The 60,948-nt window shown below is 49.3% G+C and overlaps 2 protein-coding genes across 3 annotated transcripts; one reads left to right on the top strand and one right to left on the bottom strand.

Annotated features, from left to right (window-relative positions):
- Window positions 1-3,232: 3,232 nt before the first annotated feature.
- Window positions 3,233-24,022, bottom strand: RSAD2 (radical S-adenosyl methionine domain containing 2). Its single transcript, XM_048505951.1, has 7 exons — window positions 23,900-24,022; window positions 19,478-19,814; window positions 17,360-17,521; window positions 15,984-16,213; window positions 11,027-11,176; window positions 10,224-10,256; window positions 3,233-6,731 (listed from the first exon to the last, which is right to left on the bottom strand). Exons 1-7 carry the CDS (start codon window positions 24,020-24,022, stop codon window positions 6,567-6,569), a joined length of 1,200 nt encoding a protein of 399 aa, XP_048361908.1. The 3' UTR covers window positions 3,233-6,566.
- Window positions 23,936-34,303, top strand: CMPK2 (cytidine/uridine monophosphate kinase 2). 2 transcript variants are annotated; one of them, XM_048498271.1, is made up of 5 exons: window positions 23,936-24,680; window positions 26,235-26,349; window positions 28,582-28,783; window positions 30,917-31,150; window positions 33,832-34,303. In XM_048498271.1, exons 1-5 carry the CDS (start codon window positions 24,021-24,023, stop codon window positions 33,953-33,955), a joined length of 1,335 nt encoding a protein of 444 aa, XP_048354228.1. In that variant the 5' UTR covers window positions 23,936-24,020; the 3' UTR covers window positions 33,956-34,303. The 2 variants fall into 2 exon arrangements, with proteins under 2 accessions (XP_048354228.1, XP_048354236.1); XM_048498279.1 differs by having other exon boundaries at window positions 30,917-31,154; window positions 33,832-33,926.
- The last annotated feature ends 26,645 nt before the right edge of the window (window positions 34,304-60,948 follow it).

The raw sequence follows: 60,948 nt of genomic DNA, 5'->3' as shown, positions 1-60,948 counted from the left end.
TTGTAAACAACCCGTTGTTAAACTATTTGAATCTCACCACCGGAACCAGTTGTTAAATTATTTGAATCCCACCACTGCCCCCCACCCCATTTCCCCAAAGGAAGCAGCCAGCACTTCTACTCCTTCATTCCATTCTGCAACACTTGCCTTACCTTAGGGGGAGCCAGGGGCCAGGCTGGACTTTGCTCTAGAGTTAATACACCTGGTTCAAAACCCCTGCTTTGGCCTCTGGGGACCAGCTGCACTTCCAGTGGAAGGACCGAAGGCCTAAGGGAGGGAAGGAGGAGGCATGGGGAGAGGCAGGGCTGGCTGGCCTTCTCTCCACGCTGGCAGCACTCAGCTTCCTTTGCCTCCTGAGTTCCACACCCCTGTAGCCTGTCGTAGAGGGGGCCCATCAGCTGGAAAGGCATGATCCATCTTTAGTCTGGAATGCCCATAGTCATAGGAGTCTCCCACGGTCAGGCAGAGAGTCCCAGGCAGAGAGGGTGAGAGAGCTGCATAGGCAGCCTCGCTGGAGATCGCAACAAAGCTGGTGGAGCTGGTAGACAACCCCTTTACCTTCCCTTCTGGGCCACAGCACTACAGCTCCAGCAGCGGAGGATAAGAAGGGTGCATGCCACTGCTGAGCTTGGGGAGTGGCCAGGCCAGGGATGGGGGGTGATGGCAGGCAGTTGAGCTGGGTAGCTGGGGCAAGGTGGGGACCGGCGGAATGCCCCCCCTTGTGACACTTTAAAATGGGACCTGGGGCATCTGCCCCCTCTGTCCCCCGCCTAAATACACCATTGTCCACACATCCCCAAATCACCTTTTGAGGCTCTCAACCTCTATTTGTGAACCCATGTAGGTGCTGCTAATTTGAGATAGTAGGGTTTGTGTGTGTGTGAGTGGGTGTAAAACCCAATGAATTTTCTGGTCAGTGTGGGGCTAATATTGATCTTACAAATGCAGTGAAAGCAAAGGATGATTTTGGTGTGGATCAGCTTTATAGCAGTGGCCTTTTGCGATCTGTTAAGACTGAAATAGTTTAACAAAAACAACCTTTACTGGTACTCCAATTCAACTCAAGGACATGGAAGAGTGATCTGGGATCGAATCTAAAACAGATCCATGGATCCAAATCAGAGCAGAATTGACTGCAATCTGATTGCAATTAGTATCAAACAAAATGACCGTTGCTAACAGACTGTAAGCCTCCTTGGAGGTTGTGGGAGTGATCTATAAGTGATTTTTTTTAAAGGACTGTTTTTTTCCTCTCTCCTTGTCATTTAGACTGCTGGGCTTGAAAACATCCAAATTCTCTACTAAGTTCAATATGAGTACTGAAATCAGGACTAAATGTCATCTGTGCAATTGTGTTTTTCTAAAATCCCATTTAACATGAGTTATGTGTGGGGAGGATTGTTACAACTGGCAGCAGGCAGGCAGGAGGGGTGCAATGCCACCATTGCCCACGGGCATAGCAGGGGGGGAAAGCGCGCGTGCATCCTCCGCCCCTCCCCCGGAACGCCCTCGCCACACATCCACAGGGGCGCACGCCCAGTGCGTCGCACGCCTCCCCGGCCCCCTTGAAGCTATGCCTCTGCCACTGCTTGCCTGATTCTCTCACAAATGCCTCCTGCACTAGACTTCTCCAGCTGGGAAGGGGAGGGGGATCAGTTAATAAAAGAGGGCAGGACTGAATATTTAAACAGTCAGATGCCAGTTCTCTTCTTGAAGTCACATTAACATTAGGAACAAGGAGGTTGGGTGCCTGTTTTTCTTAGTACAGGCATTCCTGGAATTGTAATACCAGCTGATGTAGTAAGGAAACAAATCAACAAAGCCAGAACGATAGCAAGAGATAACTTGCCACAAGATAGGCCCAATCAAAACAACAACAGAACACCACTAGTGGCCACATACAGCTCTCAGCTCAAATAGGTTCAATGCATCATTGATGGCCTACAACCTGTGCTGGAGGACACTTCTCTCTCACAGGCATTGGGAGGCAAAGGATTTCTTTCCCACTGACAGCCTCCTAACTTCTTGCCCCCAGAAATATCTTACCAAACATGGACACAGGCTTTTGGACCAGGGCCTGCAACAAACCAAGATGCTGGCATTGTCTGCTTATTCACTCTGCCAATACAATAACTTTGTTCTAACAACACCAGCCATACCCTCTCAGGGTCATTCACTTATTCATCGTCGAACATGATATATGCCATCAAATGGCAATAGTGCCCTTCCACTCTCTACGCTGTACAAACAGGTCAATCCCTACACAAAAGAATAAATAGACATGAATCCAACATTTTAAAATGCAACACTCAAAAAAGCAGAACCCTGGCCCCTTCTGCACATGCAGAATAACACACTTTCAATCCACTTTCAATGCACTTTGCAGCTGGATTTTACTGTGCGAAATAGCAAAACCCACTTGCAAACAATTCTGAAAGTGGATTGAAAGTGCATTATTCTGCATTTGCGGAAGGGCCACTGTAATCTTCCAGGTTATTCCATTGCTGACCTAATAAAGGCAGGCTTCAAAGAAATTTAAATGGAAAATTACAATTAAAGATTGCTGAACTTAAATCACAAATTCAGAACAATTGAAAAACCCCCCCTCCCAACATGGGAGCCTTATCTCACTTTTTTGCTGTCAAGTCACAGCTGATTTATGAAGACCCTGTAAGCTTTTGCAAGGCAACAGATGTTTGCTAGGTTTCCAAGGCAACAGATGTTCAGAAGTGGTGACGGTAATTTTTTTTGCTCCAAGGAAAGGACTCCCAACCCAAACAAAAACACACAAAGTCAGATCTCTATTGTAGAAAAAGTTTTATTTGATCCACAACAGTCCATACCTTAAAACTCAATAGAAATATCTGGGAAATGGCCCAAAACAACAGGCAGCCCGTATAGCTGCAGTAGTCAAGACATCATTAATATTAGCTTACAGACAATAACATATTGATTACATACAACCAGAGAACATCTCGTCTTTCCATCACATTCGGCCTCCCCCACTGAGGAGCAGCAGTGGCGTAGGAGGTTAAGAGCTCGTGTATCTAATCTGGAGGAACCTGGTTTGATTCCCAGCTCTGCCGCCTGAGCTGTGGAGGCTTCTCTGGGGAATTCAGATTAGCCTGTACACTCCCACACAAGCCAGCTGGGTGACCTTGGGCTAGTCACAGCTTCTCCGAGCTCTCTCAGCCCCACCCACCTCACTGGGTGTTTGTTGTGAGGGGGGAAGGGCAAGGAGATTGTAAGCCCCTTTGAGTCTCCTGCAGGAGAGAAAGGCGGGATATAAATCCAAACTCTTCTTCTTAAACTCTTCTGTACAGGAGCTGGTAATGGAGGGACCTCATTCAAAGGGGAGGAGCTATTTGAGATGCTCTTTGCTAGCGCTTGATAATCCTTCCAGGGTGTATTGCCTTGCCCAGCTCACTTAAGAATAACAAAAGACAACCTGGCACTTAAAAGAGATAAGCCTTCCTCTAGTCAGTGCCAGGAAGCAACTAGTTCAAACAGGACCAAGATATAGTAAAATTCCAGGTCAGAGCTGGGACACAGTTTACTACTTATGGCCAGCAATTATTTTATTCACTAAAAACTAAATCAAAATTAAAAGGAACTATGAGAAAATTTCCCCTTTATTGGTTTACCATTTCCTACCTCCAGGCCGCTGTGGTAGTCCCTGGAGGTCTCCCATCCAAATGCTTGACAGGGCTGAGACTGATCATTTCCACAGACCAGTTAAAATGTTCGAGGAGCGTTTTAAAAAAGAACCATTTTGGCTTTTTTCTCCCATAAAGCGCAGGAAAACAAAGGGTTTCAGGCACATCTGGTTCCCTTTTCCCACCTGCAACTTACTGCAAGAGCTCTCACTTTGGTTTTGTTGGGTTCACCATTTTGTGCCACTTGTGATTCTCCGTGCTGCCCGCCATTTGCAGTTTTCCCCAGGGACATTTCCTCTGCGGGCATTGCTGCTGGGTGATCTTTCACTGATTTACGGCGCATAAATCAACTCAGCTTTGCCTGCCAATTTTGGCAATGTGTCACTTCCCCTTTTTTTTTTATTTGCAGGAAGGCAGCTTTGAAGCTATGGCTATGGAGACTCAAAACCAACATATCGAGCCTCCATAGCGTTGAAGCTGCCTCACTGGAAAAAAAAAAGGAAAGTGACAATCCAAAATTGGCAGGCAAAGCTGAGTTGATTGATGTACTTAAATCAGTGAAAGGTCACCCAGAAGCAATGCCGGCAGGAGAAACGTCCCTGGGGAAAACTCTGCAAATGACAAGTGGCACAGAGAAGCACAAAATGGTGGGTGAGGCAAAATGAATGTGAGAGCTCTTACAAATAAAATATTTCCTGTTCTCCACACACTTAGGAAGCATTTTGAAAATATTTAACAGAAAAGTCACTAGTTTATCATTTTTAAAATAAAATGTTTTGAGGAAAAATAAAACGTTTTCAAAATGTTTTGAGCAAAAAGCTGTGCAGGCATAGTGCAGGAAATGCTTTCTTTTCAGACCTCAAAACACTTTATTGGTGTTGTGTGGAATGGACCACTGATGACTGACCCAAGGTCACCCAGCAAGCTTCCATGGTAGATGGGAATTGAAAAGTGAGTTTCCCAGATCCTAGTCTGATATCACACTGGCTCTCCCATCTCACTTACAGATGCTAATTTTCTGCTTTTTCTCTGATCATTGCACCTTTGCACTCTGACTAGGATAACAGGACTCAGAGATCCTCATTTCTAAGCATGTCTGAATGGAGGGAGCTTTCAAAAAGAAACTCTTGTTGGTCTGTAGGATCTGGTCTCAAATCTGTTCTACCACAGGCTAATGCAGGTGGTAGCCCTTTGTAGCCTCTAGTTCTGTCCCTCATAAAATCACTTGCATGGATCAGTCTTTGGGGCTTGTGGAGGAAAGCAACCAACTAGAAATGAAAATTGTGAGGTCCTACAGCGGTACAACTCCAGAGCTCAGGAAAAGAATTTGACAGGTCAAGTGGCATAAGCGTGCCTTTACATTATCCAAGGAGAGACGATTCTAGTCCTCAAAGTTTATATCACAAGTTATATTCTGAGGCTCATCACTGTAAAGCCTTAGTTCAGTAAAATGAAAAGGAGCAACATTTTTAATACTTATAAATTTTTATTTTAAAAAAGGAGCATGTAATTTTCCACGTATGAGGTATATATCTAAGGTATGTATTTCTTTAGCCATTTGAACTTTTGTTCATGACCATTTGTGTGTGTGGTTTGGCTGTCAAGTCGCTTCCTCATTATAGCAATGCTATGAATGAATGAAATCCAAAGCATCCTATCATTAACAGCCTTGTTCCGTCTTGAAGGCAGAGGCTGTGGATTCCTTGATGGAGTCAATCCATCTCTTGCTGGGTCTTCCTCTTCCTGCTGCCACAACTTTGCCTAGTATATTGTCTCTTCCAGTGAATCCTGTTTTCTTATAATGTGACCAAAGTACGATAACATAAAGCAGTACAAGTTACTCTGATCTATCATGTGCACCCTTAACTTAGAAGTAAGGCCCAGAGAGCACAACGGAACTCTTTGTCCCCTTCTGCACACGCAAAATAATGCGTTTTCAAACCACTTTCACAACTGTTTGCAAGTGGATTTTGCCATTCAGCACAGCTTCAAAGAGCACTGAAAGCAGTTTGAAAGTGCATTATTCTGCATGTGCGGAATTAGCCTTTTACTTTTAAAAGCTTATATTAACACTTCAAGTACATTGCCATAAAAAGGAAAGGAATCTTAAGGTAAGGACTAAGTACACATAAAGCCCTTTAAAGGAAGCAAGAAATGCACCTAATAGAACAGAAGGAGTCCAATCCCTGGATTCCTTTCCCAAATAGCTGGCTGATGGGATTCCAGCATGTTGTAAAGGGCTACATATGCTCAGTTCTTTGTTTCACAACCTGGGAAAATACACCAGCAGCATCTATTTTGATGTTCAGTTCTCCACCTCTCTAGGGAGGCTACTGCAGGGAATCTCCACTTCGTGTTGTGTGCAGGTCCTTTGAACTTCAATCACTTTTAAATTTCTATGTTTAAATTAGACTGTGAGGGATACTATTAAAAACACTTTGACACTTCTTGATATCAAGGGAATGAATCTTAACTAAGCAGTAACACACTGAAATCACTTTACTGACATATTTTACACTATATGCTAAGTGATGACCATTTTGGCCCACATATGCAAACAACCATCTGAAAGACTATCTTTTTGCCAGTCAATTGCCTATCTTGTTCTTCTATATGCCATTCGGTGTCACCATTTAATATTTTAACGTTCTTCTCTGTGATAATTAGCGACAGGGAGTTTGATGGTGCTGCATCTCAGACCCTTTCCTAAGATTTGGAGTTTGGATCTTTGGGGGAGGGTCTTTCCATATTTATGAGCAAGTGTAAATTGACTGTTTTCTTTGCACAAGCAACACACATATGAACAGTGCTGAATACCAGAACGTAGGAAAAAATCTCTTTTAAACTATCTTTCTCTGCAGAGTAGAATAATTTAGATGTTTATGGCTTCTATACCCTTTCAGCGTCTCGTCACCATTCAAGTGCCATATCTGCTTTGCTCCACACATATTTTCCTCCGCGCTTGAAAAACATCTTTTCATCAAATCCGCTGAACTGTATAGCATTTTCAACACCTACATCCAGAATTGATCGAGAAGGTTCCTTCCGGCCATTTGTACAGTTCAGAAAACGCATCTGGAAAGCCAAAAGAGAAGAATATTGACAGTGGCCACTTGCAGCAGAACATTCCAAACGGGCAGGAAGGGGGTTATGTTGTCTGATTTCAACCAAGCAAACTTCTGAGTAGATTAAAAAGTATATCCTGTCTACACTCACCAATGCTGTAAATATATCCAGATTAGAATATGTGTTTTACTCTACCTGGGTTAGCCATATAAAAGCATTTTGAAAAATACCATTGCTTGGAACCCAGCAGAAAAACTGTAGCTCCTAAAAAAAGAAGGGAAATCATCTTTCCAGAATTTAAAGGGCAATCCTAAAGAGAGTTACTCCTTATGAAATGAAAGGGTTGAAACTGAAAAAAGTCTCCTTAAGATTGCACTGTCATCCTTTAAACTGATGACTGATAAACTGATAAATCAAGCAACTTTACTGAAGCCAACAAGTCTATCAAAATTACAAAAAAACACAAAACAACCCCTGGTTTTCCATAATCGAAGAAAAAATGGCTTCTATTGGACTGTCAGTGGATTCACTTTGCCCTTTGTCCTATTCAGAAGCTTATAGAAAATTAAAAGGTCAACTATTGGATAGAGAGTTCTGTACCCTAATCACTGCAGCCAAAAAAACGTGCTCCCCCCTGTATTTTTCTCTCCCATTTGAACTACCTGTATTGCTTAATAAACCCTGCTCAGAGGAGAGCCATAATGCTCGGCAGGTTTAATGTTATGCCTCCTGCCTTGTTACATGGCAGATTTAACAAGCAAGAAAAGGTTAAAAGATTGTGCCCGTGTAATGATGGCTCAGTTGAATCTCTGGCCCACCAATTACTACACTGTTTCAGATTCAAGGAAATCAGATCCAAGTGTGTGACTCTTACTCCTTTACATTTATCCAATCTCCCCAATTTATTTAGATTACACTACTTGCTGGACAATCCTGATCCTTCTCTCTGTATGACAGAGGCAGACTTTCTCCAGGAAATTACAAAATGCCAGTAGTTTTCCTTCCACTTAACATTTATTTCCTGTATTGTATTGCACCGTATATACTTGTGTATAAGCCGACCCGTGTATAGGCCGAGGCACCTAATTTTACTGCCCAAACCTGGGAAAACTTATTGACTCTGGTATAAGCTGAGGGTGGGAAGCCGGGAGGCAGAGGGAGCTCCTTATTTGGGCAGTGACTCCCCCTGATGTCACTGCCAAAATAAGGAGCTCCCTCTGCCTGCTGGCTAGCTGGGCTTTGTCAAACCCAGCCGGCAGGAAGAGGGAGCTCCTTATTTGGGCAGTGACTCCCCCTGATGTCATTGCCCAAATAAGGAGCTCCCTCTGCCTCCCAGGGTTTGACAAAGCCCAGCCAGCCAGGGTGCCTCGGGGTTCCCCCTTCACCCTTGATGAGGGCAGTAACAAGTGGCTTCCGGGGGGCAGGGAGGTTGTCCCGGCCCCGCCCCCAGCCTCCTTGTGATTAATAGAAAATGGTGACTTGTGTATAAGCCAAGGGGGCTTTTCTCAGCCTTTAAACAGGGCTGAAAAACTCGGCTTATATGCGAGTATATACGGTATATGTTTTTTTAATCAGTTATTTACTATTGTTGTACTGTTGTCTATGCCAATAAAGGCTTGCTGCTGCTGCAAAAACACAAACGTGATAGTTGTTTCACCAGAATATTTTTCCACATGAAATTAAATGAACATTCTAAGCAATGTCCATTTTGTGATCATCATACAAATATAGGAAGGAGCAGACATTTTAATGTCATGTATGAAAACATCCAAAAAACAATTTCAGCGTTTCAATTCCACTTCTATGAGCTGTATTTCCCTAAATAAGGTAAAAATACATATTTGGCCATTTCTGTGACAAGGAAACTAATCTCAGTCACAAACTGTGATCATCAGCAAATAGGAACATGATTCAGGGATGATGTCTCGGTGCATTCTTTCAAATATGGGTTTCATATTCACTGCTCTCTCTCCCAAAGGAATACCTGTGGTTTATCAGAATGAATTTCCATAAATGCATGGATTGATTATAATGGATATGATTGAACTCGTATGGACTACAATGGATAAGGATTGAAGTTCATGTACCATGCAATGGGGTGGGAGAAAATGTTGACAGAAAATGTTGACATGGGGTAGAAAATGTTGACAGAGAGAAATTTTTCTCTCTTTCTCACAATACTAGAACCAGGGGGCATTCATTGAAAATGCTGGGGGGAAGAATTAGGACTAATAAAAGGAAACACTTCTTCACGCAACGTGTGGTTGGTGTTTGGAATATGCTGCCACAGGAGGTGGTGATGGCCACTAACCTGGATAGCTTTAAAAGGGGCTTGGACAGATTTATGGAGGAGAAGTCGATTTATGGCTACCAATCTTGATCCTCTTTGATCTGAGATTGCAAATGCCTTAACAGTCCAGGTGCTCGGGAGCAACAGCCGCAGAAGGCCATTGCTTTCACATCCTACATGTGAACTCCCAATGGTACCTGGTGGGCCACTGCGAGTAGCAGAGAGCTGGACTAGATGGACTCTGGTCTGATCCAGCTGGCTTGTTCTTATGTTCTTATGTTCTTACGTATATTCCATATGAGCTTTCTATCAATTAAGATCTCCAATTAAAAGTTCTTCTCGGAGTGCTTTTATGTTCTAAAGTTAAATGGGTGGCTATAAGTAATGGCTTCTTCCCTGCAACAGCGTCCTGACAGTAAAAATCCTTCCCTCCCTCAGATTTTCAACAGCTAAGCTTGTATCACAAACAAGGGCTTGGATTGGATGATAAATCTCAGCTGATAGGACTTCTTCACTCACAGTCTTTCACTTCAGCCCTTAATGCCCACATAATGCTGCTCCTAGGAACATGGGACCCACGCCCCTTCCCCGGATCAGCATAGGGCAGTGATGGCGAACCTATGGCACGGGTGCCAAAGGTGGCACTCGGAGCCCTCTTTGTGGGCACGCACACAGAGTTCATCATGTGGGAGTGGAAAATCACCCCCCACACACACACACCCATCTAGGCTGGCCTGGGCCACTGAGCACGTGCACTGTGGTGAGCAGGGAGGACTCGGCTGGAGGGCCTGGTGCCTGTGCTCTGGGTGGCTGCTGCCCGGAGGGGGTGGGCGCAGAGGGGGCAGAGATGCTAGAGAGGCACAGAGCGGTGCACGTGGGACTTGCTGGATCCTACAGCAGGCTGGCCCCTGCTCGAGCGGGTGGGGCGGAGGAAGAGAGAGCCAACTGTTTTTTTCTAAACTAAAACCTCAGCATTCAGGTTAAATTGCTGGGTTGGCACTTTGCAATAAATAAGTGGGGGTTGGGTGGCAATTTGGGCACTCGGTCTCAAAAAGGTTCGCCATCACTGGCATAGGGAGAAGTCAGAAGTTTGTACAAGCAGGGGGGAGTGGGTAAAAATTGCCCTGTCTGTTAACAGAAATTATCCATGGGATCTAACTCAGGGACATTTTTTTAGCGGTGTAAACAAAATAAGAAATTAACAGACTTACATATTCATCCAGAATTAGGTATGAATCTCTCATCTGTTAAAAAAGAGAAGTGGAAATAGGATATTAATAGATCTACTTGCTTCAAGTCTTATGAACTGTAACAACAGCAGATTTTAAAGATTTCAGCCAAAACAACCTCACAAAGTTGTTGTGAGGATAAAACAGAGGAGCTAAGAACACCATAAGCCCCTTTGGAGAAAAAGGCAAGGTACTGAAGTAAACAAAATAACAATAAACAAAATAATTAAATTTTAAAAAAAAATACAGTTCCAGAAATCTAAGTCATGGCCCTAATGAAGCAACTTCCAAAATTAAATGTGAGAAGCAGCAATTTCATGTGTTTACACATGACAAAAAGGACGGATGGTGGAATCTGAGCACAACACGCACGTAAGCGGTGGCAGATCTGTTGTGCATTTCCTTCGAGGCCCTGTCGCCTGGAACTTTTATCCTAATGGCTGACACCATTACACTCAAGGAGAGAAGCTGTAGGAAAGCAAGTTCACAGGTCAAGAATGGGCTCAGATACCCCCTCCCCCCTAAATGTTCCTTTTAGACAGAATCCCCACCCAGCCTTTTGGCTTAATCAGACAGTGTTATGCTTAAACACATTAAGCTATCATTACTAGACTGAACCATGGTGGATCGGGGGCCTCTGGTTTCAAAGTGTGTGTTCCTACCCTCTTTGATACATATATATTCAATATAAAATGGAGTGAAAGTTTTTTGAGTGCAATCCAAAAACCCCATTGTGGATGGAGGTGGTGCGGCTCTATTAATAGTCAAAAGAGTTATAACTTTACTTTTTTATTAGATTCAGGCACCAAGCATGAAACATCTTTATGACGTTGTAGGAACAGTTCAAATTCTTCATCACTGATGACAAACTTCTCTGCTTCTCTCAGAGCATCTTCCCCTGTATTTTCTCCGTCAATGAGCAAGCACTGAAATACCTAAGGGACATAAAATGGTTGCTTAGATTTGCTGGTCATAACTTCCAGGACACACGGCAATATGATGGAGTGGGCTTAACAGTCTCTTTCTACAGTAATAAAAAGGGCAACCATGTTAAGTTATTGGAGACTTGCTAGCATAAAGCTATTACATACCAGAAAATATGCCCACTGGGCTTTTTCATAGAGATGAACAACACCATAATGTTTAATTTTTATGAAGGACACTAATCGCACTTACAGGGCAATCTAAGAAGGTCTGCTCAAAATAATACTCAAGTTTATTCAACGGGCCTTACTTACAGGAGAGCATTCTTAGGATAGTACTGTTAATATGCTCACTAAATATAACCTTGGGGCAAGCATGCCAGTGTGTGACCTATTAAACCAAGGGCAGCCCCATTTCAATCAGTATCTGCTAATAACTTGGATAAAAGTTCCTGTTTGCAGCAGAGCTCCAGTTTTGGATATATTTAATAATCCAGTTTTCTCAGACCTCATTGTATGACTTACAATCAATAAAGAAATGTCAGATGGTATCTCGGTCCTCTAATTTGCAAAACTTAGAGAAGGTGATCCCTTAAAGTCTACCTGATAGTTCCCTAGAGGCAATTGGCAGCACAGGCGCCAGGGGAGAAAGAGAAACTTCTCTCTCTCTCAGGAAATCCCATAAAGGGATAGGACTTACGCCACTCAATGCCGTTGAAAGCCCATGGCAGCAGAGGCATAGCTCCAAGGGGGAGGAGGGCGCGATGCACTGGACGCACCACTGTGAAGGTGTGGTGAGGACATTCTAGGGGTGGAGGACGCACCGGTGCACTGGGTGCTTCCCCCCCTTGCTACGCCTCTGCATGGTGGTGCAGCCTTCTGTGGCACAGAAACAACAGCATGGGGGGAAACTTCCAGGTTCCAGCACCACAGCGCACCACCACCAAGTAAAGTCCCTCTGCACGAGTATCCATGACATTTTGTGCAGTACTGGTGGCACCAGCAACCTTCCACTGCTTCCAATGAGGCCTCATTGACCCCACCCTTTGGATTGTACAGTTAGTCTTGCCTTAGCAAATAGTATGCGATCTTTGGGAAGTGTTAGGAGCTTACAATATGCAGGTACGGTCTTCAATATCGGGAGGCCCAAATAATATAGCAGTCATACTCGTCATGCTCTGCAGCACATGCTCCATTTATTGAACTGTATGCCAGTAGATTTAATTTGCATGCAGAATAAAGACTCATTTAGTTATGGGTTTCAAGGGAAAGGGCCAATTTGTCTAGCCTGTCATCCACAGATTTCAGCCATGAATCTATAAATCTGTCTTTGGCCAAATAGTGCAGATAGCAGCCTTCTGATGGATTATAATTTTTTAGTCTAAAACAGTGATGGCGAACCTATGGCATGGGTGCCAGAGGTGGCACTCGGAGCCCTCTCTGTGGGCACACACACAGAGAGTTCATCATGTGGGGGGTGGAAAATCACCCCCCCACACACACACACATCTAGGCTGGCCTGGGCCACTGAGCACGATGTGCGTGCACCGTGATGAGCAGGGAGGAATCGGCTGGTGGTGCCTGAGAGGGGGGAGTGCATAGGAGGCAGAAATGCTAGAGAGTCATAGAGCGGGACTTGCTGGAGGCTACAGCAGGCTGGTCCCTGCTCAAGCGGGTGGGGCGGAGGAAGAGGGAGCCAGCCGGTTTTTTCTAAACTAAAACCTCAGCATTCAGGTTAAATTGCCGGGTTGGCACTTTGCGATAAATAAGTGGGGTTTGGGTTGCAATTTGGGCACTTGGTCTCAAAAAGGTTCGCCATCACTGGTCTAAAAGAAAAGGGTGCTATCCAGGCCTTAGCACGAGGGGCTGGTTCAGCAACTTCCAGATTGCTGGGCTAGAAACGCACTTGGGAAAGTTTGACAGTGAGCGTAGGCAGTTTAAGCATGAGTCACACCTCTCATTGATCCTGGCTTTGGTCAGTGGTACTCCATATAACAGAACAGGATCTGCCTTCAGCTGGAAGACACATGTAGCGGCACAAAAGGCCCTGTGACTATTTGCCTAATTCTCTGCTTTCTGGGCGAAGGCTTATTTCTAACACAGGCAAAAAAATTAAAGAAGTCAGGGCCATGGAGTTGCCTCTTAGCCATTTTGCTCCCTGGACCCTTCTGTTAAAATTTTTATTACGAGCAAACTGCAAACAGTTTTTAAAAACACAATTTAAAAACTTGAGTAAAAAGATTTTTTTTCTTTTTCCTAACATCTAAAAGTTGTTGTCAGGAAAGTTTCAAAGGTTGAGCATTCCAAAGGTGAGACGGTAACTCTGGAAAAGCCTCGTCTATCGTTGCTACCCTAACTTGCTTCGTGTCTAAAAGGGAGTCCACAGAGAGCAGGCTTCCATTACATTAATCATTCACTATTGGATTTTCTGAGTGGGCAAGACAATTGCAATTGATTCTGACAGCACAATAAAAATGCAATATTAAATGACTATGCATCCACCCATCGTCTGGAGAAGGCCTCTATTGACTGCCCTATTAGGAGAGGGAAGAAGAATTAGATTTATATCACGCTTTGCGCAAAGCGGCTTACAACTCCTCCCCTTTCTGGGGTTGAAAAAGACTGTGACTAGCTTACGGTCACCCAGCAGGCTTCAGGTGTAGGAGCCGGAAAACAAATCCAGTTCTAGATAAGAGTTCATTGTTCATGTGGATGCATGGGTGATCAAACCTTGTTTTCCAGAATAGAGTCCACGGTTCTTAACCACTACACCACGCTGGCTCTCACCACACTGGGGGACAGTATGCACATGATGTGCGCGTGGTTTGTCTGCCTGTGTGCTCATAATAGTGAGAGAGAATGTTTGTGTGTGGATGCTTCTTCTGGATATTATGTTTATGTACTGAAACTGCATTTGTATGTGATGGGCGTGTGTCAGTGTGTATTTGATATAAAATGGAGTAAAAGTTTTTCAAATGCAATCCAGATCCTCTGTGGTGGCTAAAGGAAGTGCAGCGAAGGTCGCGGTGCACTCCCCCCCCACCCCCAATAGGCTTTCCAGGGAGGGAGAAAGCAGCAAAAACGCTGCCTCCCCGCTGCCGGGTGTAAGTCCAGGGCTGGTGTCACAACAGCTGCACCACTGGGAATGTCCTCCGCCCCCCCACCAACATCTGTACCAGAGCCTAGCATAGCTCTGTGGCAGCCCCAATTTCCGGATTCACCCGTTGCAGAGCTGTGGAACAGCTGACCACCAATGCATTTATTCCCCTTATATGGTGCATGTGTGTGCGGGGAGGGGGGCATGCTGGTGCAGCCCTGTGCCACAACCTAAGCACATTCATGCCCCCACCCCCATCTAGATTGGGCTGTCCAAGTGTTATAGATATAAGTGGTTGAAGAGGGAGAAAAAGAAAGAAGTGGGATGATTAAGTTTAAAATTAGGTCACTAGCATAGACGACTTTAAAAGCGGCAACCAGACATATTGCTTCCGCACAGCTTCCTTTTTCCCTGCCTCTTTTATCAAGAAGTTACCCCAGCAGCCTGCACCTGGCCATCATGTCAGTCCTGATCCTGCAGACACTACACCTTGCTGCTGAGGTAGCCACACACACTTATCCTGCCACTCACAGGGCTCTGGGGATGCAGGGGGAGAGCAAGCCAAGCTTCCTGTGGCTGGCTTGGGGCCAGGAGGCTGAGGAGCTTCTGAGCTGGTCCCTGGCTGTGGCTCAGGGTCTGCTCCCAAGCTTCTGAGCTGGTTTCTAGGTAAAGTCTTACTCTACAATTCTACTGTTGCTGGCTGGGGGTGAAGCACAAGGCAATGAATTCCCTGAATTCCTGGACTCAGCTGAGCCTGGCAGGGGCATGACAAACAGCTTAGTGACACATCAAGGAAAGGCAAGTTGGCATTATTTTAAAAATAAACTTTTGCTGGTCATTTAGAGTTTGACAATCCCCCCCCTCCCCCAAACACACATACTAAAATATAAATGGTGGGATTGAAGTTTGTGTGTGAGTGGAGGGGTAATTTCAGCAGTGTACAATCCCAGGAAAAAGGTTTATTAACACCTCTGGCTGTAGGAGGTATTTTATAAAAACCTTTCAGAGCAGAATGAGGGATTCTATGAGACATGGGCTCCTTCCACACATGCAGAATAATACATTTCAATCCACTTTTAATGCACTCTGAAGCTGAATTTTACTGTGCGGAATAGCAAAATCCACTTGCAAACAATTGTGAAAGTGGACTGAAAGTGCATTATTCTGCATGTGTGGGAGGGACCATGGAGATGGTACTACTTTGTCTCCTCTTTCTCATTATGTATACTATAATATAAAACATGACATCTGATGCCAGTATGTCATGAATCTCCCCACCACTATGGCGCCTTCCGCACATGCAGAATAATGCACTTTCAATGCAGCTGAATTTTACTGTGTGGAATAGCAAGATCCACTTGCAAACAGCTGTGAAAGTGGATTGAAAGTTTATTATTCTGCATGTGTGGAAGGGGCAGGAGTGCCCCTGTTACTCCAGAACTTGTGCAAATTCAGTTACTATGACTGGATCAGTGAATCTCCAGTGAGCTCACAGGATTTCATAGGTTGGTTATGTACTGGAGCAGAACTGATGTACCACCCCTATGCAGAACAAATGGGAGACCATTAATAACCTGTCTCTGAAAGTACATAACTGTCCTTAAGACAGTCCTTAGTTCCCAGGTGTTAAGGGCAGCATCATTCTCAACATGGCAAATTTTTGTATTTTTCTCACATGTTTTGCTAAAGGGAAAACACTGAAGATTCCCTTCTCTTCCTTACCTTCCAGCGGACAGGATTTAGTGCCTGAATCTGGCCATTCATATCCTCTTCTACATTGAATCTGTTAATTACCGAATTTATTTTGAAAGCCACACCATAATCATGGCACCATCCCCTGAGCTTGTGGAGATTTTCAACATGGTTCTTTTTTCCTTGCCCACGGCCAATTAAAACGTTGACTTCCTCATTGAAGCTGTCACAAGAAACTGCCAGAATATCCAGGTATTCCCCTGAAACAGACAATGTACACGGTGATCATCAATACCATTGGGCCAGAGTTATCCAATTCTACTCAGTCCTGTGCCTAGCCCCACTTTTTAACATGACCTGAAAGTAACAAGGCTATACGGAACAAATATTTACACCCACATTATGTTTTATTCACTGTTGATTGATTTATCAGTAGAACCATTAGAAACCACCAGAACAAGTGCAACATTTTTTGTCAACTTGGGATAAATCCATTGTGTCAACCTTCTAAAAATCAACATAATTTTTCCTGTCCCTTTCATCGCTACGGCCCTCTTGGTTGCTGTTTTTATAAAGCTGTATGAGCAGAACTGTGACAGTTTTATAATATTATTATAAATAATACCAACAATTTAAAACAAGATGTTGTAAAAATACCTGAAAATACAACCAAAAGAGAAAAGACAATCTCATATTTCACTAGTATATAAAAAGTCCACCCCCATACATATGAAAACACACAGGCTTGGATCCAGGACAGCATTTCCATGGGCAGAAAGATTCAGTTCAAAGATGGTAACTTTCTTATCTCCTCTCTCCTGTTGTAGGACAGAATTCCTCTCCTTGGGAACAGTATTGGAGTGGGAATGTTAAACTGCCACAGGAAAGGGGAGGGCGGAAAGTTATGCTCTGAGGACAGAAATCCTGCTGCCTGGGAAAACATTGTGCTAATCCAACCTAACAGCTAAAACAATAAAATATGCTTTTCTGGAATTGTTCCACTATCATAAGGTTTTTAAGAATACTTAGGATTGCCAAATAAAAGATATAATAACCAACAGATGTTTTGAAAAGAAAAAAATAGAGAGGAAAAAAAATCCTTGTTTGAGGCTAAAACAAGTGACACAAGCCTTAAACAATTTCTAAACATTCAGTAGTGACCAAATCATACCGCAATTCTTCAACACATCTTCTGTAGATTTTTCTTTTACCATTGAGAACTAATTATAATAGCCTCTTTCTTCAGCAATATAGGAATATCCTTTGTCAATGTTTTTTGCCCTGAAGAGAATGACTGACATGCAAAACGCTCAATCAACCTAATTTTTAAGATTTCCTCCCTATTAAAAAAAAGTTAAAAGCATGTAAAAATTTTAAATAAAACATCTACCAATGCTTTCTCTCACCATAACTTTTGAACCACCTTTCTGTAATCATGCTTCCATTGCTCACAATGCTCACACTTGGGAGTTTTAGCTCCTGTTTACAAAACTTTACCAGCTTCCCCACAAATTCTCCTCTCTTGTGAAGAAATGGCTCTCCTCCTGAAAAGTTAATTTTCTCCATACCTAAGATGCAGCAGAAAGAAAACCGCAAGTGAAAACTGTGTTTGAGAGATGACCCTTGAACACTCCATGTATTTTGGGCAACCCTAATAAAAGCATTTTTCACTTGTGAATTTTGATATATGGGATTCATTAACAGCTGACAAAACAACAGTTCAAACTATAGCCATGCAACATTTCTCTTACATCTATGCAGAAAAAATGAATTCCCTTTTTTATCATTTGTTGACTCATGAGAAATTTGGCCCACACCCTGAAGATCCACCAGTCTATGTAGCCAGTGGTCTTCATAAAAGTTATATTCAATGCTATGATATGTGATATAAATAATGCAATGTATGCCAACTGGTTCTTTCTATACTTGTAAGGGATTGCACCTAGTTGATTGAAGTGCATTCCTAGCTCAATGTAGTAGCTACAGAATATAAGGGTGGTGATTGTATCTAGTTGATTGAGATGCATTCCTGTCTCAAGAGCCAATGTGGTGTAGTGGTTAAGAGCAGGTGCACGCTAATCTGGAGAACCGGGTGTGATTCCCCACTCTGCCACTAGAGCTGAGGAGGCTTATCTGGTGAACCAGATTAGCTTGTGCACTCCAAAACATGCCAGCTGGGTGACCTTGGGCTAGTCACTATTCTTGGAAGATCTCTCAGCCCCACCCACCTCACAGGGTGTTTGTTGTAGGGGGGAAAGGAGATTGTAAGTCCCTTTGAGTCTTCTACAGGAGAGAAAGGGGGGATATAAATCTAAACTTTTCTTCTTTTTCTTCTTCAATGTAATCATTACACTACTTGTAGTAATCACTACAAGATATATGTAACTAGCCTGCTATAATGGGACATTCTTCCCTTGATCCTGTCTTTATGGGTTCACATGCTTTGTAGATTTACCAGGTATCTTCTGCTCCCTTGGGAAACAGGGTGTTTCCATTGCTCTGTGGGGGTCGGAGGCTAGGTGGCTTTATCTCTATCTGACCTTGGGGCACCTTGGCTCCTAAGTAACTTTCACACATTATTTGGGAAAACAGAAGGGGATATTTCTGAATAAAGGGGATAACAAAAGTCAAGTTCACCAGAACTGGATTTAACAAACTGGGTGTTTCCTTGCCTGCCAATAAATGCTGCTAATCAACAACATCGCATTTGTTCATTGATGAAAACAAAGCAAGGCAAGTAACTTAGTCAGAAGCAAAACACAAGGAGGGGGTAGCCACTCCCCAATATAAACTTGCCAACAACTCAAGGAAGTATTATACCGCCCTCCCCCTTTGGGGGAGGGCGGTATAAAAGTGGAACCAATAAATAAATAAATATAAGAATACTCTATTTATAGTAATCAGTACTTAATACTCATACACATATAATACAATAATCAGCAATATATAATACAATAATCAGCAATTATACTTTATATTGGGGAGTGGCTACCCCCTCCTTGTGATTTGTTAATTGATTCAAGATCAATGTATAGATTGTTCTGTTGAAATTCTTGCTCTTCTGCTATATTTGTGACGTTCTGTATTGTGACTTTGAGATGGAATAATCTTTTTTGTCAGCCAAAAACAAAGAGTATTATTTGGGAGGGTTTTTTTTTATTCAAAGGACCAGCTCTAGTCTCCACTTCTACTTTACATTTCTACTCCATCCATACCAGCATACACTGTACTCCCTCCCCTCCTCTATTTTGTCCTACAACAACCCTGCGAGGTAGATTAAACTGAGAAAACAGATGATCCAAGACCATCACCCTTCACATTAGAGGGTCGACCCCGTTTTGACCCAGCCTACGTGATTACCAAACTTTTTTTTCTGGACAAAATTGGAGCGCTTGCCAGATATTGCGTCTCCCTTTGTTTTCCTTCTGCGGTGCTAGGACAACCAGCCTAAAGGCACCAGGCGACCTCCTTGCAGAAATAAAGCAGCCTGGCTCTGTGCCGCCGCCACACCAGCCGTCACTCACCGGCCCGCTTGAGCCCACGGAGCCCCCTCTGCGCTTCGGCCAGGGGCAACACGAAGGACGTCTTGGCCGTGTGGAAGCAGAAACCGCATCGGTAGTTGCACTGCCGCGTAAAGTGGTAGTTGACGCTGACCGGCACCGGCCCTGGAGCAACTCCCGCCTTGGAGGCGAGCGGTGGAGTGGGCACCCACACCCCCCAGCGCCACACGCAGAAAGGCTCCAGGCTGCTCCACAGGGCGCCGAGGACGCGCAAGAGGAGGCGCAGCAGCTTGCCCGGACCACCGTCATGGCGAGCGCTCTGGCTGTGCGGGCTACCTAGAGCCGGGGAGCCCTTCTCCGCCTTTTTAACAAACAGGGGTTGGGCGCATGTGACCGCCGAGCCCGCAGAGGGAAAAGGCCGGTTTCGGTTTCCATTACCGAGAAGGCAAACTTGGCTTGGCTACAAGGCGACCCTCCCCAAAGCCTCCGCAGGTCTGGTCGGATGCATGCAAACCTAGATCACTGGGGTGGGGATGGTGCCAGCCACAGCACCCGGGGGATAGATGCCAACTTTGAAACGTTTGCATTGAAAAGCCCATGGAGATAGTGAACGAGTACAACAGGGAGAAAGCTCCCACTATCACTCTGGTCGGGCTGTTGTTTTTCCGTTTGCAGGGAATTTTTAACCATCTAAGGTAGTACATAGAATCCATTGCATCACCTCCTTTTCCTGCATGTGTATTTTTATTTATTTGCCTCATTCACTTTTCAGCCCAATGGGGGCCTAAAGGAGGTTACATTGTTCTCCTCTCCTCCATTTTATCCCCACAACTACCCTGTGAGGTAGGCAAGGTCCAGGATTTCCCCACAAGCTTCCATGGTAGAGCAAGGATTCAAACTTGGGTCTCCTATATCCTAGTCCAGCAGTCTAACCAGCACACCTCACTGGCTATCTGTGTAAATCCGGCCTCCGTGCATTTACATAATCACACCAAGACAGTTTCTACCCTGAAGTGGCTGCAAAACAGAAATAATAAAATGGACTGTGCCAGTCTAGAGTAGACTATTTTAACAATCTAAACCCTTTGCTAATGGAAAACCAGCATCCCAAGCAAAGATAGGCGGCTCTTCCTGCTGTGCTGGTTTTGTTTGCAAGGAGCGTTTGTGCAAATGAACACTGGCAGCTGGAGTCTGCTACCTGTGGGTCTCCGATGGTACAGGCTGTTCTGCCACCTTCAGACTCTGCCAATTCCTTCCCTCTTCAGTTTTGTGCAGGCTCAGAAATGTAGCTGAATAAGAATGGATACTTTGGCCATTTACATACATAACAAACACCTTCCTCGTTTCAGTGATTTCCTTATGCCAGAGATTCCCAACTCTGGCGCTTCAGATGTTCATGAACTACAATTCCCATCAGCCCCTGCTGGCATGGCTGACATCCATTAGTGCACAGGTGTCAAACTCGTGGCCCTCCAGATGCTATGGACTACAGTTCCCATCATCCCCTGACAGCATGATGCTGGCAGGGGATGATGGGAACTGTAGTCCATAACATCTGGAGGGCCGCGAGTTTGACACCTATGCATTAGTGGGAATCCAGGGTGCCCAAGGCAACAGCTAGCATTGATCTCCCCTCCATATTTTATATGTGTATGTGTGTTTAAAGTCCCATCAAGTCATAGCCAAGGCAAGTGATTAAGCTGAGGTGGTTTGACTTGGCTTTCCTCTACAGAGTTTTCCTTGGAGGTCTCCCTTACAACTCCTGAGGCCGTTTCCGCACGAAGGCAGAAGCAGCCGGGTCGGCGTTTATGACACCGACCCGACGACGCTGGGACCGTCCACATGGACGGTCCTGGGAACAGCCGGGCAGCCGGCGCCACGGAGCGCCGATGCCCGGCCGACCCGGCATGTCCCCAGGCCTCGGCGACGCGCCGGAGGCCCGGGGACAAGGTAAGTGCCGGGTGGGGGAGGCGGCGTGAAGCCGCTGCCGTTCGCTCAGCAGCGGCTTCACGGCGGCGTTTCCCCAAAAAGAGCGCTGGGAAGCGCTCTGGGGAAACGCCGGCTTCAGGCCGGGCGGGCGGCGCGGCTGCGTTGCAGCTGCGCCCCCTGTGCGAATGGCGGTCTGGAGACGGCGTTTTTACCGTCTCCAGGCCGCCATGAATTGCCCATGCGGAAACGGCCTGAGATTCATTAGAGATCTGATGGGATCAGGCTATGCCACCCTCCCTCTCAGCCCCCCCTTTTAATCAGGCACTTTCCACTCTCAAATTGGAAATGTTTGTGCCACAAATTTAAACATCTGTTAAGAAAATCTTAAGTGCTGCAAATCAACTGGCCCCACCCTGTTCCCATGCTCAAAAGAAGCTAGAAAAGCTTTGTGTGGAAAGAGATGGGTGTCCCATCTTGATATGTATACATATATAGTTCACAGTGTTTTAAGCCATATATATATACACACATATAGTAGCCTGCACAAAAGGGTGGAGCAGGTTACATAAACTCATCTAAGCTAACGAAACTGATGGGGCCTGTACTATTAAGTTTGCTGAAAGTCTGATAAACAGAAAGGTAATTTAAAGGGCACCGAAAAACGAAACTCAGAGCAGCCAAAAACTGGCCTTGAGTTAAAAAAAATAGGGTCCCACCAAGGAGATAAAAAATTAGCAGAAGACTTGATTGCTATAAAAACCAGTAGTTGTTATAGAAATTTTATACATGAGGTGTTACATTAGAAATATGGGATGGAAAGGTGTGGTAAAAGGTGGGATAAGATGACCAAGTCTACGTTTACTTGACTCAAACCAATGAGCAAGAAGACAAGGAGGGATGTTTGTAAGAAGGTATAAATTATGTTACACAAGCAACAGCCCCTTTGAACCTCCTCCCTGTTGCTACAGAGGAGAGTTCCCTCTTCTGCGCAGAATTAAAACAATAAAACTCTAAACACTGAAGAAGCTTATGGATGGTTATTTGTAAGTAACCAGACAGAGCCTTAGCTCTGAGGGCAGGGCTAAGCCCTGTGCCTAACAATCTGACAATCAAAAATCCAAAAAGTGTGTTTTTCCCAACACAAGGGTACAGCAATGCGAAGGCTCCAACAGTTGGTTTTAAGCTGTACAGTAAACAACACAGGAGAGGTTGATATGCTGTGTTTGAGAGAGAGGGAGAGCAAGAGAAGAAAAAGAGGGCCTCAAAGAATCAATGAATAAAATAAGACAGCTGCACCAGTTCGCTGAAGGGGGAATATCATTTCATGTGCTTTCTGAAGTTGAGTGTATAGATTTCAGCCAAGGGTGTTGTTTAATCAACGGTCTTGACACTCAAAACGACTAGCTGTAGAAAAATGGCACCTCTGGATTTTTTTTTCTTCAGTGTGCTCTCCTGCAAGAATGAGAAGTCGTTCACTACTATAGAAAATGATCACCTGTTGCCCTTGACAGGAGCTCAAGAGTGTGGCATTGTATGCACACCTATCCCTGAGGTGTCTTTGAGGTTTCACAGGCCAAACCATCCATCTCTGCAATATGCAAGCCAAGCCTGCCATCTCACCACATTTGTCAAAGCGATGGGTGTTTTGCTAGTTATATTTCAATGCCTGGTTTCTGTCACAATTTTCAGAGCTGCACCCCATCTTTTCTTATAATGTCTCCTATCTATTCCTGCTCAACACTGCAATATTAAGAGTTCTGTCAGACCTGGGTAACCTCTCACCATTCCTGTAAGAGAAATAATCAAGAAGGATGCCTGAGTATAAGGTGCTGTCCCCACATACTCAGAAAGCTACCCATATTGCAAAAATTTTGCTCATCTTTAGAAGTTAATCCAGCCAGCCACCTTCCTAAATCTGGGCTCTGCATCACACTTCTTGAGTTCACCCCACTTATTTATTTCCCCAACCATGGGTTTCTCTAGTACCACTTCCGGATTTCCAAGACTATGGCCCCTTCCGCACACGCAAAATAATGCGTTTTCAAACCACTTTCACAACTGTTTGCAAGTGGATCTTGCTATTCTGCACAGCTTCAAAGAGCACTGAAAGCAGTTTGAAAGTGCATTATTCTGCATGTGCGGAATGAGCCTACCTTTTTGTCAACAGTGATTGCTCCATGATGCTTGGCAGAATATTCTCCGACATACTTTTATCGTTCCTAGGGGAGGGGGGGGGGGACCTTCCTTAGCTTCAGTGATCTCCACATTTCAGTTATCAATTATACTGAAAGCCGCAATGATAACATGAGACATGAGTGGTTAAGTTTCGGTTGAATAGGTGCAATCAAACATAAGGATAAAGGTTGCAAGTCCAGTTCTTCTCAAGCATTCAGCCTGGAAAAAATGTTCGGGGTTATCGGAAAGGGGGCAGACCACCGTTTCACACTAGTTGGTCACTTGAGGAATCTGCACTTTCCTTCTTGCACCACAACCGGGCGGCGCTCAGTTTCGTTTCACTGCCAGGGTGACGGCACCGTCCCCACCCTGCTCTCTTTCGTTTCCCCGCTCTGACGCTGCAAGGTAGGGAGGCGCGGGCCGTTTCTTCCCGGCCGGAGCTTCCCAGTCCCTGCAAGCCCTCATGGTCCACCGCGGCGGGCTGTTGCCATCTCTGCTGCTGAGGTCCATGATGTCGTCCCTTCCTCTCCACGCCGCGCCAGTCGAGGCCGGGCGCTGCTTCGTCGCCGCCCTGCCCGGCTCCGAGCTGGTCTACTTCACCGCGAACGGCAGCGACGGCGCCCGCCCTCTGGGCTTCCCGCCCTCGCCGGGGCGATGCTATTCCTTCTGCATTCCTGCTGCGCAAAGCCCCCGCGAGCGGGTCCGGGCGGCCCGGCTGCACAAGCGGTTGCAGCAGAGACTGAGCCAGGCGCCTTTCGTTGCAGGCGACAGCGAAGCGTTGCCGCTCCTCTCGTACGACCCCCAGGACCTCGACGCCGCCCCGCCGGAGAAGGGCTTCCTGGTCCGGCTGGCGCAGGCGGCGCCGGAGATGGAGCGCTGCTTGGAGGCGCTGCTGCGCTCGGCCCTGCCTGCGCCGGCTCAGCTGTGCGTCTACCAGGAGGCCGGCGACAATCAGCTGTGGCGCGCGCTGTGGCGGCTGGGAGGGACGGCCGAGGGGAAAGAGCTGGTGGGTCGCGCGCGCGTGGTGCAGGCCCCGCAGCCCGCCCGCCACCCGGCGGCTTCTCACCTCCTGGACGCCGCCGTGTTCCGCTCCCGAGAGGCAGCCCGCGGGGTCCTGGAGGAGGTGAGCGCGCTCTCAACGCCCAGAGAAGAAGCTCCTGAGATGAATCTCACCTCCCTGTAGTGCTCAACTCTGAAAGGTTGTTCGAAGTACAGATAAAAAAGGAAAGGGAAAGGTGGCCGTTTGGGTCAAGATCAGTGGTTCTCAACCTTCCTAATGCGGTAACCCTTTAATACAGTTCCTTATGTTCTGGTGACCCCCAACCATAAAATTGGTATATATAAAATATAAAAAGACCGTTTTCCAATGGTCTTAGGCGACCCTTTGTGAAAGGGTCATTCGACCCCCAAAGGGGTCATGACCCCCAGGTTGAGAACCACTGGTCTAGGTCCAAAAACAAAAATCAAGTACTACTTTCTAAGGCAAAGGCAGTCCCCAAAGGCAAGCAAGCACCCAGACATTACTGAGCCATGGGGTAGCATCACATCACATTTACTAGGCCAACTATGGTTACAGGGTGGTTTGCCATGGCTTTCCCCAGATGTCCACATTTTACCCATCAACCTGGGTACTCGTTTTACTGACCTCAGAAGGATGGAAGGCTAAGTCAACCTTGACCCCTTTCGCACATGCAGAATAATGCACTTCCAATCCACTTTCAAAATTGTTTGCAAGTTGATTTTACTATTCTGCACAGCTGCAAAGTGCATTGAAAGTGCATTATTCTGCATGTGCGGAAGGGGCCCTTGATATGGCTGCCTGAAACCCACTTCCATGGGAAGCAAATGTAGATCCTTGGACTGCAATACTGCAGCTTACCACTCTCCCCCATGGCAGATAGAAATATCTTCTATTTTAGAGCAGCCAAAATAATAATTTCCTCCCAGAACTCTTTGTCAGGCAGAATGTTTAAAAGTGGGTTTGTGGCTGTGGTAGGTGGGGAGCTCTTTCAGGCCAATGTTTCTAAGGTTCCTTATGGATAGGATTCAAAGAAGCATGCATAGACTATAAAGTTATTCAAAGATTGCCCTGAAACTTGGAAAATTCCAAGTCTCCCAGTTAACACAGAGACACAGATTGATTTAACGAAGCAGATAAGCTTGTATTGCAATAATAGAGGAACAATGTCAGTCAAAAAACAATGTTCAAAGAACACATTTCAAAGACACTTTTTATACAGTCTTTCAAGCAGGCAATTTAACTTTGCAAATACCTGATTTGTTAAATCAGCTGCAGGGGGGGAACCCCTATCCCTTATTGAGCAAGGGGTCTGTCTGTAGTTAAAGTATCAGTGGACCCAGGTATGACTCAGCAGAGTCTGTAGCAGGGCAGAATAGCAGAGTCATGGTAAACAACATGTCACATACTCCCTGTTTTCCTTGATAGTACACTTGTTTGTTCAAAACATGATTATATCAACAATATGTACATGACAGCTCTCACTTCAGACTTGCGTTTGTTTCCTCTGTACACTGACACTTGTGGTGGTAGCTGATTACATTAATGTTGGTCACTGTTTTAATAGCGTAGAAAAGTGGTAGATTTTTTTCTCTGAAAGTGATTAATTAAGGTGCTTGTTTGCAAGTGGAAGCTTCTGAATTAATTTTTCAATTACAGTGTACAACTCTGATTCCTGAAGCCAAAGCAGTCCTTGATCTGGTGGATAAGTGCTCTGAACTTCCAAAAAGGGGAAGTTTTCCTGTGATAGTTATTGAAGGACTGGATGCAACAGGTAAGCACCTATGGCAACCGCAGTGCCATAAATAAATTATTATAAAAATGGCAGTGTCCTGTTACATGAAAATATATCTCACCGCTGCATGCACAGTTAGAGGCCTTTTACCTCCTGATTCACAAAAAAACAATCCTTTCAGTGAGGTTTTATCCCCCTGTTGGGCTGTTACTAGTCAGTTTAGTTTCCTACCTTGTATAGGGAGAGCAGCTTGGTGAGGACTCTTCTGAGCCTCTAATCTTTATCCTTCTTTCTGCTTTTTGCTCTTTCTCATACTTAAAACAGGCAGCTCAGAGGGGAACAAAGGCGACGGGGCTAAATCTAAGGAGAACCAGGAATGTTTGCCGGCACTTCCAGAATACCTTGAAAGGCTTATTAAAGCCGAGTGGCAGAAACTTATATCCATAGGTGATTTCCCAATTCAGCCAAGAAATTACACAACCTCGAAAGCTAGACTATGGAATTGCTGCAACTACCCTTTGTAGATGCCCCCATGGTAGCCTTAAAATCCTCTGACATACTATCTGTAAATGGCCTGGGTGCTATCAAGAACTCCCTAAACAGGAAGGCAGACTTCGCTCCCAAAAGAGCCCATGAAGTCTCAGCCCTGGTCCCTCATGAGCCCATGAAGCCTGAGCCCTCCTCTCCCGATCATTCAAAAGGTACTGAGGAAGACCAGGAAGGAAAAGACAGAGTTCATCTTTATAGCTACAGAATGGCTACAGAGACCACGGTTTCCTACATTATTAAAACTATCCACTCAGGAACAGTGGAGACAATCGCCAGTCCCTGCCTTTCTCCACCAGGTCCACTCATCGATAGCTAGAATGGTTCCATCTGACTGCATGGCGCTCATAGGACTAGGCTATGACAAGGAGGTCATAGACGCCATTATGACTTGAAGGAGACTGTCTAATCAATGCATATATAACACTTCTCAGAGGCCTTCACCAGGTGGTGTAACCATAAAAAGATTAAATCACTCAATCCAGGGCTGGGCCAGGTCCCAGAGTTTCTCCAGGAAGGAGTCAGAAGCAACAGTGGACACTACACACGAGTAAAATCGCAATTTCTCCCCCATAACTATCCTTCTCTGGACTAAGAAATCTATATCGTTTCTAATACTTGCATAGTTGGGTGCTAAGTTACTAGAGTTATGTTCTAGTTAACCTCTAAAGCTTGGAAAATGTTAAACTGGCTAGCAACAGCCCAACGGCGAGATAAAATGCCAAAGGTAAGTCCTGCCTCTCTGAGCGACCAATAAGAACAACCTACATATGAAGATGCCCTCCTTTCCTCAGAGCAGAAGGAACCTTTGCGGTAAGTAATCAAAGTTCGGTTTCCCTAGACTCATAGTCTCCCCCATGAGCCAGGAAAAGGCTTAAGCTTTCTCTCCATGCATACCAAGTCCAAATCAGGCCTCGTGCACCTGGGAATTATGTTTTGAACAAGGAATTCCCAGCACAGTTCTAGTTGACAGGACCAGGGAAGGCTCAAAAAGGAATCCAGAGATAAAGTCTACACAGCAGATGTAGCTGTGTGTATGTACTTATCTTTATTTAATTTGATTTTTGTTCTAATACATGGGGTTTTTATTTTGTAAAAAAACATTGACACTGAGCTGGTGATTTCCTTTGCTCGTGACATGAGGGAAGGTGGCATGGAGACCACCAAGGAAGACTGCAGAAGAGGGTAGTGGCAAACCACCTTTGTATTGTCGAAGGCTTTCACGGCCAGAATCACTGGAGTGCTGTCTGGTTTCCGGGCTGTGTGGCCGTGTTCTAGCAGCATTCTCTCCTGACTTTTCGCCTTCAGATCCTCTGAAGATGCCAGCCACAGATGCAGGTGAAACGTCAGGAGAGAATGTTGCTAGAACACGGCCATGCAGCCCGGAAACCACACAGCACCCCAAACCACCTTTGCTTCTCACTTGCCTTGAAAGCCCCTTGGTCCAGTCACCATGCCAGCTGCAATATTATTTTATTATTTTATTTCATTTGGCCTTTATCCCACCCTGTCCCCACAGGGCTCAGGGCGGGTCACAACATAGTTTATAGTGCAATCAACTTTATGGTACTTACATATGTACCTGCAAACTTAAGCCACCATTCTACTTGAAGCACTGGATATCACATTGCTTCATAGAAGGAAAACGCTTTATCTGATTTTTATCAACCTGATAAATACTTGTCCTATGAATAATCAATGTGTTTTTCTTCTGGTGTAAAACAGGGAAAACCACAATAACTGAGTCATTGAAGGACTCACTGAATGCCATCATGTTAAGGTCCCCTCCATCTTGTGTCAGCCAGTGGAGAAAGATTTTTGATGATGAACCAACACTCATCCGAAGAGCATTTTATGCTCTGACCAACTACATTGTTGCTTCGGAAATTGCAAAAGAATCCACTAAGTCACCAGTGATCGTAGACAGGTCAGTAAGATAAAAAATACCTTCTTTGTTCTCTATTTTTCTGGGAAGCAGTAAATATAGAGAGTTTGTCATGGTTGTCTTTTGGCTATTGACTCTCACTCGACTCTTGTAAAATGGGATAAAATAAAAATCTCCTTGAGATACCAGCGATTGTGAATTGTTCGGTTGGAGTTGCCTTCTCCCATATGTGACCAGGCAACTGTCCTCAGTTACAGTGGAACCTCTGTTTTCATTGCCTTCGGTTTTCATCAGTTTTGGTTTTCATTGATTTTTTCAGTGAAAATTTTGTCTCAGTTTTCATCGATTTGCAGTAAGGTACAGGGGTTTGTGGAGAAAAATCACCCAGACAAAGCTGTTGCAGGCCGTTTCTGCAACTTGTTTAATGACAACGTCTTGCCCCATTTCAGACAAATCTTAAAGAGGCGTCAGAAACAGACCTCTTTGGACAGCTTTCTGGTGCGACATTGGTCCACTGGCTCTGAAACGGGTCCTAGTGTTATTGTTTGTTACTGTTTTCAGCATTAAACACTATGTTTATTCACCAAAAATGTGTTTTTAGTATGTTTTTGAGTGCCTAGAACGGATTAATTGGATTTACATTGATTCCTTTGAAAAAGTTTGCCTCGGTTTTCATCGGTTTCGGTTTTCATCGATTCTTTTCAGATGGATTACCAATGAAAACTGAGGTTCCACTGTATACAGTAACTAGCAATAAAGCCCACTTTAAAAATGGATACAACAGACTCTAGAAAACTGTTGGTGGGTTAACCCCTCCTGCCTTTCCTCCCCACTTGGCCCCATAATTTACTACAGATAACAAAAACCTAGCCTAATTATTCCGTGGGGAAAAAGGTTACTTACAGATTCCTTCACTATGGCCACACCCACACAGAGAGGCTCCCTTAACTTTCCAAACAGGCTCTCCTTTCTCAGATTCCCCCCCCCCCCCCCCCCCCCCGGGCGCGTGCACACACACACACACAGACTTCCCTAACTTTGTAAATGGACTCTTCCAGCTCAGCTGCAGCTTGACAGAGTTTGTCCCGTGTTCCCAGGAAGAAAGTTTTTCAAAGCTTACCATAGGGACCTAGTCCTGGTAGGGAGAAGCACACCATGGGGAGGAGGAGGGGAGTATGGCTTTCTACAGGAAGGACTGCTGGGAAGTGTAGTCCTTGCTCCTCTGAGGAGCTGAAATCTGGGCCCTCCCGGATGGCCAAGGACCGCACTTCCCAGCAGCCCTCAGTTTTTCTGGTTCATCATCAGGAATACTCTGCTCAATTATATGGTAAGATTATAGGGTATTTTAAAAATATTAATAACTCCTAACTAGAGAGAATTTGGGGCCCTGAACTGCCTTGGATATATTATATGCTAGTGCTCTGTATTTGGCTGTTTATGGTTGCTGTCCATCATTTACTTCATCACTTCAACCCCTGACAAGAGCTGTAAACTACAGCTAGTGTTGTGGTGCTTGTAGAATGTTGACTTTTGACTGGGCATACTTGATTTCAAACTCATACTGAGCTATGAAGGTCACTGTACGTCTTGAGGAAGTCACCATTAGCCAGCCTAAGCTATCCCCACTAGATGTCTAGGAACAACGAACATACTGCTGGCATATACTGTAGTGTTTTGGACTCTTTAGGCAAAATGTATTAGAAGAAGAAGAGTTTGGATTTATATCCCCCCTTTCTCTCCTGTAAGAGACTCAAAGAGGCTTACAATCTCCTTTCCCTTCCCCCCTTATAACAAACACCTTGTGAGGTGGGTGGGGCTGAGAGAGCTCGAAAAAGCTGTGACTAGTCCAAGGTCACCCAGCTGGCGTGTTTGGAGTGCACAGGCTAATCTGAATTCCCCAGATAAGCCTTCACAACTCAAGCGGTAGAGCAGGGAATCAAACCCAGTTCCTTTAGATTAGAATGCACCTGCTCTTAACCACCACGTCACTGCTTCTTCAGCAGTATGTACCAGTGTGATTGATGCTACTCAAAAAATCTCAATCATCATAAAGCACATCTACTGAATTATATCGTTCTGGTGTTTCCAACATCACATGGCATGTTCTATAGGCAGAATCTATTGTTTTGTATTGGCTTGAATATGAATCTTACAGCGTTGTGTATAATCTCCCAGGTATTGGCATAGTACTGCTGCTTATGCAATTGCCACAGAAATAAGTGGGAAAGTGTCAGATCTCCCTCCACTGCATCACCCAGTATACTGCTGGCCCGAAGACCTTCTAAAACCAGATTTGGTGATACTGCTAACAGTTAGTTCTGCAGAACGAATCCGGAGGCTGCAGGGACGAGGTGCAGAGAAAACGAGGGAGGAGGCCGAGCTGGAAGTGGACAGATTCTTTCGCCAAAAGTAAGTTCTAAACCACAGGTGTCAAACTCACGGCCCTCCAGATGTTATGGACTACAGTTCCCATCATCCCCTGCCAGCATGATAATGGCAGGGGATTATGGGAACTGTAGTCCATAGCATCTGGAGGGCCACGAGTTTTACACCTATGTTCTAAACCCTTTGATATCATTATGTCTTGTGGCCTCAAATCAAGAAAGCCAGAACTACACACAGTTCTGGTTCCACATGGTAGGGGAATGGGGAAAAGAGGTCATGGTATAAACAACATGGTTAGGTTTAGAAGAATGTAACACTGTTTAGGATGGAACAGTCAGACTCGCCTGCCGCCTCATCCTGTCACCCCACCAATTTCATTCTGCCAAGCAGGAGCGGAAGGATTGATTTCATCATCAAGGGCATACTGCAGTCAAATAACTACAACATCCTGGATTAAGTGTTTCTTTCTCTCCACAGTGATGTTACTTTCTCTGTATGAGACATTCCTTTTTTCTCCTACTTTGTGGGAAATGATTCCAAGGATTAGAGGAGCAGAAAAAAAATAGTACTCACAGAGGTCTGTGGCTGCAGTGAGGAGGGTGAGGGAAAGGAATCACTCTTCAATCATCACAATTTTGCTAAGGAAATGGGGAACGTGATCTTTCTCCTTCTCCATAGTGCAGCTCCCTAATTTATGTGACGATTACTTCATGCATGTCATGTGACTGCAGGGATCAGCTTTCCCAGGACTGGCAGGGACGAATGAAAGAAGTTAGAGGGCCTTTCCCCACTCTCCCCTATCCCCCCTATGCCGCATGCTGCTCTCAGTGCGCGGCATCCCTGGCGCGCGCCCCAGTGTCCCCACAACCCCACGCTCTGCGCGGGGTCATCAAAAGGCACCCTTTGCAAGAGCGCCAGGGATGCCGCACGCTGAGGGGGCGCGGCAGCGTTGGGGCGGCTGCGCTGTCGCCACCCCTCTCGTGGGGAGTGCCGGGGGACCCCGCGCTACTCTCCTCAAGTAGCGCGGGGCTTAAGGTAAGTGGGGAAAGGCCCAGAGTGGGGAAGATCCTCAGTCACCGGTGCAGCCTGGAGTTCTTTCAAATAGGTTTGCTTCACCTGATTTCCTTGTGTTTTTCATCTCCTCCCTCACTCCATACAATAAAACTATGGTTATGTGCCATCCAGATTTCACCGCAGTAGTAATTATTAAATATCCTGTACCTCTCAGACAAATGTGCAACTTTGTTTACATTATTTCATAATGGTGGGTGTTTACCCAAAAAGGAGTGGCAACTTATCAAAAGGAAGTTCAAATATAGTTTAGAAAAACATCTCTAGGCTCTGCTTTGCCTGACACTTCAAACATATTTTCCCCTCTTTCTCCTTTCTTTCTTTTCTCCTTCTCTTTTCTTTCACGAGAACAAAGATTTTAATGGCCCAGGTGTTGCTTGGGGTCTTTGCTCTACGATATTGATTCCCGATTGTCCTTATTTCATCTCCCCTTTTCCTCTTTCACTTCAAAAGTTAGAGGGCTCCTCTGCTGAGAAAATGAAGTAAGTGCAAAAACCTGTCATTCCTGATGCTCACAAGTAACTTTGGCACCATTAATTATTAGGTAAAAAGATTCTGCATGGCTCCATAAAACAATTATTTTTGTCAATATGTACATTACAGCTGCAATCTTACAAACATGTGATAGGAAAGAAGTTTCTATTTGTTTGCTTCTGAATAAATATACATAGGATTAGGCTGCTCATAAGAAATGTCCAACCCGTTTTAATTGAGCTTATATACTTGAAGTGTGTTTCAGATTTAGGTAAGAACAGCTATCCTGTGTGGACAAGCCATTAAGCAGTGACATAGCCTGTCACTATAAAACATTTGAATCAGCTGGACTGATTTCCCTCCCCATCAACAAATGCTAAAACATTTGGGACTCTTTAGTTTAGAAAAAAAGGGTGTCTGAGGGAGTGACATGACTGACGTTTACAAAATTATGTTCCACGGAGAAAGACACTTTTATTGCATAATACTAGAAGCCTGGAACATACAAAACAAACAAAATAAAACTCTAACAGTAACTCTGCATTGGATTGCACTGAAAGTTACACAAGAGGTAGTTAATTTGTAGAAAATTAGTGTCACTTAGTTTGACGATGGCACAGGCTTACATGGATTTGAAAAGGGACTGGATACATTTTTTCAGGATAGGTCTGTTGGCCAAGATAGCTGAATGTGGACAACCAAGATTTTCAGGTGCTGGGGGGCAGTCAGCAGGTGAGAGTTGTTCTTGGTAGGTTCTGCTTTTCAGCTTTCTTGTGACACATGGATGTCTACTTGGAATCATGATACTGGGAAAATGGGCCGTTTGTCTGGTCCAACGTGACAACTCATATTATGTTCTTAACCATGTTTTTAGAATGATGTTTTTCAACATATTTCCTTCTACACTCTTTCCACATTCCTTCCTCCTTATGCATCCATTTCTTTTATGGTTTTAGTTTTGAAAACTGAAAAGATTTGAAATTGAATGTTTCTATTTCATGAGTGTTGGACACCACTTCGGGAATATAGATCAAAAGAAGCAGAATATAAATCTAAATTAAATCAGGGTATTGATTACATTCAAATCCACCCTTATTTGGCTGCTGATTTCTAGTCTGAAGAGGTTCCGTTTGTAACATTGCTTACTCTTTTTTAAATAGAGTTGAAGAATCTTACAGAAGGATGGAGAATCCTTCCTGTCAACTTGTTGATTCCAGTTGTTCCAGAGAAGAGGTTCTTAAGGATGTCCAACATCAGATTAAAAATCATTTTCCTTTGCTGTAGTTGCTTATACATTCAGAATAAGGAAGCTTGTTCCTCCAAAGTCTCCTAGAAATTGTGCAAGATTCCAATAGATCACTCACTGCTGGGCCAGATCATAGGCACACATTTAATGAAAAATTATCCTCCAGAAGAGTACATCTTCCATGTCACAGGTTGCTCAGGAGTCTGTAATATAGCCCTAAATATCTACATATTTGGAATGAGGACTGGAAGCTGATTTATAATGTCATTCAGTGACATTTCCAAATCTGATAAATCAAACATGTGTTCATCCTGATTTTCTGTAGAATGAATAAATTATTGTACACCAATTGTCAAAACTGCATTTGTCATTTCCTGTGAAAAGTTACTCTGACACATCTTAGGGTATTAATGCTCATGAAGTATTCCTGCATATTCCACCCTGTAGCTGAATACTACCAGCCCGTCCTGAACCCACTCATCTTCACACCCAGTGATTGGGGCAGACTGGGATGCAAAATAGCATTGGAGAGCAAGCCCACAGCCCTTTCACCTCACTAAAAAGGAAGAATTTGCATTTATATCCCACCTTTCTCTCCAGTAAGGACACTCAAGGTGGTTTACAAGCCCCTTTCCATTCCCCCCACCCCAACAAACACCCTGTGAGGAGGATGGGGCTGAGAGAGTTTCGAGTAGCTGTGACTAGCCCAAGGTCACCCAGCAGGAAAGTAGGAGTGTGGAAATATCTGGTTCATCAGATAAGCCTCCCCCACTCAGGGGAAACAAACCCAGTTCTCCAGATTAGAATCCACCTGCTCTTAACCATTATACCACGCTGGTCACTGTGGGAAAGGAGGTTCCTGTGGGCTGGGGCTTCCAGTTTGCAGTGGCTGCTGGCACATGCTTGTGGGAGTGACTGTTGTCTCTCAAAGGCCCCTTCCACACATAAAATAATGCATTTTCAAACCACTTTCACAACTGTTTGCAAGTGGATTTTGCCATTCCGCATAGCTTCAAAGAGCACTGAAAGCAGTTTGAAAGTGCATTATTCTGCATGTGCAGAATGAGCCAAAGTGTTATACAGTATGGCTGCTCACACCTGCTCATCCAGAGCTTGGTTTACTGGCTTGTAATAACAACTGCTCCCACCCGCCTTGCATGCGGAAGGGCTACCATTGCTTGGCACTGGAGTGGCTCCAGCAGGGAGCAGTGATTCAGGAGCCCCATCTGAAGTTTTGCCCAGGTACTCACATTGCGGCCTCTGAATTGCTGCAGCATTGTCTCAATTATTTTATTTTTGAATTCAAATTATTTGAGCCCTTCTTTTAGTATAATTACTTGTGATAACTTCACACTATGATCCATTTTGTAAGCTGCTTTAAGTAACTGGAATAGTGGGATATAAATATTTGGTAAAAATTAAAAGAAATCAAACTGAGATGCACAAATGGTGAACCTAATTAAAAGTTTAGACAAAACTGGCAGCATTTCACAAAGCTGACAGCCTTTGGTTTGGCAGATGTCTGTGTCAATCAGTCTTTGATAGTTTCTTCCAGTATAAGGTTACTTGACAAAATATGTAAGAAATGAAGCCTGTACTATTCCTAAAGCAGCAAAACACTAGTTTAAGGTGGGTGCTGTAAAATGTTCATGGAGGAAGAGGCTGTGCATTAAATAAATGGGAACTGAACTTGCTGCCTTTTACAGGTGACCCCATTGTATAAAGTGTATGTGTGTGTATATGAAGGGTAGGTTGAAGCTTCCCGCACCTGCTGATCCCATCGCCAAGGAGGCCATCATGAGAGACACTCCCTGCAGCCCTCCCCAGTTCGCCTGCAATTTGGGCACTGATTCCAGAATGTCTGAATCCCAAAATTCAGCTTACTGGATCCCAAAAAAGCTTACTCGCTTTTTTAGTGTTTTGATCTGGCAACCATTGGTAACACTAACCTGCAGCCATTCTAGGGGTAGGGAAAGTGAATGTTCAAGAATATTTGTCTATAAGTGAACATCTTCAAGGATATGGAGATTAAACATCATGCAGAATCCATCACACTGAAACAACCAGTGTTAAAGGAACTTCACATTGCTTTCCTATATGTACCCCCCCCCTCTCTCTCTCTCTCTCTCTCTCTCTCTCTCTCTCTCTCTCTCTCTCTCTCTCTCTCTCTCTCTCTCTCTCTCTCTCTCTCTCTATATATATATATATATATATATATATATATATATATATATATATATATATATATATATATATATATATATATATATATATATATAATATTTTATTTATATACCGCCCTCCCCCAAAGGGCTCAGGGCGGTGTATAAATATGTACTATATGTACTCTGAATTCAAGCTGCATTTCAATACCTGGAAATCATCTTACTTGATGGCATAAATTCCACCAGGCAGGAAACAAAAAATTTAAGAAAACTCAACAGATCAACAGCATCTGTAAAATGTTTGTTTCCGTACATTGAGCATAATTTGCAATTTTTCAGGCTTACTGAACCATTTATGTTAAATGCAATTTAAAAATATCATTGACAAACATCTCAGATCAAAAGTATAATGTTTGTAGGTTTAGAAATAGAGAAAATATGCTATTAAAAATACAGTTTCCATCTGAGGATAATGTCTATTTGACTGTTTCCATTGATTCAAATAATTGCACGGCCTGAACATCACGACTTTCTATGAATGTAACGTAAGACAACCAGATCACCAGGAAGTCATTGGAAGAGCCTAATCATACAGCATTTTCATTTCATCCAGATGAGCAGACCCCTGATTTTTCCTACAACCCTTTTTAATGTGCTTCCTGTTTCTGGGAGTCTTGTTATTTAATCTATACTACTCTGTGATGCATTTTATGGATCCATGGGAACAAAGAATACTTCCAATGATACATAGGAGTTTTAATGGTTAATGAGTTGGACCCATTATCTTTCACTGAATCAGAAAGTCAATTAACAAAGTTAGGTTAGTTATGTGTCCCTAACCTTTTCCCAAGGTAATGAAACCACTTCATCTTTGCATTTGATAGAGTAGGTTCTTGGGTACAAAGTGTCCCATCTCAATGAAGCAATTAGTTTCCCAAGAGGCAGCAATATTCTCTGTCTAACCGTTGGTTCATTGGGGCATTTATTGTAGTCATTTTTTTTAAAGAGAGTAAGTAATACCACAAGAGGGCAGAAGAGAGCTAGCTATGACAGCTTCCCAATAATTTCCGTTTTTGGAGGAGGAGGAGCAAATAGATAAGGACTAAAGAGTGCTGAAATAGCAGAATATATTACACCCCATCTAAAACTTCAAGTCATGCTGCAACTTTGTACATAAGCTGGTGTTGAATCAAGCAGTATTTTAAGAACAAAATTGGAACACTTTATTTGAGCAGATGTTTTTAGATGATATGACTTTAGCCCCTTGCAAAGGTTGGACATATCCGCTATTTAATTTTTAAATATGTGCCTTACAAGAACGTACCCCAGATTAGATTAGGATTTATTGTTTAAATTATACATCTTAATCTTGTATTTACATATCGAATTATTGATCATTGCTGAGCCTGGCCCTATTGGGAAAGGGCGAGAGATAAATGTACGGTAATTACATTAATGAATGAATGAAAATTATTTGAATAATTTTCTTTTAATCCAAGATGTTTCTGGTTTAGCTTTTTTGTTTATTTGTTTTTTTCTAATCTGCCCATTCTTAGAGGCTTGCTTTTCTTTAGGATGGCACTGAAAACAGTAAACCCTGGCTGCAGTTAAGCTTTTGACGTATTAATAGAAGAAAATAAAACGTGGTGAAATCAGAAGCCTAGCACGTGGATGGAAAAAAGATGTATTTCAAAAGCCTGTTGGCATAGATCCTGCATTGTGTTATTCATGCTTAGCTCTGGATGAAATCTTAAGGGAAGATCACACATATTTCAGGGCCACAAAGCAGTCAGATCAGAGAATCTAGTCATGCTGGTGTGTTTTGATTTAGGACAATTAGACCCTTTGATGCCCATGAAAGTAGAAGCATGTATTTGAAGGGTTTGTGTGTGAGCAGATTTCAGCACAGAATAGAGCCTTAGCAAGATGTTTTCAGATATGAACACTAGACATGACCTGCTCTGCTCAAAATTCATGTTCTCATGAGTTGAGCCCCTTGCATGCTCACATTGATGATTTGTTCTCATTTCTGAATAAGCAGCGTTTCAAGTAGTTTTGCATGTGCCTTGTAAATGGCTGGGTCAGAGCCATAGCAAGGGGGAAAGCGCCCAGTGCACCAGTGCGTCCTCTGCCCCGTCCCACCCTGGAATGCCCATGCCCTGCCCCGGAACGCCCCTGCCACGCCCTCAGAATGCCCCAACAGGGGTGCGCGCCTGGTGTGTCATGCCCCCCCCGCCCCCTTGGAGCTACGTCTATGGGCTGGGTAGCCATTACTGACACAAATTTACAGCAGTATTGGGATTAAGAATGCCCCTGGATTGTGCATAATTTATAAACAAATACCTTTTCAATGCAGATTCTACTTCTGCACATATACTTTATACTTAGCGGTATTTGTCATGTTGGTGCATGCTCAGAACTTAATGAGTCAAACTAATGTGTTGTATTGTGATCCAATTCAGAATATTTGAGGAACTCACACACACTGGGGAGCTAGGCAGGCAACATGAGGAAGGCTGGTATATTAGAGAGTGGAGCCAGGCAACTATCCCCTTCCCTGTCCAGCAGGATCTGGACAACCAAAGGATCTTCTCTGGTATAATTTAATAGGATTTTGTGCCCCCCCCCCCCCCGTTGGGCAGGTTGGGAGGTCAGGGTAGCAGGACAGCCATAGAACAGCACAGTGTGCACACAGAATTCATTTGCAAGTTGAAACAATTTCTAGTGCTTGATGCGAAACAAACGTTGTTTTGTGAATGATCAAAAGGTGATACTGGCCACTTGTGGTCAACATTTTCAAGCCAAAGTGTGATTTCACATCAGTAACAGTAGGACCATACACATAATCCCTTTTATGTGGGTATAAATCCTGAAAGACCTTAACGTATGGGTACCACTAACTTTGGAGCTAGGCTTTTCAACATTGTATTAAAAAACATTGTATTAAAAAACAACAACCACCAAACCCAAGTTCCACAATCACAGTATGTGTATACTGATACAAACATTTTCTATTCTCCAGGATTCCCTTAGGCCGTTTCCGCATGGCCTCCCTGTCGCCTCCACGCCGGCGAGAATTCCGCCGGCGTGGAGGCGAAGGCCGTTCGCATGCACGCATGTGGGCGGCCGCAGCAGAGGCCGGCAAACGGCAGGCGGCTCCGCACGGAGCCGCCTCTTCTCCCTAGCCCATCCCACTCACCTTGTCCCCGTCGTCTCCTGCTGGCCGTCGAAGCCCCGCCCATGCTGCCCTCCGACCTCCAGGGGTCGGAGGACAGCATGAGCGTAATAAGACAACAAATAGTCGTAAACCAGGAGACAGCGTGTTCAATGGCGGTTCGCACTGCACGCCCGGGAAGGCCTTTCTAACAACAACCCTTTAAAGGGTTGTTGTTTGGGCGACCTGGCGCGCCCTGGGAAGCGCCAGTCAGATCGGCGCTGCTGCGTTGCAGCAGCGCCGCCTATCTTGAAAACGGCTGACCTGGGGTGGCGTTTTTTACGCTAGGCCGTCGTTTTTGGCCCATGCGGAAAGGGCCTAAGTTTCAGAAATTAACTAAAAGCAGCCACTGTACATAGTGAATTTATTAACATTATATTCCAAACTTTATGAGTTCATCAATTCCTGGGTATATCTTTCCAGACTTAACACAATTTTGGGAGCAATGAAATTATTTCAGGTAAGGCTTATGGCAATGAAAGATTTTGATTTGGTTGTGGAGTTTCTGTGAAATTCTATCTAGATAAGTGTACATAGATGGTTCACTGGCTTTATTTGGGAAGCTATTGAAACTTCACACTAACAAACCAATTAGGAATCATGATGGCATCACTTATAGCTGATCTAATACTTTGATCACCATGCTCAATTCTTTATTGAAATAACACCAAATATTATGAACCTATTTGACAGGAACATCTGCTAACTCTTCTGGATGGATGAAAACCCTATCAGACACATATCTCCTACATCACTCTCTTCCCTTAGCAGGACCGGAGCTAGGGGGAACTGCACCCAGGGCACGCTTGCACCCTTGCCACGCCCCTGGAACATCCCCGCACCGGTGCACTCCCGGTGCATCTTGCACCCCCATCCCCTGGGCGCTACGCCACTGCCCCTTAGTGTCTTTCAAACTGAAACTAAATTTTTAAAAATTAAAAAATAGCAAGATGGTGAATAATGGCCAGATTCAAATGTCAGAAGTCTTGCAGTTGGGTATGTTAAATAACAGGCATGATCTGGGTCAGACTGAGTGGTGGAAACTGCTGTCAAGTTGTAGGCAATTTATGATGACCCCGTAGGGTTTTCACGGCAAGAGATGCTCAGCATTTGACATTGCCTCTGCATAACAGCAGCCCTGGATTTCATTGGTGTCTCCCCTTCAAGTACTAACCCTGCTTAGCTTCCAAGATCTGACAAGAGTGTGCTAGGTCAGATTATACATCCTTATTTACTTCCCCTCACCCATGCAGTCCCTTTCCTGCTTAAAATATCCCCCAATCTCTGCTTTACACCTGAACTGGAGAACACAAGATTGAACACACATGACTCCTGCCACTATGTCTAGTTTGATCTTTGTACATTTTTTCTATCCATGATCAGTTCAGTTCTACTTACACAGCCTTCAATGCTACATAGTAAAAGGTAAAGTTTCCCCTTCAGTCATGTTCGACCCTGGGGTACCACTGCAAGCAATGATTTCATAGACAAGCCGCTTTTGTGGGGTAGTTTGCCATTGCTTTCCCCAGCTAGTCTTTACCCCCTAGCTATGTGCTAGGTACTCATTTACCGACCAAGGAATGGATGGATGGCTGAGTTGACCATGAACCAGCTGTCAGGATATCTGACCCAGAGGGGGCTCGAACTCCTGACCATGTGAGTGGCAGTGCAAGCACTTAACCACTACGCCATGCGGCTCATCCACTACATAGTGCAGAGCAGTATTTCGGGGGATTGTCTCCTTGCTTCTCGCTTTCACCAGAATTGTATATATTTCTGTGCAATAAAGTTTAAACGTCACATGCAGCACAAATGATATTATGATCACCATCACAGGATTGTCCAAGTGGCCATTTTGTGGGTGGGCCTTTACACAGTCAAAGTCTTCGCAAGCTGACCTACTATGTCACCAGCGTCAGCCAGTGGTGTTTCCATTATAATTTCTTCATTCAGTCTGGAAAAATGAAGTTTCCTGGAACTCTGAAGCCTTGTACTGGTTGCATTGATCTGACACCACATTACAGAAGGCCCTTTTGTGTCTCTGATGTATTTTATTTTAATGGATTCACTCATGCTGTTATAATTAAGGGTGTGTCAAACTTTCCAGAATAGGATCTTTTTTTTCTTTCAATCGGCTATAAAATTTCACTCTTGGCTGCTTCTTGGGATATAGACCAGAAGGGACCTGCTGCCTTTAAAACATTTCTGAATGCCTTGAAGCATTCTTTTAACCAAATTGGTTCATTAAGGGAAAGAAGCAGGAATGTGCTCAATAATACCTTCGCTTTAAAAGTCATTTTCTTTTTTTTGCAACTGCGTTCCGAATTTTCGTCTCTCCCTTTCTCTTCTTGTGAATTCATACTTTAAAAGGAGTTGTGAAAATTTATGTGAAAAAGGCCAGGATGAATGATAAAAAGCAGCAGGTAGTTAACAGCGATGCTGTTAAAGAAGAGGTGAAATTTCGTATATATTTAATATCTCAATTGATCAGTGCAGCTCATGACATGATCTAGTAGCAATCCCCAAGCTAAGCAAGCTAGATGACCTTTAGGCATGCACATTCGATCTTTTTTTGAATGTATGCAAAATAAACTTGCATGATGACCAGTCATGTTTAGCAACTTAAACCAAAATAGTATAACCTATCAATAGAAGAAGAGTTGGATTTAACCCCCCACCCTTTCTCTCCTGCAAGGAGACTCAAAGGGGCTTACAAACTCCTTTCCCTCCCTCCCCCCCCAATAACAAACACCCTGTGAGGTAGGTGGGGTTGAGAAAGCTCAGAAGAACTGTGACTAGCCCAAGGTCACCCAGCTTGCATGGGTGGGAGTGCACAGGCTAATCTGAATTCCCCAGATAAGCCTCCACAGCTCAGGCGGCAGAGCGGAGAATCAAACCCGGTTCCTCCAGATTAGAGTACACCTGCTCTTAACCACTACGCCACTGCTGCAATTGTATCTCAAGTTATTTATGGGCCAAACTACATGCTGAAGGCTCAGGGATCAAATTCTGTGATAAACAGTTTTGTTTTAAAAACTGGTCTGAAAGGGAAACAATTAAATTAGAGCTTTGGTATTAGAGGAAAATTTGTTTTAACTCTCCCCAAAAGCACAGACCTAAGTTTCTTAGCCCAAGAAAGTCAGTTTCAATCTTCTAGCACTGTAGTGCAATTGGACTTCCCGCAAAAAGTTTAAAACACATGTTGTGGGATCCAATAATAGATATCCCCATCTGGGTCTGCTTGGCAATCAGTTGTAATAGCAGGTCTCCAGTCGCCACCTGGAGGTTGGCAATCCTAACAACTTCCCATTTGATTACAACTGCTAGAGCACTAGATTTATGTGTTACATGAACTGCATGAAGGGTGTATATAATTAAGCAATGAGGCATAAAGGATATTGCAAAATGGCACAAGTATAGTGTTTCAATTGACAATAGGTCCTCACAAGAACAAGAAAATGAGAGCGCGCTTGATCAGATCTGTGGTCCATCTAGTCTTGGATATTGTTTTACACAGCAGCTAACCAGTTGCTATGGAGGGCAAACAAACAGGGCACGGAGGCCAAGGCCTTCCTCTGATACTCCCTCCTAGCATTGGGTTTCAGAGGTGTGCTGTCTCTGTATATGAAGGTTCAATTTACACGACAGAAATAGATGAATTCCAGATCAGGCACTTAAAAGTTGACTCTGTGGCAATAGGGGAGATAGCCTTTCACCACCTATTAGATCAACATGGTTATCCTCCGCTTCACTAGTCTACCAAATAGCTCTGCGTAGGAATGGGTTGGCCATTGCCGTCACTGGGATTTTTCTTGGTGGGCCCATGGCCACCCCTCATCTGGGCCAGCTCAGCCCAGTAGCAGATGGGCAGTGCTTGGCATGTCAGATAATGGAGAGATTATATGTGACACACTGGATGGGCAAGCTGCCTCTCTCTTAGGTATATCAGGTACTTGTTCAGGTACAATAGGCAAACTCCTGGTAATTGTTGCCGATGCCCACTGATGCTCATCTACTTGGTTGGCAGAAGCAGCCCAACAAAACAGGAAGGGAGAGGGGGGGAAGCAATCTTCACTGGTGTGCAATGACATTACTTCCAAGTTCCAGCACAACTCGGATATGCTGGAATCTCACCAGGGCAATGCTCTAGCACTTACCCAGAAACTCCATAAAGTTTTGGGGCAAATGCTAGAGCATCGCACCAGTACAATCCCAGTGCTTCCAGGTTACCCTGGAAGTTATGTTAGTGCACATCTGAGAAGACTGCTGCCCACCCACCCCCCATAACTACCCCCTGTAACACCCTATCTCGTGCTAGTTGCATGGCAACACTATTCTCTCTCCTTCCCTTGTGGGACAGGGTTGGGCCCTTTTCCAGGTTCTTTCTCCCTTCCCACTCTGCCCGGGTTCTTTGTGTGAGGCAGATGAATAAGAATGCTGGGCAGGCCACAAGGTTGAAACCTGCCCAACACTCTCTTCATGTGGCTGCTGTTACCGCTGCCCTGTGGAAATACTGAACAGTTATTACCGAAAGTTTCCTTATTGGGATATACAAATATGCCTCTTTTGCATTTCTTTTTGCTTTCTTGGGAGTTGTTCTTGGGAGTCTCCAGTTTGGCCTGCCTTGGTTGATGTTTTCAATTTACTTCTTTTATTCTATCTAATACCATTGGAATATTATGTTCCATTTGGAGACAAATGATGCAAAAATAACATAAATTGTATTCATTATAAGTACATGTAAAGAAGAATGTATTATTTATTTGTTTGTTTTTTGTTTGTTTATTATTTAGTTTTCTATACCGCCCAATCCCTGAGGGGCTCTGGGAGGTGTACAACATAAAATTCCACCGATACAATCAAACAGAGGGAGCAAAACTAGATACAGATAGAAGAAATACACATTATACAGGTGCCACTGATTATAAATAGGATTACTAAGATCCATTTAAAATCCCCTTAAAAACAGCGGTTTGCACAATAAAAGGCGTCCAGCGAAAACCCATATTTAAAAGCTTCCCCAAGAGGGAGGAACAGTGGGTCCCATCAATGTTAAGGGACCCCTGATATAGGGAGCAAACAAGAGGGGGCACCAAAGGCCCGGTGGAACAACTCAGTCTTACAGGCCCTGCGGAACTCACCAAGATCCCGCAGGGCCTGGACAGCTGGAGGAAGAGCGTTCCACCAGGCCGGGGTCAGGGCCGTAAAGGCCCTAGCCCGTGTGGAGGCCAGCCACATCATTGAGGGGCCTCTGCTGAATTATACATTATATATTATAAGTATGTATATATTATAAGTATGCTGAAGACTATATTATACACTGTGAAGACTATATTATACACTGTGACAAGCCTTTTCTGCCAACTGAGGGGATCCACCCAACCTCATATAATTTTTGGGAACCAGGTTTGTTTTAAACTGTGAACCTTCCCTTCAGTTATCAGATGTTCTTAGTAGCAAGTGTTTGAATGAGTTTGTCTTGTTTTATTCCCCTCAACCTGGGATTTTTGAAAATTTCTTAACCAATGATCCTTTCGCACAGTCCCGGGTTTGAGGCACTCCTGTGTGAGCACAACAGGCAAAAGACACTTTGGCCCCTTTTGCACATGCAGAATAATGCACTTTAAATCCACTTTCAATGCACTTTGCAGCTTTGCAGAATAGCAAAATTCACTTGCAAACAATTGTGAAAGTGGATTGAAAGTGCATTATTCTGCATGTGTGGAAGGGATCTTTATTTCCCTCCCTTCCTCCTGTTCACTTTGAGCCCTTCCACACTGTAGGATTTGACCTTAGATCGACTTGGGTCCAGCCTGGGTACTCTGCACAGCCGTAGCGTCGGACTCGTGTCTGACTCAACTCACCCCCCTCTCGCCGTTAAATTTTCGAGCTCGACTGGGAAGTCGAGTTGACTGGCGAACTCGGGTTGCACTCAAGCCGAAGCCGGCACAGTGCGGAATCTCCCTTGCCTCGACTCTGCCAGCCAGCCAATCACAGCGCAGTATTTCGCCCATGCGCAGAACGGGAGACTCGTGGTGGCAGCGAGAAGCACGCCTTTAAAAAAATCCTCCTACGTAGCTCCTATGTCGGTAAACAAAAAAAAGGGACGTGCACTCACGTTTCCCGCCATAGAATGGCAGCCAATCGGGAATGAGGAGCGGAAGATGCGAGGAGGTAATCCTGCCCTCTGAACTTGGCTCCGGAGACACGAGTCAGCTGCTGTGCGGAGAAACGGAGGAGTCGAGCTCAGGTAACGATTTCCACGGACACGAGTCGAACCTGAGTCGCCTTGTGTGTGCGGAAGGGGCCTTTAGGTTCTTTGTGGTCCACCGTCAGGGAGAATCCGCCCACCCATCATTCTATTCAGGTCACCCTGCATGTTGTGGGCTGATTCTCTGAGTGCCTGAAAGTGTACGAAGTCCCTCAAGCATGTTTTCTCCCCGTGGCAGTGAGTATGATGACTATATAGATCTACAGCAACACATTCATTATTGCCTGGCCATTGCAGGAAGTCCCTTTTTTTCTTTTGTGTGTTGTACATGTGCAGCTATGCAGGTGTAGCAGGGGGAAAAGAAAGAGAACTGTCTCCTTGCAAAGGTGCAAAAGCAACCCAGATTGTTTCCATGGGCTCCAATCGCTGCCTGAATGGGTGAAGGGCACACATGCAAATGGGGAAAAGGAAAACAGGTTCCTTTATAACAACTGAGACCTGTTATACATACCGTGTTTCCCCAAAAATAAGACAGTTATATTAATTTTTGCTCCCAAAGATGTGTTCTGTCTTATTTTCAGAGGATGTCTTATTTTTCCACTCCACAGCTGCATGCTCTGGTGTTCTGTTCGACGGGTATGCTTCCAAACAAAAACTTTGCTACGTCTTACTTTTGGGGGATGCTTTATATTTAGCACTTCAGCAAAACCTCTACTACCTCTTGTTCTCAGAGGATGTCTTATTTTCGGAGAAACAGGGTATGCTATGCGGAATCTGCTATTGTTAAAGCTGTAGCTGGCTTGAAACAAGAAAATGGAAGGTAAGAGTGAAACACATTCCGTTTCCCAAAAGTTGGGGAGGGTGCTCTTGGTACAAATTAGGAGCTGTATTAATGAAGTGACAAATTAAATCAGAGGAAAAACGTAGACTTTTAATAAGGGAGCAAATCCACTGCAATGTTGTTCAGATAGGAAGTACATAATTTACAGCACATTTAATTTCAATCAGTGCTTTTAAGTGGTTCAAAGAGAGTTCAGCTGTTCAGTGCCACAGCAGCAAAAGACTTATTTAAAAAGTGAAAACATAGTTATGCGCACAGTGTGGTTGTTATTGTACAGCTACCTCAGGTACAGCATAGGCCATATTTTCATTCTGAAGAGGAAATTTGCTCTAAAACAGTGACTCTTTCCAGGCAAATCTGTCAAAAGCTCGTTTGGGGGGAATATTTCATAACGTTGGCTTACTGACCTCTTGTCAGAGACCACTTGAGTGTTGTATCTAGAGTGCAATCTAATACCATGCTGGAAAAAAAATCGCTAAAGCCTTTTTAATTAAAAATGTCATAAAGGATTAAATAAAATTATATCTTCCAGTTACAGTAATTGCTTTATGGGTTGAACGTGTGTGTGCATAGTGAGAATGAGAATAAGCACCCCCAGTACTGGAGTATATTTTCTGTCAATATGCTACACTGAAAGGCAAATTTAAATAGATGACCCCACCATGGTTATATTGTAGAACATATGGTCACTTGAGCACATGTGCTTAGGGAAGCAAATACTATGCATGAATGTACATGGAGCATCCATCATGGTGATTTTCTGGGTTTATCACCCTCTGGGTATATGCCCACCCTCAAGAGTTAGAAATAGAGCTAATGCAGAGGCGTAGTGCCAAGGGAACTGGGGGGTTGAGCGACATACCAGGCGGGCGCCCCTGCAGAATACATTCCAGGGCGAGGGGGGGTTTCCGGGGGCATTGCGTGGTGTTCCGGTGTTACATTATTTGAATCCCACCACTGTAACAGGAGGCTGGGCAGTGAAGGCCAGAAGCCTCACTGGCTCACCAGCATTAAAGTCAGTTTGGGGAGGGTGGGGATGTTGAGAGGATGGGAGCTGTGTTGAGGATGTTGAGAGGATGGGAGCTGTGTTGAGGATGTTGAGAGGATGGGAGCTGTGTGGGGAGGGTGGGGATGTTGAGAGGATGGGAGCTGTGTGGGGAGGGTGGGGATGTTGAGAGGATGGGAGCTGTGTGGGGAGGGTGGGGATGTTGAGAGGATGGGAGCTGTGGGGAGGGTGGGGATGTTGAGAGGATGGGAGCTGTGTGGGGAGGGTGGGGATGTTGAGAGGATGGGAGCTGTGTTGAGGATGTTGAGAGGATGGGAGCTGTGTTGAGGATGTTGAGAGGATGGGAGCTGTGTGGGGAGGGTGGGGATCTTGAGAGGATGGGAGCTCTCTGGCAGCAACTGCAAGAATGGAGGGGTTCGGGGAGTCCCAGCAGGGTTGGCTAGCATCAGGGTTGGAAGGATAGGAACACTGTGGGCCTGGTGTCGGAGGCTGGGAGCTATACTGGGCTGAAAGGCAGTTGTGACTGTGGGGGGTGGGAGGGGTCCCAGTACTCATAGGGAGGTTTAGGGTTAGCTATAATTTAAACTTAAAGTTGCAGATGTGACAGGCTACTGTCAGTGACAATTTGTGTGTGTGTTACAGCTAAGAGCCCTACGGGGATGGGGCGGTATAATAAATCGAAATAAATAAATAAATAAATAAATAAATAAATAAATAAATAAATAAATAAATAAGAGGGAAAGAGATTCCCCCCTCGTGATTATAATGGGTCCCCACTTGTCATCAATTATTATTTTAATTAAAAATGACATTCCAAACCCTGATCAACGCAGAACAATTTTAGTGATAGCAGAAGTTCCTTACTGATTTAGTGTTTTGTATGTACGACTGTAAAAGAATCTTACATTTGCTCCTTTAAGCCAATGATCAATCCCGATTTCAGGGAAGAAGACACCGTCCAATTTGACCTAGCTTCAGTATTAACCAGTAGAAGCAGAAAACCTCTCCAAAGAGTTGTGTTGTAGTTGCCCTGCAATCTAATCCTATGTAAGTTGACTCAGTGTGTTCAATTGGGCCTACTTCCCAGTAAATGTGTTTGGGATTACTGCTTTGTTTTTTTCAGCCAGTGGTAAATACAATTAATGCTTTTCAAGCACAACCACATAAATTGCTGCGTAACTTACATTAAAATATTGTACTTCTGTCGTAGTAAAAAACCTGCACTGTACACAAGCTTTTCATCTGGCATTTTAAGGGTGGCCCAGCACAGGCTCCCATTCTAATGCAGAATACTGTATATAAACGGTGAAATAAAAGACCCCTGTGGCGGATTGAAAGGTAATAAAACAAGAAGCAAATGGCTGCTGTTGTAAAGTGAATACAAGAATATATAATGTTGAGCTAAAGGGTCCTCCTATTATAACATGGAATGCAACAGAAACAGCACACTACAAGAGCCCTGGAAATAGGTTTGCCAGTTGGCCAGAATTTCATCCTCCTGGCTAGCTGTCAAAACAAGAGTAGAATTGTCAAATCGCTCACAGTGGGGAGAAAAGTCCTACCACAGACAATCCTATTTACAGAGAAGGCTGCTACCGTGAACTCCCAGACAAAGAGTGTCCTTGAGTCATATGAAAGATAATTGCATGGCTTATTCAGATCTGTGACCCCCGCAGGATGACCAGGGGTCCTGCAAATTTGTCCCCCTCTCCCCTGTGGTCTTCCTGCCTACAGATCAAAACTGAAATCAGTACATGGAACACAGCAAGTCAGATCTTATCCTCAGCATAAGGTGAACTTTCAGAGGGTTTAGCAAGAAGGAAGGATAACGTCTCACACAGCCAATATGGCCCCTGCATTAGAACCCTAGGATCTTTCCTCCTTCTCCTGCCCAGCTTCATTTTTTTGTAACCTACTATATGAACATCTTTGTCCTCGGCCATCTGATGCAAATGCCAAAGACAGGTTACCAGGCAAGATTTCCATTTGGAGTGCCTGTGGTTACAAGGATTAGCCAGCAGTAATCCAGTTCTTCAGGACATTAATTTAACAAAAAGAAACAGAAATGGAGGGGGGAGAGAGAGAGAGAGAGAAAGGAAAGCAAGCTTCTGCAGCTGCACATATTTTTGGCTCCAGTGAGCTGGGCGGTGTGTGTGTGTGTGTGTGTGTGTGTGTGGAAGGGGGGAGAAGCCAGTCTTACCAATCCATTTATCTCCCCTCAGGAGGCCTCCACAAAACTGTCAAAAAATAAGCTCCCATTGTCAGCATCTTCTTAGCTGCTCAATCTGACAAAATGCAGGAGCAGGAATTTTGCAGCATTCTGGGAGTTAACGCCGGGCCCAGATATAACTTCCCCCAAACCCATAAACCACTCTTCTCTGCCCCTCAGAGCTACTCCCAGTTGAACACCGGCTTTAATCATGAGTCGGTAGCGCTGATAGAATTAATGGTGCTGTATTTATGCAGGAGGTCCCAGTGCCTAGTTTTCACAATGGGGCTGCTGCTAAGGTTGCCAGCTGATGGCTGGCCCCCAGTGGGAGATGGCAGGGACATGGGGAGATGCCATTGCCATGACATCACGTTGAAGGGAGAACCACAAATAATGTCAGATTGCTCTAGAAATGACTGGAAACTCTATGGTATAGTTTACCCAGAAGTGAAGTCATGCCATGGTTCCAATGGCAATTTTTAGATTTAAGTTTTAAATTATCTCTTCTGGCCCAAAAGGGCAAAACTCACACAGAAAAGAACCCAGCTCACTTACATGACAACCTTTCTTGGGCCCCTTCTGCACAGCAAATGTATCACGGTTGCAGTCGTGATAAAGGAACCCGTTTTTCTGTTTTCCCGTTCACATGCATGCCATGCAGGCAGCAGTTGGAGTCCACGGAAACAATCCGGGTTGCTGTCGCGCCTTTGCACAGAGACACTTTCCTTTTCTATTTTTTTACTGACCTGTAACACATGCATAGCTACACAGGCAGGCTGAAATGAACCACCACAACCACACTGATGTCCCACGATATGACCAGCTGCATCTGCGTAGCTATGCAGCTGCAAGCCACAAAATATTTTTTTAAAGGAAAAGGGGCCTCCCTGCAACAGCCAGGCAATGGTGGGCGGCTTCTCCCGCACTGTGGAGGATGGAGTGAAAGGGAGGGAAATAAAGCACGTCTAATCCAGGGATATTATGTCTGTCTGGAAAACGCCAAAGATAGTTCCCTGGAGGAAATGACAGCTTTGGAGACTGGACTCTTTAGGATCACATTCCTGCTGAGATCCCTCCCCAGGCTCCACCCCCAAACTCTAGGAATTTTCCAACTCAGAACTGGCTGCCCTATGACAGAGGCAAATAGTCCTCCCCTCCATGATACTTTAGATTGTGAAAATAATATGGATAGGAAATAGAATTGCCACTCCAAGAGGTGGTTGGATTTCTCCTGCTATTACAACTGATCTGCAGGCCACAGAGATCAGTTCACCTGGACAAAATGGGTGTTTAGAAAAAGGACTTTATGGTACTATAACCCATTAAACCCCTCCCCTCCATCTTCCAAATCTGGAGATGGCAACCCTAATAGAAAGTCTTATGCTTACAGAATCTGAATTGTGTCCTAGCATACCTGGTAAGAGACTTGAAAAATAGTGTGAAGGTCCTTCACAGAATTCCCAGGATATTGTCTAGTTATGCTCTGATACCAGCAATAAAACTGGGTTCATACAGGCCTGGTGGTTCATTGGTATTGACAAATGTGCAAGGCTAATATTGAGAATCATTAGGGACAATTAATGCAAATAACTACTTAACTTTTTTAATCAGTACTTTGTAATCCATTACCTGGGACTTCTTTAGGGAGCCTCGGAATGTGTTCTTCTTAATATCTGGCTCTAGGCTTGATACATGGGAATGAATAATAAATGCCAGTGAATGTGCACAGTTTCATTCCTTTGCCAAACAAAATGAGTCCTCAACCCCAAATCCATCAGTTCGTAGCAAACTGATCAATCAGCGGCTTTCAGAAATGGTAGCTAAAAGAAGATATCAGCGTTCAGAGACTTTGCAGCTCTGATTACCAGACACTGGAAGCAAACAGCAGGAAAACATCACTCCAGTGGTGGGATCCAAACATTTTAGTAACAGGTTCCCATGGTGGTGGGATTCAAACTGTGGCGTAGCGCCAACGGGGCTGGGCGGGGCACAACGGGGGCATGGCCGGGCATTCCGGGGGCGGGGCATTCCTGGGTGGGGCTGTGGCAAGGACGCAGCTGCTGCGCCGGTCCTTGGGCGGGAAACAAATGCATGCGGGCGCAGGCTGCCACGCACACTGTGCACCTCCTGCTAGACTGCTTCAAGTTCTGTGCGCTACTGCTGAGAGGAGGGGCGTAACTAAGGCAAAAATCACGTGGCAAAATCACCAGTTATAACCCCCTCTCGGCACACACAAATAATTAGTAACCTACTCTCGGGAACCTGTGAGAACCTACTGGATCCCACCTCTGCATCACTCCCTCACTTCATGGCTGATTTTTCATGGCCGAAATGCCCACGGTACACTGGCGTAATGCCCATTGGGCAAGGTGGGCAGCTGCCCAGGGCATCACCTTGTGGGGGGCATCGAAATGCTGGGTTCGTTTTTGGGTATTTTTAGTGGTTTTCCATTTTTGGCCTGCAGGGGGCGCATTTTTAGGCTAGCAGCACCAAAATTTCAGTGTATCATCAGGAGACTGTCCTTATGCTACCCCCCAAGTTTGGTGAGGTTTGGTTCAGGGAGTCCAAGGTTATGGACTCCCAAAAGTACCTCTCTATCCCCATTGTTTCCAATGGGAGCTAATAGGAGATGGGGCTACAGTTTTGAGGGTCCATAACTTTGGCCCCCCTGAACCAAACTGCACCAAACTTGGGGGGAATCATTAGAACGAGTCTCCTGATGAGACTCCTGAAAGGATTTTGAGATAAGGTGCCTTCAAAAATGTGCCCCCCAACCTACAACCCCCCACATTGACAGCAATGCAGAAAAGCTCAATGCAGAACAAAGATTCTTGGGCAAATTTCGGTATGTGGTGGGGGGGGGGGGGGGGGGGGGGGGGGGGGGGGGGGGGGGGGGGGGGGTGGGGGGGGGGGGGGGTGGGGGGGGGGGGGGGTGGGGGGGGGGGGGGGTGGGGGGGGGGGGGGGTGGGGGGGGGGGGGGGTGGGGGGGGGGGGGGGTGGGGGGGGGGGGGGGTGGGGGGGGGGGGGGGTGGGGGGGGGGGGGGGTGGGGGGGGGGGGGGGTGGGGGGGGGGGGGGGTGGGGGGGGGGGGGGGTGGGGGGGGGGGGGGGTGGGGGGGGGGGGGGGTGGGGGGGGGGGGGGGTGGGGGGGGGGGGGGGTGGGGGGGGGGGGGGGTGGGGGGGGGGGGGGGTGGGGGGGGGGGGGGGTGGGGGGGGGGGGGGGTGGGGGGGGGGGGGGGTGGGGGGGGGGGGGGGTGGGGGGGGGGGGGGGTGGGGGGGGGGGGGGGTGGGGGGGGGGGGGGGTGGGGGGGGGGGGGGGTGGGGGGGGGGGGGGGTGGGGGGGGGGGGGGGTGGGGGGGGGGGGGGGTGGGGGGGGGGGGGGGTGGGGGGGGGGGGGGGTGGGGGGGGGGGGGGGTGGGGGGGGGGGGGGGTGGGGGGGGGGGGGGGTGGGGGGGGGGGGGGGTGGGGGGGGGGGGGGGTGGGGGGGGGGGGGGGTGGGGGGGGGGGGGGGTGGGGGGGGGGGGGGGTGGGGGGGGGGGGGGGTGGGGGGGGGGGGGGGTGGGGGGGGGGGGGGGTGGGGGGGGGGGGGGGTGGGGGGGGGGGGGGGTGGGGGGGGGGGGGGGTGGGGGGGGGGGGGGGTGGGGGGGGGGGGGGGTGGGGGGGGGGGGGGGTGGGGGGGGGGGGGGGTGGGGGGGGGGGGGGGTGGGGGGGGGGGGGGGTGGGGGGGGGGGGGGGTGGGGGGGGGGGGGGGTGGGGGGGGGGGGGGGTGGGGGGGGGGGGGGGTGGGGGGGGGGGGGGGTGGGGGGGGGGGGGGGTGGGGGGGGGGGGGGGTGGGGGGGGGGGGGGGTGGGGGGGGGGGGGGGTGGGGGGGGGGGGGGGTGGGGGGGGGGGGGGGTGGGGGGGGGGGGGGGTGGGGGGGGGGGGGGGTGGGGGGGGGGGGGGGTGGGGGGGGGGGGGGGTGGGGGGGGGGGGGGGTGGGGGGGGGGGGGGGTGGGGGGGGGGGGGGGTGGGGGGGGGGGGGGGTGGGGGGGGGGGGGGGTGGGGGGGGGGGGGGGTGGGGGGGGGGGGGGGTGGGGGGGGGGGGGGGTGGGGGGGGGGGGGGGTGGGGGGGGGGGGGGGTGGGGGGGGGGGGGGGTGGGGGGGGGGGGGGGTGGGGGGGGGGGGGGGTGGGGGGGGGGGGGGGTGGGGGGGGGGGGGGGTGGGGGGGGGGGGGGGTGGGGGGGGGGGGGGGTGGGGGGGGGGGGGGGTGGGGGGGGGGGGGGGTGGGGGGGGGGGGGGGTGGGGGGGGGGGGGGGTGGGGGGGGGGGGGGGTGGGGGGGGGGGGGGGTGGGGGGGGGGGGGGGTGGGGGGGGGGGGGGGTGGGGGGGGGGGGGGGTGGGGGGGGGGGGGGGTGGGGGGGGGGGGGGGTGGGGGGGGGGGGGGGTGGGGGGGGGGGGGGGTGGGGGGGGGGGGGGGTGGGGGGGGGGGGGGGTGGGGGGGGGGGGGGGTGGGGGGGGGGGGGGGTGGGGGGGGGGGGGGGTGGGGGGGGGGGGGGGTGGGGGGGGGGGGGGGTGGGGGGGGGGGGGGGTGGGGGGGGGGGGGGGTGGGGGGGGGGGGGGGTGGGGGGGGGGGGGGGTGGGGGGGGGGGGGGGTGGGGGGGGGGGGGGGTGGGGGGGGGGGGGGGTGGGGGGGGGGGGGGGTGGGGGGGGGGGGGGGTGGGGGGGGGGGGGGGTGGGGGGGGGGGGGGGTGGGGGGGGGGGGGGGTGGGGGGGGGGGGGGGTGGGGGGGGGGGGGGGTGGGGGGGGGGGGGGGTGGGGGGGGGGGGGGGTGGGGGGGGGGGGGGGTGGGGGGGGGGGGGGGTGGGGGGGGGGGGGGGTGGGGGGGGGGGGGGGTGGGGGGGGGGGGGGGTGGGGGGGGGGGGGGGTGGGGGGGGGGGGGGGTGGGGGGGGGGGGGGGTGGGGGGGGGGGGGGGTGGGGGGGGGGGGGGGTGGGGGGGGGGGGGGGTGGGGGGGGGGGGGGGTGGGGGGGGGGGGGGGTGGGGGGGGGGGGGGGTGGGGGGGGGGGGGGGTGGGGGGGGGGGGGGGTGGGGGGGGGGGGGGGTGGGGGGGGGGGGGGGTGGGGGGGGGGGGGGGTGGGGGGGGGGGGGGGTGGGGGGGGGGGGGGGTGGGGGGGGGGGGGGGTGGGGGGGGGGGGGGGTGGGGGGGGGGGGGGGTGGGGGGGGGGGGGGGTGGGGGGGGGGGGGGGTGGGGGGGGGGGGGGGTGGGGGGGGGGGGGGGTGGGGGGGGGGGGGGGTGGGGGGGGGGGGGGGTGGGGGGGGGGGGGGGTGGGGGGGGGGGGGGGTGGGGGGGGGGGGGGGTGGGGGGGGGGGGGGGTGGGGGGGGGGGGGGGTGGGGGGGGGGGGGGGTGGGGGGGGGGGGGGGTGGGGGGGGGGGGGGGTGGGGGGGGGGGGGGGTGGGGGGGGGGGGGGGTGGGGGGGGGGGGGGGTGGGGGGGGGGGGGGGTGGGGGGGGGGGGGGGTGGGGGGGGGGGGGGGTGGGGGGGGGGGGGGGTGGGGGGGGGGGGGGGTGGGGGGGGGGGGGGGTGGGGGGGGGGGGGGGTGGGGGGGGGGGGGGGTGGGGGGGGGGGGGGGTGGGGGGGGGGGGGGGTGGGGGGGGGGGGGGGTGGGGGGGGGGGGGGGTGGGGGGGGGGGGGGGTGGGGGGGGGGGGGGGTGGGGGGGGGGGGGGGTGGGGGGGGGGGGGGGTGGGGGGGGGGGGGGGTGGGGGGGGGGGGGGGTGGGGGGGGGGGGGGGTGGGGGGGGGGGGGGGTGGGGGGGGGGGGGGGTGGGGGGGGGGGGGGGTGGGGGGGGGGGGGGGTGGGGGGGGGGGGGGGTGGGGGGGGGGGGGGGTGGGGGGGGGGGGGGGTGGGGGGGGGGGGGGGTGGGGGGGGGGGGGGGTGGGGGGGGGGGGGGGTGGGGGGGGGGGGGGGTGGGGGGGGGGGGGGGTGGGGGGGGGGGGGGGTGGGGGGGGGGGGGGGTGGGGGGGGGGGGGGGTGGGGGGGGGGGGGGGTGGGGGGGGGGGGGGGTGGGGGGGGGGGGGGGTGGGGGGGGGGGGGGGTGGGGGGGGGGGGGGGTGGGGGGGGGGGGGGGTGGGGGGGGGGGGGGGTGGGGGGGGGGGGGGGTGGGGGGGGGGGGGGGTGGGGGGGGGGGGGGGTGGGGGGGGGGGGGGGTGGGGGGGGGGGGGGGTGGGGGGGGGGGGGGGTGGGGGGGGGGGGGGGTGGGGGGGGGGGGGGGTGGGGGGGGGGGGGGGTGGGGGGGGGGGGGGGTGGGGGGGGGGGGGGGTGGGGGGGGGGGGGGGTGGGGGGGGGGGGGGGTGGGGGGGGGGGGGGGTGGGGGGGGGGGGGGGTGGGGGGGGGGGGGGGTGGGGGGGGGGGGGGGTGGGGGGGGGGGGGGGTGGGGGGGGGGGGGGGTGGGGGGGGGGGGGGGTGGGGGGGGGGGGGGGTGGGGGGGGGGGGGGGTGGGGGGGGGGGGGGGTGGGGGGGGGGGGGGGTGGGGGGGGGGGGGGGTGGGGGGGGGGGGGGGTGGGGGGGGGGGGGGGTGGGGGGGGGGGGGGGTGGGGGGGGGGGGGGGTGGGGGGGGGGGGGGGTGGGGGGGGGGGGGGGTGGGGGGGGGGGGGGGTGGGGGGGGGGGGGGGTGGGGGGGGGGGGGGGTGGGGGGGGGGGGGGGTGGGGGGGGGGGGGGGTGGGGGGGGGGGGGGGTGGGGGGGGGGGGGGGTGGGGGGGGGGGGGGGTGGGGGGGGGGGGGGGTGGGGGGGGGGGGGGGTGGGGGGGGGGGGGGGTGGGGGGGGGGGGGGGTGGGGGGGGGGGGGGGTGGGGGGGGGGGGGGGTGGGGGGGGGGGGGGGTGGGGGGGGGGGGGGGTGGGGGGGGGGGGGGGTGGGGGGGGGGGGGGGTGGGGGGGGGGGGGGGTGGGGGGGGGGGGGGGTGGGGGGGGGGGGGGGTGGGGGGGGGGGGGGGTGGGGGGGGGGGGGGGTGGGGGGGGGGGGGGGTGGGGGGGGGGGGGGGTGGGGGGGGGGGGGGGTGGGGGGGGGGGGGGGTGGGGGGGGGGGGGGGTGGGGGGGGGGGGGGGTGGGGGGGGGGGGGGGTGGGGGGGGGGGGGGGTGGGGGGGGGGGGGGGTGGGGGGGGGGGGGGGTGGGGGGGGGGGGGGGTGGGGGGGGGGGGGGGTGGGGGGGGGGGGGGGTGGGGGGGGGGGGGGGTGGGGGGGGGGGGGGGTGGGGGGGGGGGGGGGTGGGGGGGGGGGGGGGTGGGGGGGGGGGGGGGTGGGGGGGGGGGGGGGTGGGGGGGGGGGGGGGTGGGGGGGGGGGGGGGTGGGGGGGGGGGGGGGTGGGGGGGGGGGGGGGTGGGGGGGGGGGGGGGTGGGGGGGGGGGGGGGTGGGGGGGGGGGGGGGTGGGGGGGGGGGGGGGTGGGGGGGGGGGGGGGTGGGGGGGGGGGGGGGTGGGGGGGGGGGGGGGTGGGGGGGGGGGGGGGTGGGGGGGGGGGGGGGTGGGGGGGGGGGGGGGTGGGGGGGGGGGGGGGTGGGGGGGGGGGGGGGTGGGGGGGGGGGGGGGTGGGGGGGGGGGGGGGTGGGGGGGGGGGGGGGTGGGGGGGGGGGGGGGTGGGGGGGGGGGGGGGTGGGGGGGGGGGGGGGTGGGGGGGGGGGGGGGTGGGGGGGGGGGGGGGTGGGGGGGGGGGGGGGTGGGGGGGGGGGGGGGTGGGGGGGGGGGGGGGTGGGGGGGGGGGGGGGTGGGGGGGGGGGGGGGTGGGGGGGGGGGGGGGTGGGGGGGGGGGGGGGTGGGGGGGGGGGGGGGTGGGGGGGGGGGGGGGTGGGGGGGGGGGGGGGTGGGGGGGGGGGGGGGTGGGGATAGAATAACAATAAAAGGTGCCAGGAACCGACAGGCGGAAGACTTCGCTAGGAACACGGACCTCCTGTCTGCCGGTGCTGGCGATCTCCACCAGATGTTATCGCCGGGTCTGGTCTCGTTCTTACGCTGACAGCGTGGGTGGAAGCTACAAGCTGGTGCCGAAACCCGAGAATCCCTCGAACCTCCACCCTGCTCATACATTAATACCTGGGGAAGGGCAGCGATGCCGAAGTCCGCTGGATAGGCGCATCCAGGGACCACCGTTTCGACATCGCCTGTCCTCTGAATCGGCGCATCCAGAGACACGCGGCCTAGGACGCTCACTCGTCCTACGGAACACCGGTGAGTATGGGGAACTTTGGCAAAAGCAGGAGACTTATGACAAGCTGCGTTGGCGAACTGAAAGCGGATTAGCGAGAAATCGCGACGCGGGGTCCCCGGTAAAGAGAAGGGGAACTCGCGCCAAATTGGTTGAAGGAGATTGAAGCTCGAGTGTCCATGGTGCCCAGAAGGGGGGACGTTGAATCTTAAGGACTGGGAAAGCATCGGTACTCTTCGCACAGGCACCGTGGCGCGCCGATAATGCAAGCTACTGGCGGTGAGACAATGTTTTATTATGCCATCAGCCTGGAGACCTATGAAGCCACGCTTGCTGTAGGCAGCCACTCCTTTCGATCTTTTCACCTTCAATTTCGGCCCCGGAATTTTCTCTATCCACTAAATTGGACGCCTGTCCTCCTTCTGCCCATCCTTCACCCAATTCCAAACTCTCCCGCGGCTCGACCGCCCCCTCCCACCTGCTCCGCCTTCATTTTCAAAGCCACTGCACCTCCGTCGAAAGCGCCACGTAATGGCGGCGGGTTTTCGCTCCTCACAGAGCATTATTAGCCCGCGATCTGCAGAAGAAAGAAACCCTGACGGGAAGACGGTGCCGAGATTCTTGCATTGTGCCCCGGCCACGTCACAGATACTGAGGGGGAAGGTGGCATCTCATTAAGCCCGGTTGTCGAGTACCGCCCTTTGAGCTATAACATCCTCACTGAGCTCCTGAAGGCAATGCGAGGCGGTAAGGGTCACTAACCTCTATTGAGAGGCATGCTGGAGGCCATTGCAAGGAACCACCTAATGGTTCCAGAGCGACTGGAAAGACCACCTTGCGTTATGCTCCTGAGCCCTGCACAGTTTGTGGTCTGGGAAAGTGAGTTCCGCCGACAGTGCTTCAACAGAGCAGCCACCTCCGTACGCCTACACCGCCAGCGCGGCATTACGGCGACGAGGCTTTTCGCCAACCCTAACGATCAGATTGTCCTGCCCGAGGCCACCCTTACGGTAAGCCTCACCGGAATTAGCCTATAAGGCATTTGTTAAGGTCCCCAGCGCCGACCAGCCAACCCAGAGTTTCTCGCCATCCGGCCAAGCCCAAAGAGCCCTATGCCGAGTTTGTGAACAGGCTCCAGGAAGCGCTCCAGAGGCAGGTAGATAGCGAGGAGGAGGCCCAAAATGAGCTCCTCATGCGCCACGCATGAGAGAAACGCCTCCGCGGAGTGCCGCAGAATCACGCGGGCCTGGGCAAAAAATCCTGAACTGGCCGACATGCTTAAGGCTTGCCAGGACATCGGATCCTCAACCCACCAAAGCTAACCTCCTCGCCGCCAGCACTCTCCACCGGCGGGAGGCAGTCTCAGGATGACTGCTGCTTAACTGCGGCAGATCCGGACACTTCCGAAGGGAGTGTGAGCAGCCGATTGAGGGGGCCTACAGCCCCGATGAATGAGGGTCCTCCCCCAGGAGGAGAAGGCCACCAAAAACCCGGTGCCCACGTTGCCGAAAAGGCTTCCACTGGAGAAGCGACTGCCCGTCGGGAAACTCCCTTCCGAGCGTCTCCCAAGCCCAGGACCAAGGAGGGAGAGTACTAGAAGCGAACTCAAGCGCCAAGGCCCATGCCAAAACCACCCCCTTCATCGTGGCATCTCGCTCGCATGCACCAAGCCCATCTCCTTTAAGTTCCCCACCCGAGGGTTAACTATTAAGCCCCAACCCAGTATGGCGAGCCCATCCCTACCGGGACAATTGGGCTAGTGCTGCCAAAGGCCTCTGCCGCTGAACAGGGTTGTTCGCCGTCCCCGGAGTGATAGACTCCGCAGCACCAAGGACCCATCCATCTCCAGGTGCGGACAAACATCCCACAGGAGTTGCCTGCCGGAGCCAGCTGCGCTCAACTGATTCTCTTATATGCGCTGCCCGCTGCCGACCCAATAAAGGCTACGAGAGCTAGCAACCAACATGAAACAGCCTACACCACCGATCGCAGCGATTGGAGACGCATACTCGGGAGCTCCCGCCCATACACCAGAGCTTCGCCATAGAAGGATGTAAGTTCAAGAACCTGGGTGGACACCGGCGCTGATGTTACCGTCATCAGAGCAGCCGAGTGGCCTGACCAGTGGCCGACCGAGGCTTTCTCCGCACATCTGGGGGGTGGGGGGGAGACAAACCGCGTGAAGGCGAGATCCGCTTCGCTCACGGTCAACAACCCAGGGCTTTCGAGCGACAGCTCACAGTCATTAATCGTCTTAGACATCCACGTCAATCTCTGGGGAAGGGACCTCATGAGTCAGGTCAAAAGCGACTCTGGTCTGGGGCGGGTAAGGCCATCGCAGATCGTTGGTCCCCAACTGTGACCTCAGAAGTTCACTCTCTATCCTCGTAAGAGGAAACTGTTTCCCTCTCCCTCGCACTTTCTCTTTCTGTTTTTCAACCAGTAGAAGCGGGAGGGCCAATTAACTGACTGGCCCTCCCTGGATTAAAATCTGGGCCCGTCCTGATACCGCCTTGCTATTGTCAGGACAGGCCCCAACCTAAGGAGTTGCTGCAAACACAGATCCACTCATGATTTGGGTGGGTGGTGTTTGCCCATGGCATGAAGCACAATTAAAGGCAAACGACGGCAGCATATGCCCCTTAAGGCGCGGTCTGTGGGGACGGCAATTCCCCAAAGATAATTAGGTCGAAAATTTTGGCACTAATCCGGCTTCCTGCATTAGCCACCAAGGTCCGCGGTAAAGATTAAGCTCGCTTGCAAAAGAACCCCCCCCTCCTTTTCCTTTGTGTGTGCGAGGAATTTGCCTCTAATTGCCTGATTGCTTCACTCCCCGGATGCACCCATCCCCCCAAAAGGTGCTCCCAAAGCCCCCTTTTGTGTTGCTGATTAAGCATGCGCCCTAATCCCCCCAGGACCCGCCTGCTCCCTCCCCCCTCGAGGCTCGGACCCACGCCTTGGCGCACCCTGATGACGCTCTGAAGCCCGAATTCCCACCAAGGGGTTGCCTACCTCCTGCCCTCCCTGTCAAACAACTAAAGAAAGAGGAGTAGAAGGCCCCCAGGAAAAGGATTGCATTAAAAGCTGGCACCTTCACAGGCTGCAAAACAAGCCTTCTTTCCTAACCCATACTAAATTCTAAACACTAAGCTAGATCCCGACCTCCCGCCATCCGCCATGAAACTGAGCCTGAGGGACCCATTAACCTGGGGAAA

This window comes from Sphaerodactylus townsendi, linkage group LG01 (genome assembly GCF_021028975.2).
Source record: "Sphaerodactylus townsendi isolate TG3544 linkage group LG01, MPM_Stown_v2.3, whole genome shotgun sequence".
Lineage (NCBI taxonomy): Eukaryota > Metazoa > Chordata > Lepidosauria > Squamata > Sphaerodactylidae > Sphaerodactylus > Sphaerodactylus townsendi.
This window is presented reverse-complemented; position numbering and strand designations above follow the sequence as displayed.

What these genes read in the sequence shown, in the direction of transcription:
- CMPK2 (XM_048498271.1), top strand. Translation starts at nt 24,021, where the DNA reads ATGGTCCACCGCGGCGGGCTGTTGCCATCTCTGCTGCTGAGGTCCATG. An exon ending in CCCGCGGGGTCCTGGAGGAG is followed by an intron (nt 24,681 to 26,234) that starts GTGAGCGCGCTC and finishes TTTCAATTACAG; the next exon opens with TGTACAACTCTGATTCCTGA. An exon ending in TGAAGGACTGGATGCAACAG is followed by an intron (nt 26,350 to 28,581) that starts GTAAGCACCTAT and finishes GGTGTAAAACAG; the next exon opens with GGAAAACCACAATAACTGAG.
- RSAD2 (XM_048505951.1), bottom strand. Translation starts at nt 24,022, where the DNA reads ATGAGGGCTTGCAGGGACTGGGAAGCTCCGGCCGGGAAGAAACGGCCC. An exon ending in ACGGTGCCGTCACCCTGGCA is followed by an intron (nt 19,815 to 23,899) that starts GTGAAACGAAAC and finishes TTTGTTAAAAAG; the next exon opens with GCGGAGAAGGGCTCCCCGGC. An exon ending in AAGGTGGTTCAAAAGTTATG is followed by an intron (nt 16,214 to 17,359) that starts GTGAGAGAAAGC and finishes TGTCTGTTTCAG; the next exon opens with GGGAATACCTGGATATTCTG.